General features: G+C 38.7%; 1 protein-coding gene and 1 non-coding gene across 2 annotated transcripts; both read left to right on the top strand.

Moving 5' to 3' along the window:
* Nucleotides 1-15060: 15060 nt before the first annotated feature.
* LOC124961409 (zona pellucida sperm-binding protein 3 receptor-like) lies at nucleotides 15061-68286 on the top strand. The gene is made up of 14 exons (XM_047519969.1): nucleotides 15061-15190; nucleotides 16134-16313; nucleotides 16881-16980; nucleotides 23970-24055; nucleotides 24234-24428; nucleotides 27010-27192; nucleotides 28520-28711; nucleotides 37492-37692; nucleotides 44122-44297; nucleotides 44854-45041; nucleotides 62591-62679; nucleotides 66170-66340; nucleotides 67315-67490; nucleotides 67985-68286. Exons 1-14 carry the CDS (start codon nucleotides 15061-15063, stop codon nucleotides 68156-68158), a joined length of 2241 nt encoding a protein of 746 aa, XP_047375925.1. The 3' UTR covers nucleotides 68159-68286.
* Trnat-ugu (transfer RNA threonine (anticodon UGU)) lies at nucleotides 43893-43965 on the top strand. The gene has a single exon. It is a non-coding gene; the product is annotated as a tRNA-Thr (tRNA).
* Nucleotides 68287-69978: the final 1692 nt, after the last annotated feature.

Genomic DNA, 69978 nt, shown 5'->3' with positions numbered 1-69978 from the left:
GCACTCCTTTCCCAGTACCTCCTACTGCCTCTTCCCTCCTTTACACAGAAATCTGTGGAAAACATTGACATCTTTGATTTAATTTCCCCAAATATACTACAAGGTAGTTATGGTTTTGCAGGATTTCACTGAACCTCAGATATGTTCAAGGGGCTTGAACTCCTAGAGAATCCCATCCACTGTGGAAGGTATTCATCCATGATCTTAAGAACCATTATATACTGGGTTGTAGGAATGTGGTGTTCATCTTTGGTTTTGGTGGAGAGCAATCTGTGCCCTGCTATGAGTTATTTCATGATGTATAGAACAGCAGTTTCCAGGCTGTGCCTAAACCTGTTACTCCATTTTATAAAGTGGTAGCTTGCTATAGTGATTCCATTTTGAGTTTAAGTACTTAAACTCTCCACCTTGTTTGTACAAGTAAACAACCGTTGTCTGTCATACGGCACAAACTGATAAATTACTCATACTAATAAAAATGACCACAGTAAACTTAGGGAATTAATTAAGCACATGGACATTTGGATGTATCAAAGTCATACCAGAAAAACCAGGCTCATGAGCCTGTTGAACACACCAGGCCAACAAATGAATCAAATTCCTCACTGAAGGTCTATAAAAGGATGAGCACCCTGAGACTGCACAGGATGGCATCCTGACCTTGTCACCTGGTCACTCCTTGTCAAGAACTTTGCCCAAGAAAACCACCACAGCAAAAAGGTTCCCAATTTCTGTCCTTGGGCTTCTGAAGAGTGCATTTTCTTCCACCTTTAATGACCACACATGGCCTACTCCAGACTGACATCTCAAGCTGACACTCTGAAACTTCCATCTGTCTGAAGCTTGACCTAGAATAAGTTCCTGCACGCTGACAGTTCTGCACTCTGAACAAATTCTTTGACTGGAGTGACTCTTTTCACTCATATCTGCTCTCTGCCTTTGCTCTCAGTTCAGCCTCCTCAACCCTTGTGTCTGCTTTAACCCTTAGCAATTCTGCAACAACACACACACACACAAATTTGTGTAGTGTGATGTGTGACTTGAAGTGTTACAGACATTAGAAATTAAGATGGGAATAAAAGAACAAGTGATTTCTCAGCTTGTGTCTCAGGTGACCCACAAGTGGTGAATGCCACCAATGAAAGTGGTGTAACTTGTGAATTTATTGTTGTTTGATGAATTCTGACTTTGTGGAAAGACACAAACATGTTTGGTCTATGTTAATGGTATCACTTGCTCATGAGAGGTTTCCCTGAGACGAGGATGGATGGGCCACTAGTTTCCTTGGAAGGTGGCTCTGAAAGCACCCCAAGGGACTGTGTGGCAAGACAGGGAGAAAAGGAAAGCTAACAAGGAACCATTATGGAGGGGCTGCTGCTGTTATTAACAGGGGCTCAGTCATGCTGTCAGCCCTCAGAGAGTGTGTGAATCCACCTCAAGTTGCTCTCCTGAGCTTGAGGACCTGCGGTGCCCACCAGTCCCCCTCCCTGGCTGGTGAAGAGCTGCTCCAGCAGCCTTGACTCCTAAGCGCAGGTGACTCACACTGTGGGCAGCAGAGCAGGCTCTGAGGATGGGAATCACCCTCAGGCAGAGGCACTGGTAACCAATGGTGCCCATGGGCTGTTTGCAGTGACCTCCAGGATGGGCCAAGGGCACAGGGGCAGGGCGTAGAGGGTCACCTTTTCTGTGTGGTCTCATTGACTGACTTGCTGTTCCAGCCCACCATAATCTCTCTGCACAGGTCTCATTTCCTGCATCAGATCCTGAGGTCATTGTGCCTTTTGTCGTACCTGACACAATTATTTCACTATCATAGAATGAGCCATGTAGATCTCACATTGTGCTTTGGACCTAAGTTGAAAAGTTGCAAAAACTGCCTGCAAACCAACTTAATTAAAAATCTACTTATCTGTCAGCGATTCTTTATAACAAACTTGATTCCCTCTTATTTTTTTTCTTTTTCCTGAGCATAAGGATGCATAATGAGCCCCATTGTGCCTCAGACATCCTGTGGAGGGGATCCCCTCCTCTGTTTGTGTTTAAATTCCCTGTATAGTATAACTTTCACCTTCTCTACATTATTCAACAACAATTTGGCCTTAGTATGTGGAAGTGATGGTTAGGATATGGCTTAGAAATGTCCTATCAGAAGAATTTACAAGAGAAGGAAGAATTTATGCAACAAGTTGCACATTCATGGTTTGAGAGGAAAAAAGGGAGTCAATAAATTTTATACTGAAAACTTTAAATAAAGTTTAGAACACACAGAATAATGATTGCCATTCGTTTATAATGATGTGGTCAGATCATCGCATTAAAAAAAAGAAGTACCAGCATAGGCCCGTGTAGTACTAGTAAGAAAATGCAAATAGATGTCCATGTGGCTTATGTCTGTGGTTTCCTGCAGCACTTCTCCTTACCAGTGTTCACAGGGACTAGAAGAGAAGATGCTGGCGATTCCTTAGGATTGCCTGTGGATCAATACCTGTCACTTGCAGTTTCACGCTCTTGCTTTTGCTTATTCTCGCTCCTCTTCTGCCACCAGCAAGACAGCCTGCACCCCCATCTCTCTCTTCCTGGCCCTGAACATTAGAAAAATCTTCATTCATTAAATAGTCATTTTAAAAGCAAGACTTTGCTTGTTTAATTTTAATGTGTTAGCTGAATTGATTCTCTATTTCATTATTATGTGTCTCATTTATTTATGTCCTATTTTATGATGCTTATAGCCTATGTTTTCCCCAGAATAGAAGAAAATTCTAATTTGCATTTGGAATTGTATTGTGTCATGAAATACCTCATACAATCAAATTTACAAAGGTTTCTTAGTTATTAGGAAATTAGATAGTTGACTTATTAAACGTAGTACATCCATATAAATCCTTGGTGAATAGTGTGTCTGTGATTAAGAAGTTTTTTTTTGTTGTTGTTGTTGTTGTTGTTTTTTTAGCAATATAGAGAATCTGGTTTTGGTCCTGGGATTAATTGGGAAAGTGTAATTATTTTTTCTATTTCCAAAATTAATTTCCGAAAAGAATAAATTTCATCAATGATTAATTTAATAAGTGAAGTTAAAATTGCTACTATCTGGGAAAAAAAAAAAAAAAAACTCCCCAGTAGATTAGAATGGGTAGCTAAGTGCTTTGATTTTCACCTTATTAATGTCCTCAGATAAAGAGGTACCCACCTGAAGTGGAAGTCTGTAAGAGTACAGAGGAAATAGTTGAGGTACTTAAAAGCCAGTTTTGTTTCTTTCTTTACCATCTTTATGAACATACAGGTGTAGGAAACCATTATTTTCACACTAATCTGAATTATTCCTCCATTTTTAGGTTGATTTTTATATAAATGCCTTTCAAAAATTATCTGCAGTAAGTACATCTACATGCAAACAAATATAGTATAATAAAGATAGATATAAGTTGCTAACCTTCAGTAACTTTCTCTTTGCTCTCTTTTCATTTTAAATTTAAATTGCACATTTAAATTTAAATTTTGCATGTAGTTATATAAGTTATAAACCAGGTTACAAATGCATCCATTTCTTGCCCTAATAACTTAATTATTAAAAAAAATTTAAATGTATCTATGATTAAAAAATTATTATACTATCTGGAGTCCTAGAGAACCACTGTCTTCTTTTGTAGCCTTTTTCTGGTATTTATCTCCATATTTTTAGATAATGCATTTTTTCCTATGTTTTCTTCATTTATCCATTTTAGATATTATCAATTGATTGAAAAGTTAATTGTCTTCTAATATACCAAATATGCTAAGAAGCAGATGCGTTTTCTCTTTTTTCCGATGTGGTCATTGCACAACTTTGGTTATCTCAATAATAACTTTTATATGTTATGACCATGCACTAAACCAAAGGTTGTTTATGAGCACGTTTTCTTACTTTCATTTTGTTCCACTGTCCATAATGGCCTTTCTAGTAACAATGTTTATTTGCTTACTTGCTTTGTCTTATGTATTTCTATTTCCACTTTTTCCTAAATGTTCCAAAAGATTTTTCCAACTACCAATAGCAACCATCAGAAAAACCTTATCAACTTCCAGAGCCTCCCACTCTCATGCTTGGTCTTAGTTTAGGTATCCCTAGAAGCAGACCTTGAAACAAGAATTGAAGTGTGAGAAGTTTGAGAGTGTAGGAAACACCAGGTAAGACAGGGAAGGGAAAGCAGCCCCAAAAGATATTCCAGTTAGGATGATCAAGACCTAATCCAAATGGAAACTGTTCAAGATGTCGAAATCATTCCTCTGTATACTATACCTAAGGATGGGGAGCTGGTATTTAGACACTAGCCTCCATCCATTTTTAACTGAGTTCTGCTTCTGGGAATTGCTAATCACCTTCCTTTTGTCCTGCTTGGGGCAAAGCAAGGTAGCTCTCAGTGGTTGTGGAAAAAGTCTGGATAAAATTAAGTAGATAGCAAGGAGGTACAAGTGGGGATAGTGAGGTGTTTTATTTAATCATGGTTATAGAAGAGACAGCTTATTGTTTTCCCATACTGACCTTCACGTCACCTTTTTAAATGTCATCAGGACCTACGACTGCTCAGTTAAACTTTCCCTTGGGGTAACCTCTCCTTAGATGCAGCTTGCTGGACATTGTTTAAAACAGGAAGCTGCTGGCTCTCCACTTCCTCTGTCTCCATGCTGAGGCCTGAAATATTGACGTGATGCTGGTGAGTCAATTTCTGCCATCTTGAGGAGAACAGCTTTCCAGGGATATTGAAAAAACAAGGAAAAGGGGAGTTGATCCCTGGTGGACCATGTTGGGCAGTTCCGTGGACCATCCTGGATGGTTTTTGCCTCTGAGCTGCCATGTCAAAGAAAAATATACTTCTGCCTGGTTTGACCCACTGCGTTTTTGATTGTCCTGTCTCCTGACATGTGCAGGGAGAGGAATCCACCAATACGAGTGTCTGTTGGTATCTACTGGTTTGCTGTCTATTTTCTTTAGAGCAGAATCTTCTTATCTTCTACTTGCTTACAATTTGATTTAATAGCTTGAATTTCTACCATGCAAGATGAGATCATGTTTCTATATTCTCTTTGAACTCTGTTTGTCCTGCCCACCTATTTCCACCACTGTACTCTCACACTATCAACATTGAAGGAGTTCTTTCCCGAGGTGACCCCTCCTATCTTTACAAGGCAGAGCAGTTCCATTTGTTTCCTTGTTTCAGTAAAATGTTTTTCCTTCCAGTATGACCCGTTCATCTTTGTACTTCCCTCAGAGGTTTGCCTATAGTGGTGCTAAGTAATTACGCCCTGAGTAAAAAATATATGATGTCATGAAATGTTAATTTGATTCTAAAGTTTAGTTCAACCTAAGAGAAATCAGCTATAAAACATATGCTACCAAATAGCATTCTCTGACCACAGGGAAAGAAATGAGAACTAAGTGTTATTTTCATGCAAGAGGTTATAAACAGGGAAAGAAAGACATTGGTAAACCAGAGGCTCTGGCATAAAAAGTTATAACTAAAAGGAAACTATTTGATTGTACTGCCATTTTGTATTTATGAAAGCAAAAACAATGGTGGGGGAGTTTTCTAAAATTCTTCTGAATCCAGAAATTACTGTTCCTAGTATCATGTTTCCATCCATTTAACCAAATTACTGACTTTCTAATAGAGATAAGACCCTGTTTGCAGATTTAAAGTTATGATAAATTATCCTTTATTAAATATAGAAATGATGCAAATGGATCCATGTAATTTAAAAAATGATTTCTATCAAATACTTTTCCCCTAGGAATTATGTATATCATCTAATTAAATCTTAAATAAAAACTTAATTATTCTAAGTTTTAGATTATATCAGAATGTAGGTATGTCTGTCTAGGTCAGGAGATGGAAACCACATGAGGATTTAAACAAGGGAAACTTAATATAAAGAATTATTAAACTCTGATAAAAGAATACTGTAGGATGTGAGAAAAGCATATGTGATATCCTAAGGCTGAGGGAAGATTCTTAAGGGAGACAAGTTTCAAAGGGGGCCCTTCCTGAGGTTGGTCTTCAGACTCATTCAAAAAGATGTAGTTGCAATCCACTAGATACTAGAGAAGTTCACTTGTCTGAAACAGAGCTGGCCTGTAGTCTCTAGACAAGCAGAAACCAGCCCTTGAACATTCAGGCAGGGTACAGGGACTTGCAACTGGTGACGACAAACCTGGGCCTGCAGACAGAATAGAAGCCCTGGAGCATTTACTGTGAGGTGAAATTCAGATGGTGGCCAGTGAGCATGCATGCAAGAGATCCAGAACACTACCCCTGTCAAGGGAACCACAGGAAAGTGATAGCCAGGCCTGCCCAGGGCAGACACATTAGCAATGGGTAATGCATTCTGGGCATGTGGCAGGGCCACAGCACCACTGAACATCCTGCTAACACATTGTGTTAGTCAGCTTTCCATCACTGTAACAAATACCTGTGATGATCAACTCAGAAAGAGAAAAGGTTCATTTTGGTTCAGAGTTTCTGAGGTTTAGTCCATGATCCATTGGTCCCATTGCTTTGGGCATGTGATGCCACATCATAACAGGAGCAGATGGTGGAGTAAAATCACTCACTTCATGACTGGGAGGCAAGAAAGAGAAAAAGGAAGGGGCTGGGACTGCATTATCCTATCAAGGGCACAATCTCCATGACCTGAAGACCCCCCACACACACTAGTCTCCATCTCTTAAAGTTTCCTCAACCTTCCAATAAGGCCAGGCTAGAAATGAAGCCTCTGCCACATAAACCTTTGACTGACATTCCTGATCCAAAGAATAGCACACATAACAAAGTGGCAGAAACAGCTGGAGAGTCCCTTCTTCATGCACCCTTTACTGAGAAGTTTAACACTGTGATCACTCTAAAGGAATAAGGCCTCCATTACCACAGAGCTGTCAGACATGGTAAATTTGGAGCTGAGAGGTAATACAGTGATAACTAGCACCTCATGCATGACTGATAGCTGCTAAAATAAAAATACAAAGTCAAAACAAATCAAAACCCACTTAAAGTTAGATATTGTGCTGAAATAGCAGCAAATTTACTAAAATTTAGATTTATATAGTAATGTTTAAATTTATTTTGAGTTAAGGAAAAATGGGAAATACAATGATTATGTATTTTCTTCTGGTAAATAAAAAGAAGCACAGTTCTGAAAGAGAAATTTATATGCTCTTATTAAAATAGAAAAATAAAAATGGAAAGTCAAAATTTATCTCATGGATTACTTCATAAGAAACAGGGAATTGTTAAAGGTCAATGCCAATAACAATCACAAATCTATTCTCAATCTAAATAATCAAATATATCATCCTCATGTAAGAACTGAGCTGATTCATTTTAAGTTAAGATTGATGCTTTTGCAAGGAGATAAGCAACTATTGATAACCAGACACAGTTACTAAAGCTCTATTTTGAAAAAGACAGAATGAATGGATAGCATTTATTTTAGTGGTTTCCATCTTGGCTGCATACAAGAATCACCTTGAAGTCTTACTAGATGTATTTGATTTGGGGATGGGGCCTGAGAATCTGCATTTTCAAATAAGCACAAGGCATTTGGGAGCTGCCTCATTCAAAGTGGCCATCTCTTCCGCTGATTGGTTGAGGCAATGATACAAACAGGATATCAGCAGATTAAAACAGATCCTCGAGGATTGCCCAGAGTTCGATCTATGGAAGAGGAGTTCCAGAAAAGGAGCTAGTGAAAGAAATGGGATCATGCCAGTGATGTACTATGTAGTTGGGCCTACAGCTGTTGGGTCTACACTGAACACAGACTCTTCTTCTCCTTGTCATTATTCCCTATATGATGCAATTTAACAACTACTTACATTGTGTAGGTATTGTAAGTAATCGAAAGTAGACTGTGCTGTTTTATTTAAGGAACTTGAGCATCCTCAGAGTTTTGGTATTCAAAATCTAATCCCCTGCAGATGGTGAGGAAATGCTACATTGCCCAAAATGTAGTAATAGAACCTACATATTGTGTCTGATTTGTTATGCTTAGGTTGTGAGACTTATTCATGTTGTGCAGAGGTTGGGTTCATTCATTTACACCACTATGTGTTATTTTATTATTCCATTGTGTGAATGTACAATGATTTATTTATTTCCTTAGGGATAAAATTTAGATTGTTTCCATTCTTCAGTTATTTTGCAACTATAAATACTCCTCCATTGGTCTTTTGGTGCACCTGCTAGTTGTAGGGTGCACATATTCAGCTTCCACAGATAAATTTAAAAACCTAGGTTTGTATCTTGCCTGTACCACCTCAAAGGTCTGATCATTAGCAATTGCTTAAATTCCCTGCCTAACATTTTTATTTCTGACAAAATGGAGAGAAATGATAGTACCTACTTCAGAGAGTTAACAAGTTAATCTTGTACAGACTAGTAAGCATATGGACATGTTCAATGACTATAATTATAATAATGATTGTCATTGTTATAAAAATGAATGGCAATAATCATCTTTGGTACCCAAGTATAATTTTAGTATTCCTCTCTCCTAAATGTCCTACATTCCTCTGACATTTGTTCCTGCATCTCTGCAGATACTTATAAATAATTTTTCAGTGTTTCTCTGTGTCTTAAACCAGGATGTTGATCTGGAAAAAAAAAACTGTCACCAGTCACTGCAATCAAGTGTTGGGATTCCAGAGTATTACTTGCTAAGAAAACCTGTGCCCAGAGGTACCCACATATAAGTAAGTGACATATATTTAAAAAAGGTTTTTTCATTATTCCCTAAAATTGTAACCCAGATGAACATTTAAATCACTGCTGATGAGATTGGATTTAATGTGAGGATTGTTTATGCGTTGTTTTTAAACTCGATTATAAGAGCTAGTCTGTCAATTCTGCCACGTACTGATTAGTTAGGAGGGGCAAATTTGAATGGTCTCATTCTTCAACAAAGAGTGGAGACCATAGGATATTTAGTTTTCTGAGCTTCCATTGCTACATTTGTGGGGATTGGATTTGGGGTACCAAAATATGAGGATATTCAAGTTCCTTAGATAAAATGGCACAGAATACCTCATCTCTAGATTACTTATAATACCTACATGAGGTAAGTACCATGTAAATAGTTAAGCTGTATCACATAGGGAATAATGGAGAGGGGAAAAATCTGTACCTGTTGAGTATATACACAACTGCTGTTGGCCTAACTACCTAGGATACCAATGGCAGTTGGTTGAAGCCATAAACATGGGAGACTATATACTATGTTATTTTTGGAGAGGCCAGTAGAACCATCCTTCCAGTTGCCTTTCATGGCTAAAGGGAGGCAGAGGAGAAAATAAAAATGATGACATGTTATCAAATTTGAAGACTAGCTAAAGGGAACGAGGGAATTCATTACACGCTGCCACTTTTCTCTGCCCTTAATCATTTGGAAGGACAATGACTCCTAATTTCACTCGACCCACCTGGCCAACCTACCCAAACCTCATTGCTGGAACTTGGGATTTTGGGTAAAGCATTCAGTCAAAAGAAAAGAATGTTGTGGTAAATTCTATTCTAGGGAGGGGCTAGGAATGTTAGCGATCAAAGGTACTTCATTCTGAGGGAACCACCCAAGGCAACTCTACAGAGCTCTTCTATTTCTTGCTTGGATACCTGTTGGTCAGTGACTTACTAAACAGACTATCTGCGAAAAGCATAGTCTTCTGTTACTTTGAGGAGGGCTGAATTCAAAGGGTAAGACAGAGAGATAAACTCAAGTGTATTTTTATCAGAAATCCTTCCAGGGTTTTTGTATTTTGTGGTTGAAAAGAGATCGAATCGTGTGACATGGGAAGCAAATATCAGTTTTTGAAGACTTAACTGTTTACTATGAATGGGGGAATCAATAATATTTACCAATGAGGTCGGTTGTCAAGTAGATTAGAAATTTATGCTGTTATTTCTACTGATTCTGAAATGTAAGTGTGTTGGCTGGTTTCTCGACCCACCTCCCACATCTGGTAATAGGAATACAAAGTAAAACTGGTTTCCCAGGATGGTGGAGTATAGTTAGAAAGTGATACGCAGGAGACCTGGTTTTCAAAGTCTACAGTGAGCAGAATTATGAAGTTTCTCTTTGGAGACTCCATTCCCGAGTCATCAGTCTTTGAGAACAAAGATCTTCAGATTTGATTAAAGGACAACTGCCACCTCTACCTATTCTCTCAATCAAGAAACTTAGTCATTCTCACCTCTTTCCTCTTCTGCTCTTTCCAGAATTGGCAGTGTGTCCCTGCTTCTTAAAGAACTTGAGTTATATTTAGGGCTACTATGTAGGACCTTAAACTTAAATATGAGAGCTAAAACAGTTAAATTTTTGAAGAAAACATAGGACTAAGTCTACATCTTGGATTAAGAAATGTTTTTTTAGATATCACACTAAAATGATATACAAAAATAGAAAAAAAAACAAGTTAGACTTCATTAAAATGAAAAACTTCTGTACTTCAAAAGATACTATCAATAGCAAATAGAAAGCACACCGTGAAAAAGTAATTTGTATCTAGAGTATATTAAAAAACTCTTACAAGTCAACCTAAAAAGCAACTAATCAGCTTAAAAATGAGTAAGAGTTGAATAGACATTTCTCCAAAGCACCTGAAAGATATTGAATGTCATTTGTCTTTAGAGAAATATAAATCAAACCTATAATAAGATACTATCTCATACCAAACAAGATGTCTAAATTTTAAAAAGGTAATTAAATATTAAGTGTTGAGCTAAAATGAAGAGAAATTGAAATCATTATATGCTATTGGTGGGAACGTAAAGTTTAAATCCATGAACAACCCAAATGTAAATCAGCTGAAGATGGATAAACAATGTGTGGTATACATATATATATGGGATATATATATATATATATATATATATATATATGTAAGCAATATAATGAAATATTATTCAGTCACAAAAAATGAAATACTGATATATGTTTGAATATTATGCTAAGTTAAAGAAATCACTTTAAGTGGATGAATTCTACGTGTGAATTATATCTCAATAAGGGATTTACACAATACTTACATGTGAGAGGGAATGGGAAAGAATAAGATAAGTAATGATTAAATTTTTTGTAGGCTTAGATTTCTATTTATTTATTTATATTTACTTTTTACATTTGTATTGGTTCATTATAGTTGTAACTAAAGATGGAATTTGTTGTTACAGAGTCACAATGCAAACAATGTAACAATATAATTGATCAATATCACTCCCCAACACTTTCCCCCTCCCTCCCTTCCTCCCACCTTCTGATTCCTTTTGCCTCCTGATCACCCTTTGATTCTCATTAGATCCCCACCCCCACCTTTCTTTTTTCCTCTTTAGCTTCCACATATGAGAGAAAACATATGACCCTTGACCTTCTGAATTCTACTTATTTAAATTAATAGTCTGGAGTTCCATCCATTTTCCTGCAGATGACATCATTTAATTTTTCTTTATGGCTGAATAAAACTACATTGCATATACATGATACATACCACATTTTCTTTATCCATTCATCCAGTTGATGGACACCTAGACTGGTTCCATAGTTTCACTATTATGAATACCGTTGCTATAAACATGGATACGTGTGTATCACTGCAATAAGATGACTAGTTCTTCAGGATAAATACTGAGGAATGGTATAACTGGATCACATTGTGGTTCCACGACTAGCCTTTTGAGGAACCTCCTTACTGATTTCCATGGTGGTTGTACTTAATTTATACTCCCATCAACAGTGTAAAAGTGTTCCTTTTTTTCCACATCCTCTCCAGCATTTATTATCCTTTGCATTCTTGATGACTGCCCTTCTGACTGGTGTGAGATGAAATCTCAGTCAGTTTTGATTTGCTAATGATTGAAATTTTGAAGCATGTAACTTTTTTCCATCTATAGGAGATAATTGGACCCAGAGGTCTGTGAGTGATTCATGTATGATGGTCAAGGTCATGGAAGTGCAGAGGTCAAGGAAAACAAAGGGTAGAGAAACCTCTAGGACAGCCCCGTACTGTGGCCGTGACCTCCATGGGAGGCTAAGGAAAAGGGGTTCAAACAATTCTTCACCACCGAGTAGGTGTGACTGACTTTGACCCCAATGTCAGTGCCTAAAGAAGCTGCTGCAAATATTTATTTCCCTCTCCCACCCTGCTTTTCCTGCCTTGTCCTATTGCCCTCCATAGGTTAAAGATGAGGAAGGGGAATCTTGCAGCATAGAGTAAAATTGCAGGTGCCTGTTTCCTACAGATGTGCCTATCTTTAAAACAGACACAGTTTGACCTTGACCCCCCCCCCAAAAAAAAAAAAAAAAAGACAAGGACAGAGGTGCATATGAAATATTTTTTAAAAAAACATTTTATCACTGAAGGCTTCCAGGTTTGAATTCAGCAGACATCTGTTACTACTTCTTCGGTATAAGGCACAATATACCAGCAAGGCAGAGATGAATAATACAACTCAGACTTCAGGAGCTTGAGGGCAGGTGGAGAGACAGACTACAGACTTTGGCTATAATCCAAGTCAGAATTAAAGTAGAGTAAGAAACAACAACAAAAAAATGGAATTGGAATATGGAGTTTGTGCCAAAGGATTGGAGGGGCATTGGAGAATTGTCTGGGTGAAAAATGAATAGGGTTTGATGGAGAAGGGAACTGGAGGGCAGATGGTGTGGGCAGAGGTGAGGAGGGTAGGGAATGGAGTTCTCCAGAATCTCAGACTCTCTGGGCCAGCCAGATCACAGGGATGGCTGTCAGATTACAGAAAACAGACTTGACAAAAAGCAATCAATCTACTGTATGGATGCAAAATCCCAAAGGATCAGAGCCCTAAAGTGAATTTGCTGAATTTATCCAATTTATTAATTTACTTTATATTGTTTTCAGAAATATTCTTTTTAATTATGATCAAAATGTAAATGTATTTGTCTTGAAAAGAGTTATGAATCTGTACTTTCAAAGCAACATTTTAATAATGTTCAATCTGTTTGCCAGGTGGAGTTTAGAGTACTCATGATTATATTTTTTTATGACTCTTTATAATGATTTTCTTCCTAAATTTTTTTAGCCAGGGATTGAACGGAGGGGTGATTAACCACTGAGCCACATCCCCAGCTGTGGGTTTCACTGAGTTGCTTAGTGCCTCACTAAGTTGCTGAGGCTGGCTTTGCTCCTCCTTCCTCAGCCTCCCAAGCTTCTGGGATTACAGGCTTGCACCACCGCACCCAGGTCCTAATGTGTTTACCGCATGCATTTTATTGTGAATTTGAGCACACATTTGGACATTCACAGGAACATTTTTCATTTTAATATGGCATCCTTCTAATTTTTTAAGTTGTTTGCTATTTTGCCAACATTTTAGCATTCTTGCCAACGTTAGAGTGGCCAATTCGCTATGACTCCTTTAATTGCAGGCTTGCGACCACTTAAAACTCCTATGGTTCACAACAACGTTTATTGGTGGGAAGGTTTTCATACTTTCTGACAGTTTCTGGGAGCTTTGAGTTATCTGGTTTCCATCAGTGTCCCTTGTCTTGCCTTCAGGTCTCTGTGGCTGCAGGGGTTCATTCAGCAGAGAGGTTGAGAAGGGAGCAAAGACGAGAGAGAGAGGGCAATGGGAGATGGTATAGGGTTGCCCACCATCTCATTGGCCTTGGGGCCATTCTGGGTTTAGTCCTGTAAGTCCCACATCCTGGGAAAGCCCTTCACGAAGAGGAAATTGGTGCAACTACTCACACTGTGATGGAGAAATAAGGGGCAGCATGATTGCTTAGTTTTCTTCAGTTACTGTTTCTTCACAACACTTTTATACCAGGCTGACCCTCTCCACGTGAGTTAGGTCCTACATCAGTTAATTCTGTTGGCAGAATTGGTCTTGAAGACGACTAGGGCAGGTGGGATGGGGGCACATGGGTGTGCAGGCAGCAGAGTAGCCATGACATGATCAGAAATTTTAGGAACTTAAGAATCTGACCTGAGCAGCCCCTGCATTCAGTGAGTGTGAAGGGAACCGTACACTTACCTCCCTACCTCCCACAGAGAATGAGCAGTGACAGATTTGTGAGGAAGAGAAACTGTCTTGAGCTGAAAAGACATATGATGTCAATTAGCATAAATAAGAGATGAGAATAGAAAACCATCTCGATCTGCAGAAAGTTTGAGTATAAAGGTGAAATTCTGTATTTCATTGGAAGTTACTTTTATATATATCACTTTGGGTATAAGAACTAATTTTTAAGTAAAGTTTGGATTGTGAGGGATTTTCCCATATAAGAGTAAGAATGACTTTGCACAGATTTCTGCCATTTACTTGTTCAGAGGTCTTGATGGCCCACCCAACAGATCACAGTATTCCTCTTAATCAACATCCCTGTCCCTTTTGACTGTCTCCTTCAACCTATCTTATACACTTCTGTCACGCAGCCTTCTGAAAGTGTAGTAATTATGTCACTCAAAAGCAAATACATAAATAAATAAAATGGCTTTCCGTTTCTTAAATTCAAAGTTCTAATCTTGGCACTGAGAACCAAGCAAACCCACTTGTAATTCACCTTTCTCTATCTTTACCTGTCACCTCCTTATTGACATTCCTTAACTTCTAGGCAAATGAAGTACCAGCTACTGTTTTCCAGACATGATCCTCACCCTACTGCTCTATCTTTACTTGACTTTGGTTTGGGGCATAGAATGTCCTTCACCTAACAATTCAAATTTCATAACAATACCTACCATGGATGAAGCCACTTCTGTAAAACTTTGGAAAGTTATTATCATCTCTCCATCCAGAATTAAGTAGTCTCCTGGCTAGGCTCCTGAGGCAAGTGCTCCACCACTGAGCTACAGTCCCAGCCCCATAATATTAACTGATATTTGTTAAAAATAGTTTTACTTAGTGTCTTTTATTCTACTTTTTCTTACTTTTTTTTTGTATTGCACTTTTCTCATAATCTCTTTGAAGATGGTTCTTCCTAGTACTTTATTACAAACGGAAGTTCAATGACCGCTTTTTAAGTTACCTTCTTTCAACAGCTCATATCGCAGAGGCTCAGATCATGCGCTCCCCAGGAGCTCCTCGTGGGCTCTACCAGAGCTCCGCCCTCCACAGGCTTGGGCAGTGGAAGTTCTCCGGCCTAACTCTCTTCCAAATGACCGTGTTTACTGCTCTGCTGGATACTGTTCTTGGTGAGTAGTGGGGTGACAGGCCAGATCGTCACCACACAAGGAGTTCATCACACACCCTACTTTCAGAGATGCCTAACAGATCACCTTCGTCCACACTGTGGGGCATATGTATGACCTGGAGTTCAGGGAAATTGGTAATAATCCCACAAAGGGATTGTTTCATAGATGTTTTTGATACTCCCTTTTAGAATTTTCTCTCCAGGAATGTAAACAATCTCACCTCAAATAAGCATGAGTTGGAATAAACATCTATTATTATTACCTGCCAAACCGATTGTGAAGAACTCTCACTGCTTGTATGGGTATTCAGAATGTAGGGCACATGGAGATAATTCTGCTGAGGCCTTTAGAAGGTAATATGGTACTTGATTTAATTCTTCCTGGGGAAGTAGAATTAAGATTTTATTTCCCAAGGGTTTAACACATTCTCCACATTGTGATGCTTTTGGAAAACATCTTCATTTTTGAGTAGGCAATCTAGTCAATGCCCCAAAATCCAAAGGAACGCAAATGAAAGGGGTTTCTTCTTATCTCAGACTCATGAGGTCACTAATCTTATATGATGCTTTTTATTGATAAAACAAGTGTTTTGATGAAGGCAAGAGACAGTGTCACATGGCATGACATAGACACCTATATTCTGAGTAGGCAGATGTGGACAATCTGAGAGAATAAGGAAATTCAGTTCTATTCTCCTATTGTTTGGGCAGATGATCACTTATTCAGGAAGGATAGATGTAATTTTCTTTGCCTTTTTTATTACTTTTGATATTGTCATCAGTTAAAAAGCATACATCTGTGATCACTCGCTGTGTTCGTTGGGACAGTGGGAGACGGGATGAAAAAGGAACAAGTTCCTGGTCTAAAAATCTTACTATTCAAACACTGAGATGCCATGTTCCCAGATATAACTTTTGGTGCTCCTTGTCATTTTGGCGTCCAGGTGATTGTGGCCTTCCACCCAAATTGCCGTTTGCTTCTCCACTCAACCAGTTGTATGAGACAAACTTCAAGGCTGGAACTGTTCTGAAATACTCCTGCCACGCCGGCTACCGAAAAGTCAATTCAAGTCGCCTCACTTGTGGTACTTATGGTGCCTGGATCTACAGTATCTTTTGTATCAGTAAATATCCACATTTATTATTCTCACCTGTACTTCTTTGTTTCCAGAAAGTTCTCACAGGAACTTGATAAAGTCTTTAATTCATGTGAACATCTTTGAGTAAAGCAGTGTTAAAAATTAACAACACCTATACTACATGGAAGAAGTCATTTGAGGATATGCCGTGAGATGTTTATTTCTCTTTTTTCCTTTAAAAATAATTTATGAGGTATTTCTCTAACACTAAAGATATAGAATTTTCCTTTTTCTTCTATTTCCCTTTGACCAAGGGCATACAAGTTTGAAAGAATACAATTTTGTATACATCAGGCCAATATGTCATATCCTATAATTGTGTGATCACAGTGATTTAATTAAGTACATAAAGCTAAGCACAGTTTTTCTTTAAAAATGTATCAGAACGTGTTTACTTTTACTTCCCCTCATACTAAAAAATCAATGAGTCAGAATCAGAAATAAGCATTGAAGTATATCTCTGGAGTTGAAGTTAATCCACCAGACTTTTTTCTAATATTATTTATTGTGAGGCTTTGAAATCACTAATCATCAATTTAATTTGCTTATTAGAGAAACAATGCAGAAACCCAGGAGAGTTAACCAATGGGAAAGTGGACGTTATGACTGATTTTCTTTTTGGTTCAACCATACATTTCAGCTGCTCAAAGGGGTAAGTATAAGGTAGACTAGAAGCAATTCTTCTTGTTAATTTTTAGAAGGAGTTAATTCATTTGTGTTTCAAGAATAAAAGTTGTGTATTAATGTCTACATCAAGAATTCTTGCTTCTGACAGGTTATTTTCTGATTTATCCTCTTGGTGTTTATATCTGTATGCACAACTGAGTACAAATATTTTTGTCTATGTTGGGAGAAATCCTAGTTCTTGGCTCGTAGCGGTTAATGTCTCAAGTGTGTAAACTTGCAGAGAGGAGCATTCCACTTCTCCCACCTAGGAATGTAAACAACCGCCCCCAAATTGACCTAGTGTTACCAAAGGAACCTATATAGGGGACTGGTGGTCTGATCTCCCATGGCACATTGTGATTGGGCAAAAAGTCTAGAAAATGTATAGTTTTTCCTGCAATAAATGAGTTTTCAGGCTGCTTGCCATCAGCCTGTTCCTACCCAATTCCTGGAGTCTGGGTCTTGACTTTGCAGCTCTTATCTGCACCTGAGCTAGCCTGGCACCCCTACATGACTATATTTTGCCCCCTTTTTACATAAAAGATATCTGACTGCATGCATTATTTTGAATTTTGCTTTTACTTTTTTCTCTTAACACTATTTCTATGAACTAAACATTATGTTCCCCCAAATTCACATATTAATTTCTAACGTGATGATTTTTGAGATGGGGGCCTTTGGGAAGCAATGAGGTCATGAGGGTAGAGCTCTCATGAAGGATTTTGTGTCCTTTAACAAGGTAATAATTGGACTGGGATATAACTCAGTTGGTAGAGTGCTTGCCTGGTAAGCACAAGGCCCTGGGTTCAATCCCCAGCACCACCCACACACACACACACACACACACACACACACACAAAAAAGAATGTAATAGTTACACACTATTATGTATATTAATAATTATTGTTCTTTGAATGTAAAAGAGTAGGATTTATTCAAGAGAGAAGTAAAGAATTAGAACTCCCACAGGTCAAGGAGGAACCAAATAGGGGTTGCCATTTAACTATACTAGTCTAGGGGCTTATATAGCTACTGGGCAGGGACATTGGTCAATATCTATGCTAATAAAATCTTAGGAAAGTACCATTGGTCAAAAATCTATACTAAACAGGTGTCGGAAAAGGGTTAAGGCTATTGGTCAGCCCAGGAAACTGTAGCCTTCAACCAGGTCTGTCCCACCGCCCTTTTCCCTGCCACTGAAGGACAAGGGAATTGACTGGAATGTTTGGAATATTTCTACAGGTTAACTTCATGGAATGGTCTTTATATTTTAAAAAGTCTTTAATTGGGGCTCATTACCTGTACCATCCCATTCATTCCCCCTTCTGAAGGACTGCCCCTAACGGCCATTTGGGGAAAGGGGTAATAACCACTCTGGCTACTTCAGGCTGAAATGAATATTGAACAGGGAGAGTGCAGGGTCCTCTCACAGAGGACTATCTAGGGGCCTCTGGTAGGTGGGGATTTCATTTTGGATTCCATCTGTAGGACCATTTGTAGATTGGGCATCTTGGGCATGGGGGTCCAGAGGTCCATGGTGGCAGTAGGTGGATGACCGGACAAGGTACATAGGCCATGAATCATGCCTTATAAAAGATTCTGAATAAGCCCCAAAAGATGAAACCAGATTTTCAACTTCTACTGCCGTAGTGTTGCAGTGGATCCCAGCCCACCTGTTATGCCTTCTTTCCAAGGCTCTTGTCTCACAAATTTGAAGAATGAAATCCATGGACAAGGAAGAGTGAGTATAAAAGAGTAGGGTGTGAAGGGACCTGATGTGGGTTGCTCTATTATGGGTGATTATAATGCACCAATAAAAATATGGAGAAAAGAAAATTGACATTAATATGAGTGCAGCTTCGCATGCACTCATTTGTGTGTGTTTCAGTCTATGTGATTTTAACATATTTATGTATTTGTGTGACCACCACCACGGTCAAGATACAGAACAGTTCCATCACCACTATTGCCTTTTCATAGGGAATATACTCCCTCCTCCTCCTCTGACCTTTGGAATCTTCTAATCCATTCCTTTTCTCCATAATTGTGTCATTTCAAGGGCGCTACATACACGGATTCACACAGAATGTAACCTTTTGAGATCGACTCTTATCACTCAGCACAATTCTCTTGATATCCACCCATGATGTTATCAGTAGTTTTTACATTTTATTGTTGAAGCAGTATTCCATCTCATGGAATTTTCTTAATCATTCATCCATTGAAGGAAACTGGAATTATTTTCTTTTTGTCTATCATGAATAAAGCTGCTATAAATGTTCATCTGCAGATTTTTTTTTTGTCTGAACTTAAGTCTTCATTTGTCTGGATTAAATTTTAAGGAATAAATTTATGGGACATAGTGGTTACATGTCTAGTAACCATTATATAGTTTTGTGTCTGTTCTTCCACCCCACCATTGATGGCCAGTTACTCCAGCACCTTCTGCTAAAAAGCTATCCTTATCCTTTATCCACTAAGTTCCTTTTGCATGTTTATTAGTAAACATTTGGGTATACTTACGTAGATTTATTTCCACTTTTTCCTTTTGATCAGTTGATCAATGGATCAATGTTTATCCTTCTGGCAGTACACTATTGTCCTAATTACTGTAGCAATAGTAATTACTGTTGGGTTAAGTATTTCTCCCGTACTCTCCTTGTTTGTCAAAATTATGTTAGGAATTCTAGGTCCTACACCTGTCTATATGAATTTTAGAATATGCTTACTGATGTCAATAATAAATTTTGTTCAGCTTTTGATATGATTTGCATTTGATTTAAAGATTAATTTGGGGAGAATTTATATTCGTCCAATATGTAGCCTTCTAATCCCTGAAAATAATATGCTTCTTCACTTATTTAGATCTTTGATTTCTTTCAAAAACATTTTGCAATTTTCACTATTCAGCTCCTGCACACATTTTAGTAGCCTTTATAGCTAAGTACTCTATTTTCTTTGGAGTGATTGTAAATGATATTTTATTTGAAACTTTGACATCCAAGTCAGTCTACAGAAATGTGACTGGTTTTGCTCGTCAGTCTTGTGTGTTGCAATGCTGCTGAACTCACTAGTTCATTCTAGGAGTTTCGTTTGCTTTTTTTCTATTGTGTTTTCATAGATTTTGCGTGTGTGTGATTTTTCTACTTAGACAACAATGTCATCTGTCAAGAGGATCAGGCATTGTTTTCTTCCTTCCCATTATCTTTTTCTGCCTTTAATGTGCTTCCCAGACCTTCTAATGCTATGTTGAATAGCAGTGTTGAGAGTAGACATCCTTGTTTTGTCCCCAAACTTTGAGGAAAAGCTTCAGACTTCTGCCATTATTACATACCTTAGCTGTAAGATTTTGTAGATGTTCCTTATTATGTTGAGAAAATGTTCCTCTATCTCTAGTTTGCTGAGAGGTATTTTCTTTCTCTGGTTGGTTTTCAGATCATTTCAGCATCATTTATTTAAAAATTCACATTTAATCCTTTATATGAGCTAATTTTTAAAAACATATATTTAATTCTCAAATGTATGTGATTGTGTTTTTGGACTTTCCATTCAAGGTTTTTAGTCTGTCTTACATTCACACAATGAATTACTCTCTCTTCTGAGTTTTATAATGTGTGACATCACTTAAAAGTATACCCCCTTTCTCTTGTGCTTTTACTGGGATTTCCTGAGTATATTTTCCCAGTTATTTTTCTATATGAACTTTTCAATTAGTTGATTTTTACTTTTAGTAAATTGGATTGACTTTTAAATAGATTTTGGAAAAATAGACATATTATGGTGTATTATGCCTATATGTTTGTTCTAGTCATTTGTGTGCATGTGCTTGCGGGGGGGTGATTGTGTGTGTATGTGTGTGTGTGTGTGTGTGTATGAGAGAGAGAGGAGAGAGATTTTCAGGATAGTTTTAAAGAATCCCAACTCACATTTTTTAATTTACATGTTTACTCTTTTGCATCTCATATTATTTTTATCTTATTTGTAACATTATAAATGGTGTCCTTTCTTCCATTATACCTCCTAACGAACTTTATCTGTATATGTACAAACTATAGATTTCTATGTTAATCTCATATCTGAGATAATTCTATGCATTCTCTTAATATTTGCATTAGCCTTTCATTTGGATCCTCTTAGAATTTTCAGGTGTGTAGTTGTGTAATGTGAACATGATTCTGTTACTTTCTTTTTTCCCACTTTTGTATTTTAAATTCCTTATATGATTGTTCCAGCAATTATCTCAAATAATATGCTGATACTGGACATTTTTGTCTTATTCTTGATTTTAGCAGATATGATTTTAGCATTTTTCACTTAATTTTGGTGGTGCTATATCACTGCCTAATCTTACTATATTGAATACTTTTTTTTTTCAAGAATAATTGTCAATTTCTTCCTCAATGTCATTTTAGTGTTTATCAAGATGTTGGTTGTCTTAGATATAATAATATCATGTTATATATTAGTTTTTCAGACTACCTGACAAAGGACAGGCTGAGTACTTAAATAATAGAGATTTATTTTTCATAGTTTGGTAGTCTGGAAGCCCCAGGTGAAGGTTTGTCAAAGTTTAGTTCTGGGTGAGAGCTCTCTACCTTTCTTACAAATGGTAGATTTCTTTCTATGTCCTCACATGGCTCTTTTTTATTTTTTTATTTTTATTTTTTTTTTAAATTGTACTGGGTATTGAACCCAGGGGCACTTAACCACTGAGCCACATTCACAGCCTTTTTTATTCTTTACTTTGAGACAGGTTCTTGCTAAGTTGCTCAGGGCCTCACTAAGTTGCTGAGGCTGTTCTCAAACTTGTGATCCTCCTGCCTCAGTCTCCTGAGTCACTGGGATTACAGGTTTGCACCACTATGGCCGGTTCACATGGCCTTTCCTTGGTGTGTGGTGTGAACATGGGGATTGTTAGGTAGCTAGTCAACCATGAAGGGTAAGATGGAAAGGACAGTTACAAGTGACCTAGAACATGGGGAACCTTATCTGAAAGATAAGCACCTGGAAGATGTGGAAGATTGGGGGCCTAGTATGTTAAAACTTCCCCCAGAAGTTTCAAGATCATGTCACTGCCCCCCTCAGGTAGGCTGGACTCTCCCTTATCACCTAAACTATGTCATAATCCCCAATCACCCTGGCAACCAAAACATCAAGACCCTCACAAAGAAAGTTTTCTGGGAGTTATTCAAAGGGTAATAAACTTTTTTTTTTCTAATTAGTTATACATCATGGCAGAATGCATTTTGATTCTTTGTATACAAATGGAGCACAACTTTCCATTTCTCTGGTTGTACTTGATGTAGAGTCACACCGTTCTTGCCATCATGCACATACCTAGAGTAATGATGTCAAACTCATTCCACCATCTTTCCCACTCCCATACCCCCTCTCCTCCCTCACTACCCTCTGCCCAATTCAAATTTCCTCCATTCTTTCCTTGCCCCGCCCCATTATGGATCAGCATCCACTTATCAGAGAAACATTTGGCCTTTGGCAAAGGGTAATAAAGGATTAAGGGGGCAGGAAATTGAGGGGAAAATAGGGAGACTCAATTTTCTTAAAAACTTCAACTTTGTGAGCACTACACCATTCTCTTGTCAAGATAGTCCAAGCAGTTCCTACATTGTCAGTCAAAAATCAAAATGTGGACCTGGCAGGACTCTGGAAACTTCTCTGGGACCTCCAATAAAACTGAAGGTCAGGAATAGCATGCCATTCTTCTGTTCTCTAAGAGGACCCACCCTTTCCTTTGACAGTGTCTCCTTTGCCCTTATCTCTTCCTCTTTCTCCTTCTCTTCTTTTATGCCAGTGATTGTACCCAGGGACACTTTTTATATTTTTTTTTTTTTTAGAGAGAGGGTCTCTCTAAGATGCACAGGACCTCACTAAATTGTTGAGGCTGACTTTGAATTCATGATCCTCCTGCCTCAGCCTCCCAGGCTGCTGGGATTATAGGCATCCACCACCACTCCCAGCTTTTTCCTATCCCTTCTAATAAATTTATGCCTGCTTCTTTGAGCAACATATCTGAAATAATTCTGGGGCGATTCCAAGAAACAGAATGGGAAAGGACTTCTGTAACTGCCATGTAACAGGATGGAGGAGGAGGGAGAGCACAAGCAAGAGAGCTCAGTGATGTCTCTTCTTATGACATTAATTAATCCTTTGGGATCAGGGTCCTGCCCTCCTGCACCTAAATTTCTTCCATATGCAAATACATTCATAATAAGACTTCAACATGTAAATTTAAGGGGCAAGCACATACATTTGGTTTATAACAACATACTGTGTAAAATATCATTCCTCATTTTAAAGTTTCCTTTCATTATCAAAATAAATTCATTTGACCATGGTATGTTTTTCTTTTACAGTGTTTCTGTTTTCTAATTAATAATATCTCATTCATGAAATTTGCATTAATAGTCGGGGTTAGTTGATGATGTTTTTATGAAAACAGCCTGGAAGAAAGACTGCAACTTGTCAAGAGCAAGGACTACGAGATGATAACCAGGCAGCTAATGGTTCGTGAGAGTAAGCCAAGCTTCAGCAATCAGGAGGAGCATTTGAATCAGATGTCAAAGTAGTTTTTATCTGTAATATGCTTTGAAATTATATAAGAAGCTCAACTGAACCATTTTCCTGCTGTGCACTATTTGATTTGTAACTTAATAGGAAACAAGAATAATATTTGAGTATGAAGATTTGAGGCTGTAAAACTTGGTTAGGGATTGGTGCTATCTCATGCATGAGAAAAGCTTAGTAACGGTATTTAATTGAATAAGAAACATTTTTAAATGAGTAAATGTGCTCTCTACCTGATATGATGAAAGTGAACTGCAAGTTGGTCCAAATTAGTAATCAAGAAGACATCGTTTTTTTCAGGGGGTAAAAATCCCACTGGTCTGAAACTCATTGGCAGTTACTGTTGGCAGTAAGATAAATTCCACTGGAATCTTTGCCCTGTCCTTTCAGATATATCCTCATTGGTTCAACAAGTAGTCAGTGTGAGGTTCAAGGTAGTGAAGTTGAGTGGAGCGACTCTCTCCCAGAATGTGTAAGTAAGTAAAGATTTTTAAGTAGAGATTTCTTTCCAATACAGTACAAACCTGAACCATGTTGGGTCTATCACTCCATGAGCCTCCACTGCCCCTGGGACCCTCCCTTTTAATTTTCAGGAATTTTAGATTTGTAATGATACTCTTCTGATATTTCTTTCTCTCCACTCACTCTTCTCAGTTGTCAAGTGTGAGTCCCCTCCAGAAATCAGGAATGGGAAGCACGGCGGCGGAGACGAAGACCTCTACACTTACGGTTCCTCTGTCACCTATAGCTGCGACCCCAACTTCTCGCTCATAGGCAATGCTACCCTTTACTGCATGGTGGAGAATAAAACATTAGGTGTCTGGAGACCAAACCCTCCTATATGCAAAAGTAAGACACAATAATGAATTTGAATTCTTTGTTCTCTAGTTTAAAAGAAAATGTATTTACGGGGGGGCGGGGCACGGATAGAATGTCATATAGACAAAGCCAAATGCTTCAGTGATGAAACGACTTGTGTCCAACCTTCTTACATGCCATGTTAGTCAGGTTTGCATAGGCTGTGATAATAAACCATAGCAAAATCCCCTATGCTTTTTATAGTAAAAGTTTTTCAAACTCTTTCTTCTTGCACTGCTAGTCTGGGAAATTTTTCTGTGCCTCGTGCCAAGAGGCACAAAATTCTGTTTATCCTGGAACATTTCCTGGAAATGTTGTGGGAATCACACAAGAAGTGGCAAACAGCACCCAAAGTATGGGAGAAACCAGGCTTTATTTTACACCTGCGGGCCCAGAGGAGATTAGTACTCCAAAATTCTGAGCATCCCTAACCAATTTTTTCATAACTTTTATAGGCTATCTAGCATCATAGACTTTCTAGTCCAAAACAGTTCATAATTGGACACAAGGTTTCAAAAAACAATATATGATTGTGTTCAAGGGTCTTCGAGTGGGAAGTGTATTTACAAAAGCAGACTGAGATAAGGGAAGCTGGCTTCCAAGCTCTTCTGTATCTCTAGCCTTGAGCCCTGAGCACTTCGAAGGGAGTTAGGCCCCAGGTTAGGACCTAACTTAGGTCCCTGGTTAGGTCCCAAGGAAAGTCCTTTACGTTCCAAAAGGAAGAAGTAAATGGTGCTAGTGAGTTTTCCTGAAACCCAGCTGGCAGCATGGGGGTGGGGTGAAGGAGGGGCACTCTCACTCTCCTGGGCCCCCATTCTTACAGACAGCATCCTCAGTTTACTTTATATCCAGGTCTAGGTCAGTTACTCACTACAGAAATACAGGGTGTCACTAGTAATACCAACCACACATGCTTATGAAGCTAACAGAAGCGTTTCTACTTCAGCAGGTTAATAGTAAAGGATAGTCAAAGAATATACCTGTCCCCAAACTCTCAAGGGAAGCCAAAAGTGCTATCCAGTCAGTGTCGGTCATAACTCAGCTTGCTGCTTTAACCATCTTTCTTTCTGACAAAGTGCTTTAAAAACTCTGTATCATTTACTGCTGGCTCAGTTCAGGGTTCCACCACCATTAGGACGAGAGAGCATGCTCATGAAAAGAGTACAGAATGCCTGGGGTCAGGCCAGGCCTGCAGGAAGTGGTCAGGCAGGAGCTGAAGCTGGAGAGGTTGGCAAAGGTCCTCACTGCATCAAGAGCCCATATGCCATGCTCAGGAGTTCAGAGTGAGCGAAGGGCAGGCACTGAATAGATGGTAATTTAAGTGGGACGAACACAAAGGAAAGGCACTTGCTGCCACCATTCAGCCAAGAAGTGAAGGGGCTCCAACTGTAGCTAGGGCAGGGCACCAGGAAAGAAAAAAAAAAAAAAAAATTCATGGGGCAGGATTGCCAGGACTTGATGCCTGTTTGGCTGGGGACTGGAACATGAGTGACATTTGTTCTCTGTTTGGGGGGTAGCTCTCAGGTGTCTTAGCTGTCTCTTCAGGACCACCATGTCATCATGACAGGCCACTTGCTCACAATCAAAATCAACCTAGAATTTAAAAATGTTTTTCTTTTAAAATATACATGACAGCAGAGTGTATCTTGGCATATCATGCAGACGTGGAGTATAACTTGGACGAATTAGGATCCTATTCTTGTGGTTGTACATGATGTGTAGTTGCCCTCATCTTGTATTCAAATCCAAAGATTAGGAAATTTACATCTGATTAATTCTACTGTCCTTCCTATTGCCCTTCCCTCCCTTCCCTTCATTCCACTTTGTGTAATCCAATGGACTTCTATTCTTCTCCTCCACACCCTCCCTTATTGCGGATTAGTATCCACATATTGGAGAAAACATCCAGCCTTAGGTTTTTTTGGGACTGGTTTATTTCACTTAGCATGATATTCTCCATCCAGTTCCATCCATTTGCCAGCAAATGCTATAATTTCATTCTTCTTTGAGGCTGAGTCATATTCCCTTGTGTATATATACCACATTTTCTTTATCCATTTATCTGTTGAAGGGCATCTAGGTTGGTTCCGTTGTGGTTGCTATTGTGAATTGATCTGCTACAAACATTGATGTGGCTGCGTCACTGTAGTATGGCTGATTTTAAGTCCTTTGGGTATAGACTGAGAAGCGGAAAAACTGGGTCAAATGGTGGCTTCATTCCAAGTTTTCTAAGGAATCTCCATACTGCTTTCCATAGTGATCAACCTGGAAATTAGGTCATGAAAATGGAATGATCTGGGAACTTTGAGATTTGAGTTCCAAGGTTTAAATATTGCTAGTTTTTATCAATGAGAAAGTTGGAGCCCTTTATCAATGACTGACATGATGGTTCCTCAGTTGCCTGAGGTTCCTTGAGGGACTGAAGGAACATATAAAACTTTAAAATACTTTATTTGTACCTACTTGATATAAACTTGTATAAGACCTTCCTTGGAGATACACCCAAACTTACCATCACATCTTTCTCTCTCTCTTTTTTATTACTCAGATATCTTTTTCTATGCTCCTGTGGAAATATTCTGTCATCAGCCACAGATTCCACAGGGAATCTTTATCTCTGGATTCAAACCCTTCTATACTCACAAAGACTCTATTGTGATAAGTTGCAAGAAAGGTTATATCCTCAGAGGAAGCAACTTAATCCACTGCGAAGCTCATAATGAGTGGTACCCTTCTATTCCCACCTGCGAACCAAGTGAGTATGGTTTAGGAGGGATTGTAGTATTTGTCATGTGACGTTATCAGAAGCACAAGTGTGGGGTGTCCTTATGGGTGTAAGGCCACTTCAATCCCAATAATCATATAAGTTAAATATACTTTCCCCCAGTTTTCTTGTTAGAAGGAAGATTATCTTGTTAGTAATCTCTTGGTATTATTTGTAAGATTTAATATACATCATATTGTTGCCACACCAATGACTTTTCATATTGTAGACTATATATTTATTGCAAACATTTTCCAGGAGGTGACAGAAAAATTTCTCAATCCCCTTAAATGAACTAACTATGACTATTTCTTGAAAGATGAAAGTAAAATTCTGCCTAGACATTTCTTTTCCTAATGTCACAGAGGTGCTATATGGGTTAGCATTCATTCACCTTGAGATCTGGACACTGTGAATATACACAGATCACTGGTAACATTAGTGACGCTCATTACTAACACTTATTTAGCTCATCCTACGTGTACACACGGTTCTCAGTGCTTCACTACGATAGATCCACTCAATATTCACAGCAGTCCCAAGAGGGGGGTTACTGTTTTTATCCCAATTTACAGAGGAGAAAATGGAGAGAGACACTAAGGAACTGGCCCAAGTTCACATAATCAGTGGTGGAAATCTCTGCTGTAGAGGCTTATCTATTCCCTTCTGCCATTGCTGAGAAGCTAGTTGTCATCCAAAATGACACCTAGCAATGAAATTCAATAAATATGTAAATTGACAGACACCCATCCCCTCCCTCTTCGGTCCACAATAACCACTGGCACAAGGTCAAGTAGAAAAAGTGCAAGGTTGTAGGCTCAGGTGCACATGTTATGTGGCTCGATTTGAGGTCGGTTCTGAAATTCCAGGTGACAGTCAAACTGTCAAGGGGAATGCCTCTTATTTTCATTCCCCATTAGGCAAAGATACCACTGAAAGTTAGACTTTCCTTAGAGCAAAGGTCTGCTGTACATTCTGAGTGATCCTAATGCTTCTCCTGAATGTGAGCCATTTTGAAGAACAGTGAATTGGAAGAAGAAATAAGGTCCCATAGAGTTGGACCAACACCTAGCACTGTCTCCCTTCTGCACAGTGGCAGGAAGTGTTAATCCCTCAGGAATAGCCATGCCAGGGTTACATGTATTTAATACTTGACATTAATCTATTGGGTAGTAATGCTGCAGAGTCTCTTTCTGGTATTCCCATTTAGTTTTACCATCTGGCTTTTTACTTAATAAATATGTGATACTCTTTTTTGTGTGTGACAGGAAATCCCTATAACAGTTTTCTTTCACATTTGTGCTTCCTTTATGATCAGATGGTTGTTCAGAGTTGCCAGAAATTCCCGGTGCTTTCTGGGAGAAAAATGCCTATGCCCAGAAAAATCAGGAATTATTTGAAATTGGGACAAAGTTGAAATATCAGTGCAAGCCTGGTTATCACCCAACAGATGAGCTGACTGTGACTTGTCAGCAAAATTTGGTATGGACATCTTCCAAAGGATGTGAGAGTAAGTGAACTTGATCGTTTTTTTTTTTCCTGATGTATATGTTTGTGTGTTTTCTATTAAAAATGTTGAGCATGATCCTTGAAATTTTCCAGGTTTGGCTTCATTGCACAGCACATATTCAATTACTGTAAATGTTTTGTGTACCTTTTAAAATATATGTATTTTTAGTTGTTGGTTTCATGATTTCATGTAGGTCTGTTATTTCTAAAACTTTTTTGTGTCAGTGTTCATATTTATATCTATTTATTGAATTCTTGTCTGTTTACCTGTCACTGAAGATATATTTAATTATAGATTTGTCTTTTAACTTTTTAGTTTTTTTTAAAAAAAAAAAATCTTATCTCCTTTCTATTTTGAGTTGACATTATTAGGTGCATACATATTTAGAATGATTTGTTTCCCTGATGAATTTAACTTTTTATTAATATGTAATACCCTCTTTTTGGTGGAGGGTACTGGGGATTGAACTCAGAGTCACTCAGCCACTGAGCCACACCCCAGCCCTATTTTTTTTTTTTTTTTAATTTAGAGACAGGGTCTCACTGAGTGGCCTAGCACCTCGCTTTTGCTGAGGTTGGCTTTGAACTTGAGATCCTCCTGCCTCCTGCCTCAGCCTCTGGAGCCACTTGGATTATAGGTGTGCACCCTGGTGCCTGGTTATAATACCCTCTTTATGCCATAGTTCTCTAATCTTTAAATTTTACTTTTATATTTAATCTACCTCTAGCAGTTTTATTTCAGTTTGTATTTGTATGGCTTATCTCAACTTTCTCTTTTAGTTTTAAGCTTTCTATAATTTTATATTTTATGTGTATCTTAGAAGCAGGATATAACTGGATATTTTTATATTACAGGACAATTTTCATGATTTCATCAGAGTACTTTTTTCTTTTTGTGGTCTTTACACTAAAAATTATGATATGTATTTTTCCTTTTTACTCTAACATACTTCTTTTTTTGCTTTTTAAAGTTTACTCTAATTACTACCTTTGCCCTTCCCAGGCAATGCAAAATTTTAGAAACTTTAAAATTGATTTATTTCCACCTGGTTTATATCTTTTTTTGTGTGTGTGTGTGTGTGTGTGTGTGTGTGTGTGTATTTCAATTGTACGTAGGTCTTATTCTCCATATTACTATTACATTATTATCATAAGGTTATTGATATTGTCTTAATAAATCAAATTAGTAAATGTGTCCATATAATTGCCATTTTTATTGCCTTTGATTCTTCAATATTACATCTGCTGCTCTTTCCTTTGCCTGTTGAATATTATTATGTCCTTCAGTGGGGCTCTGCTGATACTGGAGGGTCTCTTTTTGTCTGCTCATGCCTTTATTTTGCCTTAATATTTGGAGATATATTTGATGGATATGCAAGTCTAGATTATTGGCAGTTGTTTTCTTTGGCCACGTGTAAGATTTCCATTCCACTGTGTTCTGCCTTCAACCGTTTGTTGAGAATTCTGCTTACATTCTTGATCATTTGCAGTTATCTGCTTTTTTTTCTGACAACATTTGAGATGTTTTCCTTGTCTTTGCTTCTCAGCAGCTTTCTCAGATATGCATGTTAGTTTCTTCATGTTTATGTCCTTGAGATTTAGAATGTTTCTAGAAACTGAGGCTTAATCTCTTTTATTGATCTTTGATAATTTTCAACTTCAAATACTTCGTATTTCTAATAAATCCTCTCTTCAGATACTATTCTGGGTCTGTATGTCCTGCTGGATCTTCGGTTGCATTGATGCTATACTTTACTAGGTCTTCTATATTCCTCTGCTCTTTTCTGTGTCTTTGGGCTTTGTGTTTCCCAGTGACTTATTATGAATATAATAATATTCAGTAATTATTTCTTCATTTCTGTATGTGATATTGTTAATTGAATTTTTAATTCTATTATTCACTTTCAAGATATCCACTTATATTTTTTATTTTCTTGTACTTAATAAGGCAAATAGATGTAAATTGATGTTTAGGATTTCATTGTTTGAATCCTTTTGGGTCTCTTATTGTCTCTTGCTTTTCTTGGCTTTTCATAGCCTTGTTTTGTCTCTTGTTGAAGGTTTGATTGTTGCATGTGGTCAGGGCCACCAGGGGATGTGGATGTGAATCCAATCAGGCATTGTAATGACACAAAACTGGGCTTGTTGTTATCTACTTCTGGTTTATTATTTATTTCACAGGCTACCTCTGAAAATGTTCCAAGAAATTCACCCCTCACCACTAACTACATCCTCCAATTTGTGACCAACTTCTTAGCCACTCAGCTGTTTTTTGAGGGAGGAATTAATATATAGCCTTCTTATAGAAAGAAGCTGTATGCTACAGACACATTTCCATGGATTTCTTTCTTTCTCATTAAAAGGACAGCTAAGACAAATATGGTTGTCTTGGCTCCTTAATTCTCCACAAATTACCATCACCCCCATTGTTTACCTACTTCCTGTTGAAGAAAGGTGAGTATGAACTGCATTGCCCATAACTTTAAAATCAATTCCTCATTTTAAAGACTTCTAATGAAGAAACAGAGTCAGAGGCAAGTTAAGTGATAGCACCTTAACTGAACACTGACAGGATTTGGAGAAGATGCTTGGTATAACTTTTCCTTCCATTTTTTGTTGCACAAAAAATAAAATATTTATGGTTGATGTTTTAATATATAAACACATTGTGTAATATTTAAATCAGGTAAGCATAAATATCTCCTCATTTTTCATTTCTTTGTGGTAAACACATTCAAAATCCTATGTTTAAGCTTTTAAAAAAATATACAGTATATTATTGTTATCTGTAGTCACTCTTCTCTACAATAGCATACTAGAACTTATTTCCCTTATAAACCTCAATTTGGTGCTTTTTGATTCACTTTTCCCCATCTCTCCCACCTCCCCATACTCTCTGCTTCAGGTAACTACTATTCTACTCTTAGTTCCTATGAGATCAACTTTTTACATTCCATTTATGAGTAAAATCATGCAATATTTGTCTTCCAGTGCCTGGCTTCTCCAAAACACTTAATGACCTAATTTTCCTGTGACCTTATTCTTCATTAGTAGTCCTCAAAATGAGGTATTGAATTTGCAGTGTTAGGCTCTTCAGTTCACACTTAAAATAATGATCTTCACTTCCATCCACTTGCTGCAAATGACAGAACTTCACCCCATTTTATAGCTGAAAAGTATTCCATGCATATATTGACCACATTTTTTTTACCCATTCATCAGTTGATAAGACACTAAGTTGTTTCCATTTATTGTGAACAGGACATCAATAAGGTATAGATGTCTCTTTGACATACTCTTTTAATTTCCTGTAGATATACAATCAGCAGTAACATTGCTAGATCATTCGGCAATTCTATTTCCAGATTTTTTGAAGAACCACTGTACTGCTTTTCAAAATGACTGTACTTAAAATATTTATACCAATAGTGTCTGTTTTTATCAGTGTTTTTGCCACTGTGACCAAATGGCCTGGCAAGAACAATTTTAGAGAAGGAAAAGTTTATTTTGGAGCTCATAGTTTCAGCGATCTCAATTCATAGATTACTGACTTCAGAGCTCTGGGTCCAAGACAAAGCAGAACATCATGGTGGGAGTATGGCAGAGGAAAGCAGCTCTGGACATGGCAATCAGAAAACAGAGAGAAGGCTCCACTCACCTGGGACAAAATATATGCCCTTCTTTTTATGCCTCTATTTCTCTTCTTTGGAATGGGAACATTTACTGTGTGCCACTGTATATTGGATATATATAACTTGATTTTGATTTTTATAGGGGTCACAGCTAAGAGTTTGCTTTGGTTCTCAAAGAAGATTTTGGACTTGGATGAACTGTTAAGACTATGGGATTCTTGAAGATGAATGAAATACATTTTGCCCTTTGAGATGGACATGAGCTTTGGGGGCTGGGGTGGAATGTTATGGTTTGGATATATGAGGTTTCCAGCTCCTGTTAATGCAGGGATGTTCAGAGTTAAAAGATTTGATTATGAGAGCTGGAACCTAAGGAATCCATGCTAGTTTGAATGGACTGTCTGGGTGGTAACTACAGGCAGGTAGGGTGTGGCTGGAGGAGGTGTGTCATTGGGGTTGTGCCCTGGAAGGGTGCATTTCCCTGTGACTCCTTCCTTCCTTTCCCCCTTATTTTTGCTTCCTGATCCCACCATGAACTGAGCAGCTTCCCTCCACTGGGCCCTTCCCCTGTGCTGTCTCGCCTTGGGTCCAGAGTAATGGAGTCCATTGTCTATGGACAGAGACCTCTGGAACTGTGAACCCTAAATAAACTTTTTTTCTTTGAGTAGTTGTTCTTGGGTATTTTAGTTAAAGTGACACTAAACTAAAACTAAAACCAAAATAGTCTTTACAGGTGACATAAGTTTTTTGTAAGCAGGATCCACTTGGGTCTTATTTATTTGCTTGTTTTTTAATCAAGTCAGTCAGACTGTGTCTTCCTTTGAACAATTTAATCTGTTTACATTAAAGATAGTTATTGATAGGTAAGGTCTTACTATTGTAATTTTGGTATTTGTTTTGTAATTTTTGTGTGTTTTTTTTTTCTCCCTTTCTTGATTCCTTGACTATTTTATCAAATTTTTTGAACTAATAATAACTTGACATTGTAAAGATAAGAAAAGAAACAAAGGAAATAATAATAAATTCTAAAGTACACTCCTTTCCTCTCTATATTTTGAATTTTTCATGTTCTATATTATATCTTTTTATGTTGCCTATCTATAAACATACTAATGTTAATGTAGTTATATTCATTTTAAATTATTTATTATTTTAGTTTTCACAATAAGGACATAAGTGGTTCATATATCATGTTTACAATATTAGAGCATTCTAAATGTGTCTGTACAGTTACTGTAACTAGTGAGTTTTATAACTTCCAATGTTTTATTCTTGCTCATTAGTATCTCTTTCAGTTTGAAGAACTTTCTTTAGCATTTTTTGTAAGATAGATTTGCTGAGACATTTGTAAGGTAAATTCTCTCAGCTTATGTTTACATAGGAATGTTTTATCTCTCCTTCATTTCTGAAGGATAGCTTTGGTGAGTACAGAATTCTTCACTGGCAGTAATTTTAGTTCAGAATATGTCTTCCCACTCCCTCCTGGTCTGTAAGCTTTCTTCTGAAAAATCTGTTGTCAAGTGAATAGAAACCCCCTTAAGTGTTACTTGCTTATTTCATTTTGCTTTATTTAGAATTCTCTCTTTATGTCTAATATTTGACAGTTTTATCATACTATACCTTGGGGTAGACTTGGTTGACTTGAATCTGATTGCCCTTTAACATTATTTGCCTAGATATTTTCAGCCTTCTCTACATTTTGGGTGTTTTCTGTTGTTATCTCTTTGAATAAACTTTATACATTTTGGACATTCTTAAGTTCCTCTTTAAACTCCAACGACCCACATGTTTACTTTTTCAGTGCAGTCCTTCAAATAGTTCTTCAAAGTTTTCTTCATACCTCTTCTTTTTCTTTTCTTTTTCTGACTGTATTTTCAAATACCCTGCATTTGAGCTTACTGACTTTCTTCTGTTGATGATTTTGTCATTGATGCCTTCTAAAATGTTTTTCATTTCACTTAACTGTACTTTTCAGCATCAGGGTTTCTGTTTGATTTTTTAAAATTATTTTAATCTCTTTGTTAGGTTCATGTGGTAAATTACTGAGTTGTTTCTCTGTGTTTTCTTGAAGCTCATTGAATTTCCTTTAAACAACTCTTGAATTCTGAGAGATTTCACATTTTATCACTTGGTCAATTTCTGATACCTTATTTTGTCCATTGGGTGAGATCATGGTTCCATGAAAGTTCTTGGTGTGTTTGTGTATGATAATGTCTGTTCATCCTAAGATTATATATTTATTCCTGTCGTTGTGTGAGAAACATGCTCACTTGTCCAAGCTTGAAGAATTGACTAGGAGACACAAGGAATGGCAAAAAAGCAAGGTTTTACTTTAATGATTGTCTTGCAAAGATTAGGTGCCTAGTGGTCAGGGACCCCCAGATTGGTTATAACCAGTGTTTTATCCCCTGAAGTGCAAAATCTCTCCCCTGGTTCCTCACTGCCTGAGTACTATGGAGGTGCACAGTCTTCCCGAACATCACCTAGGTTTTACTGTCTCCCATTGGTTATTTAAAGAAATCTACCCTTAATTGTTCCTTCCTCTCTTTGTTTTCTTGTGGTGGGTAAGTCCCCTTGGATTGAGTGCCTTTTGGCAAGTACACAGTTTATCTGTTGGTCAGTTGGGGGGACTGTGAATTTTTATGCTCAGGTGTTACCTGTTGTCACTTTCCATTCTGTTCTCCCCTTCAGCTGCCTTTCTTATACCCCAAGTCATTTTACATTTTAAGCTAAATACTGTATTTTGAAAAAGGACCACTGGAATTTTCTGTTTCTCACAATTGTAGTCTGGATGTGCTTATGCCCATTCTTCCAGAAATTCTAAGCAGGTTCTCTGAATCTGTGTTCACTGATGCTATTGGCATCCTAAGTCCAGGTTTACTGTGAGTCTGGAGATGCTGTTTCAGCAATCGCGGGTGCCCTAAGTCCAAATTTGTCACAAATTTACTGTCAGTGTTCAGGATGGATAGGGGGAGTATTTAACATTAGTCCATCCCTAACAACATGGGTCATCCAGACTTGTCTGGGGCCAGGACAGGAACATCATCCTTACCCACAGTCACTGGCATGCAACCGTGTGCTAGAGGATTCTTTCTGAGGTGGGCAGTCTGTGGTCATCATGGTCAATGCACTACTGGATCATGCCTGGAGTCTACAGCCTGCCAAGACTAGCAGAGCACAGGGGCAGGAACAAGGATCTCCCTTTTCTATAGTCTTCCTTCTGCTGTTGTCTATTTGTGGCCTGAGAACACTGTAACCTGCCAGAGGTACATACTGTAACACAAGCTCATTCCACCGCAGCCATGGCTCTCCACCTGGAAGTAGGGCTATGGTGAGTCTGTCTGTGGGTACAGGCCTGGGGCAGGGTTCTTGGATTCTCCCCAGTGTTGGTTTCACCATAGCAGACCCAGCACTGAGTTTCAAAGCAAAGACCTGAGCTTACTTCCTTGTTCTACCCTCAGCCAAGGCAGTCTTCCTCCATATGTATTGCCCCAATTTCGGGGAGGGAAGATAGAGGCAATTCTTTGGCCACTAAGGCTGATGCTAAGCTGAGTCACACAGAAAGCTCACAGCTGCAAGGACCCTGGGGGACTGCTCTAGGTCCACACTTCAGCAGCAGTGGGGAAGGCCAGAACACAGGTTTGTTCTTTGAGATCTTTGGTTTCTGAGTGTCTTCAGAGGTTCTGTCAATAGCCACTGGCCTGGGAGCAGGGGCCATGGGCACTGCTTAGTACTGAGTTCTGCAGCAGAAGTCCTGGTATTGGATTCCAAGTCGAAGGTCTCCATTTAGTTTCCTCTTTCCCCCAAGCAAGACATATACACATTCTCTCATCTCTGTCTGTCTGTCTGTCTCTCTCTCTCTCTCTCTCTCCATTGCACTCCTTGGAGTTGGAGGAAGAGTAATGTATACAACTCCTTCTTTCCTGCCTTATTCAATGCATATTTTCTTGTTATCCTGCTAAAACCAGGTACTATGATCTCTTAACTGGTTTCCTTAGTTTTTGTGAAAATGATAACAGTCCTGGGGATCAGGAAGGGATCCTTGTTCGCCCTGTGTTGAAGATTAAACACTAGAGAAACTTGGCGGGCAAGCGCAGAAAACAAGTTATATTTAAGAAAGTGACAGGGGCAGTAGACTTCTCCAAAGAAAAGGGGGCCCAGAGCTGGGTGTCCCTAGGAGTGGGTGTGTCTTGCTCTTTTATAGACCCCAGGAAATACATCTCCCCTTCTTTTTCTTCTCTGTGTATGTGCCTAAGGGTAAGGAGGAACAGGAGCATAGGGGTTAACCATGGGAGGTGAGTGTTAGAAACCCACTGTCTTCTTTGTTTGATAACCAGTCACCATCCTTGCTCATTTGTTATCTACACTGACTGACTGACCTTCCTTGTCTACTTCAGTTTGTTGAGGAACGTGACATATCCTGTACCCTCAGGCCAGGTGGGGCAGCAGGCAGATTGCTTTTTGGCAAAGAAGGCATGTGGGAAGTCAGTAGAGAGGGCTCATTTTATGGAATTATTCTCTTAACCTAGTGTCCCACTGTCCTTTCTATCTGTCCCCTTACAAAGGTACTTCTGTGTATGAATAGTTGCTCAAGTACATGGTTATAGGGAGATGATCAAAGAATGGTCTTACTCTGCCTTCTTGTTCTATTCCTTTCTCTTCATTTTTTTTCTTTTAATTTGTGGTAAAAAAAAAAAAAAAAAACAAGTCAAATGACAGCCTGCTGGGTTGGTGCTGAGCTTGCTGTTCAGCTGGACCAACTGGACCTGGGGTCCCTCAGGCCAATCCCACATTCGCCCTTCATGAGATCCAGGATGGAGCTGAGCTTGTCTGGTGTGTGCAGCACATTTGGCATGCAGACAATGAAAGACTTTCAGTGTTAAATAGTTTATTTGTTAACTCAGGTACTATGTTGTACATTAGATTTCTAGAATTGATTCATCTTACACAATTTAAATTTTATTCCTGTTGAGAATCTTTCTACTCTCAAAGGTTTCTCCTTCCCTCAACTCCCCAAACCACAATTCAGCCTTCTGCTTTTATGAGTTTGATTATTAGAATCTTTTATAAGGTAGAGTCAGAGTTTTAGCCAAAGGTATGTTTCTCTTACGATTTCATTAAACATGAACATCGTTTTTTTATCCATCAGGAATGTGTTGCCCAACACCAAATCTGGAGAGAATCAAAATCGTACGTGAAAAGAGGGATTTCACTAGTGTGTGCGCCTATGCCTCTGGAGACTTTATTTTCTATATGTGTGAAGAAGGTTTTTACCCTGCCTCTGCTGATGGAAAGAGTTCATGCCAAGAAGATGGCACTTGGAAGCCTCAAATGCCAGAATGTAAGCCAGGTAAGAATTTTGAGGGAACCTATTATTTCCCAGATCCTTCAAATGATCCTGTATTGTCCTGCAGAAGAGTAAACTTCTTAAAACCAGGTAAATAAGAGATTGTTTTCTATAAAGTATTGTGCAAAGAGTGTCACCAATACACAGCACTAGCACTGTGCAAGGCAGCTAGAGAGTAAGGTGTAATAGTGGGGTAATTTATAGACATTTCTTCTCAGAAAAAAAAACAGTAAAGTTGATGAAGTCTTTCAAAGTCTCATTTCAAACTTCCACTGCATTTCTTGTTAACAAGCACTGTGGTTAATGTTTTAGTAAAGAGCAACACCATTGCACAAACATTTGTATTTATAAGTCAAGGGAGAAAAAATTATTTAATAAATTATTTAACCATGGACACTCTCAGGTTGAGAAAGTGACTGTGTTAGGAAGGGGAAGCCTTTGGAACCTCGTGACTGACGTTGACCTTTTCCTTCCTTGCTCTGACTCAGACCTGCTGAACCACCTCTGTTAACATGCCAGACTTAGAAGAAATAAGCATCTAGGGCAATAAATATCTGTCTCCGATCAGTGTAAGATACTGAAAATACCCTCATCTTGGAGGTATCTTCATTATGAATGATTCTTCACATCAACATGATAGCTTGTTGAATACCATAGTATGAGTTATTAGAAAAACAAAACTTGAGAACAAGTAACTTGGGGGCCAGTAGTTAATTTTGGAGGTCATACAGGGGAGTAAAAGTGGAAGATGAGGGAGAGGAAGAAGGGAAAGGAAAGGTGACTATAATAAATATTCAGGAGCTCAATTTTAGGGGGGCTACTAAGAAGTATAAGGAATGGCTTTCAAAATCAAATGTCTGTAGCAGTTCAGTTCTAACTCTGCTTCTTTAAGCTTCAGAGAAAGATGTGATAAAGTAAAACTAAGAGATTGACAGTGAATGCTTCTGTAGAACACCTTCAACATGAACCTGAACTTGTGTAGAACTGTATACACCATCTGAGACTGTAATGCAAGGTGGTCCAAAGGGCTGTGAGTTGGGAATGAAAGCATCTACTGTGTGGTATCCTTTTCCCTAATCAGAACTGTTCATGACCCCTTATGAATTGTACTACTAGAGACTCTTTAGAGTGGTGGCTGGCCCCAGTCTCTTAAAGATCACTGTGAAGGAGGATGAGTGGACTAAGTTGCCTCTGATCTTGAGGCTATTACTGATACTCATAATCTCCCGTCAATATTACCCATGCTACATTTTCACTTGGTACTTGAGTGGGTTCAGTTTTCTCTTTAGATGTGGTAATCCTTGGCTTTTATCCCTCATGAATGGGATTTCTTGGTGTATAATTGCCCACTCACTGTTAATCCCGGCTATGGAAGCATCAAGAGATGCCATCGTGAATATCCTGGATTCTATACATATTCTTCCAGGCATCCTTACATACCAGATGTCATAGCTCTTTGTGGTGAGCATGGTTTGTAGCCCTTTTGGTTTAGCAAGTTTCCCCCACATGAGCTGTTCCAACAGCATAAGGAGACCAGTGCAATCAGGTGAAAACCATAGTTTCAGAATCAGTGGAACTTCAGTGTCCACTGCTCAATCGTGTTGCCCTGAACATGGGCTATAAGGACCTCTAATACGCTCGAGTTGAAGTCACAAGGCAGAAATGCATTATGCAAGTGGGCCAGTGGGATTAATTATAATGAGCATCAGTGATATTTCTGCTCTTTAGTTTCTGGACCCATGTATTCTACCTGTTGAATACACAACTATACACAGACACTGACCAGTGATTCAATGTACATATTGTATCCTGGGAGACAGTGTCTTTGTCCTGAAGGGATGTCATTCTTGACTGATGGTTTTGCTGGATTTTAATACTCCAATGATCTGCCATATTGTCTCTTTTCAGGTAACACTTTAAATGGTAGGTACAATAGACCTTATGACCACGTTCTCATTGCACATGTTCTCTATTAACAACCTTTGGAACCTTAAGCTTTGCTAGTTCTGTTATCTCATATGAAATGTTTCCACACTTCTCATCTATCAATCTTTCTATTCAACTTTCCAAATTCCTTTTTTCCTTCTTACAAATTGTTTCTGTAGTACTCTAGCCAGTAGTTTATCTCTCTTCTTCTGTAAGATTTATTCTCTGCACTTATCTTGACACTTTATTGTACACTGGTTGATATTACAGTTCAATCATTGGCCAAAGTTTATTTTTCACCAAAACTTAGTGCAGTGCACAACATAAATATGTATGCAATTTTTAACATGAAAATTGAATTAAAATTCTCATCTAATGGGGTATTTGAAAGAAATTTTACAAAGCATCAGATGTAATATCTAGGTTTTCATATAGGTGAAAATGTCCTCTATTCTATCAATGGTCAGAGCAAGAAAATGGTTGTTAGGGATATAAAATGTTATAAGACATGGTCTCTGATATCAAAGGGGAGAGAATAATGTACTATTTAGTATATGGGAGCTGCTCAACAATTGCTACAAAGAGTAGAGTGTAATGACAGCACACAGAAATCTAATCTCACCCTTGAATCTTAATGGGTGTGTCACCTGGTGCAATGTGCTCCACTTCCTTCAGCCTCTTCCCATTATCTATAAAATAGAGATGAAAATATCTATCTCTGTGGTTGTTGCAAGATTTAAATGGGTCCCTGCAGGCATTGTGTATGTGTAATATTTGAGACATGATGAGAACTGAATAAATAATTCCAAGTAATCTATTGCTAACGAGTGTTATAAAAGAAAAGAACAGTCAATGGGTATGGGAATCCTAGGAAAAGGCTTCAGAGAGTGAGTGAGATTTGAGATAATGAATACAGAAGTAAGAGTATTCTAATAACTTAGGATCCCTGGAGGAAATAAAGAGAAATAAAAATGCATAAGACATGTTTGGGAAAAGATGAGCTAACTAGTTTGGTTAAATACAAATAGTGCTACATGAATTTGAAAAAAAATGTATGAAAAAGTTCAGTAGAGGCTTTTAAAAAATAAATATTCATGTTCATAATTTTTAAATTATTTCATTTTTAGAAAATACAACATTTCAAAATTCTGTTTAGTTTCAGTCTTTACAGAAACCATTCTTCAACATAGGACTTTCTCTGACATCCACAGTGCAATAGATTCATTGAAAATTTTCACATAGGTTTGTGGAACCTGTCCTTCCAGCAGAACTACCCCATCATTTCATGGTTTTTGGTTCAACCCGGCAACCATTGTCTAAATCTAATACACAGTATCATGTCCTTATGGTGCTGTGTTTTGGGGAAAGCTGGAGATAGACTGGTGATCCTGCATCTATTAGAAGCCTTTACACTTTCCACAGATGAACATTCCTGAACTTAGCCTGATGTCCATTAAGAATGATTCTAATTTAACAGGACTCTAGCTGAACTCAACCTTTCATAACCAAACTCTTGTGATCCATGTTTAAAAACATTTCCTATAAAATAGGAGAGTTCTTTCAACTCAAGTTGCTTTCCTTCCACAAAGCATTTCACATTGAAAGCAATGTGATTGTTTGAGTTTTGCCAAGTTCCCAAAGGGGTCAAAACTTGAATGGGAATATTAGAACTGATTAGAAATCACCACTTTTACACTGTTGGTGGGATTGTAAATTAGTATAACCACTGTAGAAATCAGTATCAAGGTTCCTCAAAAAACTAGTCATGGAATCATGATATGACCCAGCTATACCACTTCTCAGTATTTACCCTAAAGGATTAAAGTCAGCGTACTATACCAATACTTGAAAATCCATGTTTATAGCAACATGATTCACAATAGCCAAACTATAAAACCAGCCTTGGGTTTCCATCAGTGGATGAATGGATAAAGATAATATGGCATTTATACACAGTGGAGTTTTATTCAACCATAAAGAAGAAAGAAATCATGTCATTTGAAGGAAAATGAGCAGAACTTGAGAACATTATGTTAAACAAAATAAGCCAAACTCTGAAGTCAAGGGTCATGTTTTCTCTCATATGTGGAAGTTAGAGAGGAAAAAGGAAAAGAAAGTTGTGTGGGGGGAAGAATCTCATGAAAATTGAAAGGACATCACCAGAGTAGAATAAGGGGATTGAGGGGAGGGAGGAGGGGGGAAGGAAATATACTGGGGTATGTTATTGACCAAATTATACTGTTAAAACATGTACATGAGCAAATATGTACCAATGAATTCCACCATTATGTATAATTACAATGCTCCATAGCAATATGGATAAAAATCAAACCACCAGACTTGGGGGCATCTTATTGATATAAAACTATAAGCTCAAACTTTTCACCACTCTCACCAAGTTTGAAGTTCACCTTCCAGAATTGCTCACAGACAGTACAAGAAATGTCTTTCAATACCTGCTTCTTTAGTTTGAATGTATATTTCAAAAGTTCATATGTTGGAAATTTAATCTCTAGTATAACAGTAGTCCTCGGTGGGACATGGGGCCTTTAAGAGGTGATTGGGTTCTAGGGGTGAAACCCTTATGAGCAGATTTGTGCCATTATTTGGGCAGTGGTTTAGTTATCTGGCAAATGGGTTGTTATAGAAGTGAGTTCAATTAGTTCTGCTCTCTCTTACAGGCTTATTCACTCTTCCCTTTCATCTTCTGCCATGTTGAGACATGGCACAAAGGCACTTGCCAGGTGTAGGTGTCATGCTTTTGGACTTCCCAGCCTCCAGAACCATATAGTTAAATAACCATTTTTTTTTTTTTATAAATTACCCAGTATGTGCTATTCAGTTATAGCAATGGTTAATGAACTAAGATAGAAAATCAGTACTGAGAAGTGGGGTTGTGGCTATAACAAATACATAAAAATGTAAAAGTGGTTTTTGAACTGGATAAGGGGTAGAGTTTGGAATAGTTTTGAAGCAAATGCTGGTAAAAGCCTATATTATCTTGAACTGACGATTGAGGAGGATTATGGTGAGGGCCCAGAATAAGGAGACTAGGGAAAGTCAGGAACTTCTTAGAGATTACTTTAGTGGTTGTGATGAAAATGTTGTCAGAAATATGGACAACAAAAGTTATTCTTGTCTTGGAAACATAATCCCCAGTGCAATAAGGACTTCATGAGATAATTGGACTTGAGAACAGGGACCTCAGGGATGGATTAATGTCCTAGTCATGGGAGTAAACTAATCATTGTGAGAGAGGGTTTTTATAAAACTGGGTTCAGTGAGCTCTACCCTCTCTTGCCTCTTCACCTTCTATTATGTATGATGTATTATGAAGTTACTTACCAGATGCAGGGCCCATTCTCTTGGATGTCACAGACTTAAGAACCATGACATCTCATGCAAATCTTTTTGCTGGCCACCTTCACCTTCCCAATATAAAGGTAACTCCACTCATAGTCCACTGAAGGTAGGGTTACAAAATATTGAGAGCAATGTTTCCTGCTGATCAAAGACTGCCTAAATTTTGCCTTTTATTTATATATTTGGAATATTTAAATCATGAATGGTAACCTTTAAAAATCCATTGACAAAGACATTAAAAGTGAAAGTTACTTCCCACTCCAGAATCCTGTGGGGACACTTAACCCATTTCTAGGAGCAGCCACTACTATTAGGTTGTTTTGTATCTTTCCAGAATGTGTAGAGACAATGTGTTTTATCTGAGAATATCTTTGTGTTGCTAGTAAAGTTTTCATGAGAATGGAAAATTTCTTGAGTTTCTTTCCAACTATCCAAAAGAGAGGAATGTTAAGTGTGAATTCCCAAGTCATGAGGTACTGGATATCTCCACTAAAACCTCATGATGGCCACCATTTTTCCCATGATCTTCCCATTTCCATTTTTGATGACCTGATGATGCTCTTGTTTGATCACTGATGCAGAAACAAGATGAATCAAGAAAGAGTCTGTTTCTACATTGTGCATGGTACCTTCACCATTTTACTAACAAACACCACTGTCTCCACTGACCCCAGGAAGATTATGAACCTGAGACAATGAAAAGTACATATACAGATCAAAACTGTGGGGGCACCAGTTAGGAGCACAGACTCTAAAATCTATGTGACAATTTCATTGTTGGTAAAATAATAATAGTAGCTAATTCATATGGTAATGAGGATTAAATGAAATAAGGCAAATAAAAACAAAATAGATGCATATATTACGCAGTAAGTATTGACTATCAAAAATATTAAAATGAAAGGGTTTGGACTGGGGATATAGCTCAGTTGGTAGAGTGCTTGCCTTGTAAGCACAAGGCCCTGGGTTCAATCCCCAGCACCCCCCCCAAAAAAAGGAAAAAAAAAATGAAAGTGTTTAGAACAATTTGAAGAGCCTAAGTATAATTATGATCAATGTTTGTCATCATTTTTATTATCTTATGCTGTTTTTGATGCCTTTTTCTGAAAAAGATACAACAATCAAAATATGTTTCCCTTTTAGTTCTGTGTCCAAAACCAGTGATAGAAAATGGCAGGCTGGCCAGGGAGAAGGATCACTATGTTGCATTGGAAAACATCACCATTCAATGTGACTTTGGCTATAGTGTTGTTGGTCCCCAAAGTATCATGTGCTCAGTGAACAAAACCTGGCTACCAGAGGTGCCCAAGTGTAAGAAGGTAAGTGGCACAATTCAGAGAAGTACTGAACTCTCAACCCCTAAAAATGGTAGTCTCCTCAAAGGTCTGTCCTTTGATGATGATGATGATGATGATGATGACATCTGACTTTTGTCTGGATGCCTAAATAATTCACCAAATTTAGTCATTTCAATCTCAAAGCACTATGGTGAACTGAGAGAAGCAAGTTTTTTGATTCTAGGGCTCGAGTCAAAACTCTATTCTTGAAGGTCTTCTGAACCCAGTTCCCCCAACCCCTGGCTCCATTGTCTCCTACAATAAGTGTTGAGCATTTGCTCCGTTTCTGGTTGGTCAACAGAATATCCCACAGCCGCCATGATGGAAGTGCTCTGGGCTTCTTTGCAGCTCTGCCTCTCTTCTGCTCTGATTGTGCCTGTTTGCTGCTCAAGAGCAGATCTGGGCTGTGACACCTGCTCAGAGGCAAAGTCTTCCTGACTTCCTTTTCACAGACCAATCCTCAGGTCAATCTCACTTTTGCCTGTTATACCTCTCAGAATGCACCCTCTACCTATTCTTCTCTTTTAATCACCTTTAGGAAGTTCCGCAAGGCTGTGAACAAGTGATCATAGGTGGAAAACTCATGCAGTGTCTTCCAAACCCGGAGGAGGTGAAAATGGCCCTGGAGGTGTATAAACTGTCTCTGGAGATCGAACGTTTGGAACAAGAGAAAGATAAGTGCATAAAGCTACGGGAGAATATTTTTGAAAAAGAGAAAGCAGAGGAGTTAGTTTTGCCTTTAAATTAATATACAGAATCTCCATTCAACAACTCTACTCTTCCTTGAGGACCATCACTCACATTAATGTGTCTGGGTTTGGGAAATTTCATATGATTATTATAAATAAAAAATATGTAACTGTTGATTATCTCACTGTGGCTCCAGTGTCCTACTTTTCTTAACTCATAGTGCTGGTCAAACAATCATTCATCAAATATCAGTTTGTCTGTGTTGTTACCTTAGTCAGCATATCACATAAATATTGCACACCCAGTACACAGATTTGCTGCTTTGGAATTAACTTTATGGCCCTCAGAAAGGTTGGAAGCTAGAAAACTCAAATTGTTCAGACTACCACCTTTCCCTGGTGCTTTTACTGCACATCTCTCATGTTCAGAACCTTCCCCTTTATGCCTTCATGAAAAATTATTCAAATCCAGTAGACTTTCAAAATAGACACTCTTCTGTAATTGAAAACAAGAGGGAGAAAAATCTTACTGAAATTGCCCAGGCACTTTGGTGTCCCCTTCCAGGTACTGACTCTCTTCCACCCCAGCCAAGACTTGTGTTCTCCTCAATTTTACCATTACAGATTGGCACTTTATATAAATGGAATCATACATTATGCATTCTTCCAATCTTATCTTTTCCCCTAAATCTTGTATTTGTGAGATTTATCCATGTTGCATGAGGTTAAGTTTCATTTATTTTCATTTCTAGTAAGTATTCCACTATTGTATGATCACATCACAATTCACTTGCTTATTTTTTTTTATATACATTTGGGTTATTTTCAGTTTTTGAATATTATGAATAGAGTTATAGTAAAAAATTTTTGCAGGTGCTTTCTGCTACATGTATGCATTATGTGTAGTATATATCTAAGGACGAAATTGCTGGCTCATAGTGGTTATGTATTTGTTTAGCAGATTTCCAAAATAGTTGCCCCAACCTGCTTGTTTCCAAGTGGGAACTTTAGGAAAGTGAGCCTTCTAGTCCACACTTGCTGTTACTTATGTTTCTTCTTTAAGAGAAATTCTGTTGGATATTATCTCATTCACAGGTCAGTTGTGCCAGGGTTGTGGGGCAGGTTCTTGAGAGGTCAAAGAAAGTACCTGGAAACAGTGTGAGAGACATGATTTATTGAGGAACAAGAGGTTAGTGACTCCTCAAAAAAGAGGGCCAGTGATGACAGGCAGACAGCACCTCTGCCCCTCATGTTTGCTTTGTCCTCTCCCTCAAGGTGCTCTATCCAGTGGCAGCTGTGCCCTCAGTTCTGCACCCACTCCCACTCAGGATTTTATATGTTTGGCTGCAGAAGCAGTGATATTGTTAGCCTTAGCTTGCTTAATGAGCTTGTCTGACCAGTATCCCAAGAAGCAGCTCTCCCAGCATACAGGCAAGAAAGTAGCTTTCTACAGACAACACTAACTTGCCCTAATTCCCAGAGAGCATAGAAGAAAGTCCGTGTCCTTCAAGGTCATATACATCTAAACATCTGGGCCCAGGCTTGCTCTCAAGTGTTTTCTTAACTTGCTAGGTTTGGGGGAACAGAGAGGAGGCAATCAGAGACATGAAAGTTTTAATGTCCCCTTTGCTTTGGGAATGATATACTCCACATTGCTTGTGCCTGCCTGCCCTTACAATTCTGTCACACTTATCTTCCATAACATCTCTTGGGCAGCACATCAAGATGTACATTAAAAGAAAATCTCACCGAAGCAATACAGACTGCCACAGAACATGAGAAGACCTGCTATGAAAGCAAGTAGACTGAATGCAACATACCTCCAGAAAGCAGGCAGAGATTGTAAACAAGCAGAAATGAACCAATACCAAATTTACCTACAGCAGTAATACAGGTTTGCAAATTATGTAAAGCCAAAGACAATAATCATCAGGAACACACACATACAACATCCCGTCTCAAGGAAGTCACCGGTACCTCCCTATACTGCAAATAGAATATCAAGCACTGTTCTACTCTGAAGTACCACCTTCTGCATTTGATTAGTTTCTTCATTAAGCAAAGTTCTGACTCTGTATTATTTAAGGCAGCTGCAGGGTGCTTAACTAAAACCTCAACCTGAAAACTCACTGTCAATGTTTGTTGCTTAAGGAGAAAGTATACCAAGTGGGTAAAGCCACCAGGCAACTGGGTCTATCTATGCCTAGCTTTTGCTGACTTCTAATTAGTAGGGATTATAGACAAAGTGGGAAGGGTGCAGTATGGTTGGTAAGGTCTTTTCCAAGTATATTGACCAATCCAGTAATAAGGCAGGTATGGCCACCCATGGGTGCTAAATGCCTATAACCAGCCCCGGGGAAGGAATGCACTCTGACACATGCTCTTCAATTTTGCCATTCTAAATAGTAAACTGCATTGATTGACAGGGGTCCAACGCATATTCATAGATGTGTTATAGTTTAGATATTAGGTGTCTTCCAAAAGCTCATGCATGAGACAATGCAAACAGAAGTAAAATGATTGGGTTGTGAGAATTTTTAACCTAATCAGTGCATTAATCCCTGACAGGGATTAACTGGTTGTTCAGTGTAGGCAAGTAGGGTGTGGCTAGAGGAGGCAGGTCACTGGGGGTGACTTTGGGATAAGTATTTGTCCTTGTTGAGAGAAGTTGCTCTCTCTGCTTCCTGGTGCCATGCACTGAGCTGCTTTCCTTCTCCACACCTTTCTGTCACAATGTGTTGCCTCACCTTGGGCTCAGAGCAAGGAGTCAGTTGTCTATGGACTGAGACCTCTGAAACCATGAGCCTCAAATAAACTTTTCCTTCCCTAAAATTGTTCTCATCAGGTCTTTGTTCAAAGAACAAAAAAGCTGACTACAACTAGAAGGCAGAGAGGTGTTGCTGCCATTGTTTCTGTACAGAGAGGAGCTTTCCTCTTCATCTCCACCCATGTCGCCCTAAGTCATCTAAATCACTGAACACAGTACACCCCAGCAGAGGCTTAGTCATAGTTATTTACTTCCACACTTTTGGTGTCCTTAAAAGAAGGTAAATTTACATTCAAGTCCTTAGGGCAGTAGGTGCTATTACAGTTTAACATCAACTACCATTGCACCATGGTGGGTGTTGGAAGAAGTCCCCAGAGTCCAGTGGAGGAAGACAGAGGCAACTCATTGCATACCTAGCAATTCATTTTATTTTGCACCTCCACAATAGTATTTGCCCATTCTGCAAATAGATTAGCTCTAAGGATGAAATGGAATGGGTGTTAATACAGGCAGATCTTGATTATTTAATAATACATCTACAACCTGATCATTTTGAGAATAGGATCAGCCTGTGACCCATCCCCAAGTTCACAGTACCATATATCTTGTTCCAAGAAACAGTATGACAAAGGTGAGGTTTTTACAGACCATAATTGAAGTACATATTTTTCTTTTAGAGAAAAATTAGTAATTTTTTTTTCTATTTCTATGTCTTGTTCTAGTCTCTTTGCCCATGGATGTAGGAACACAAACCATTGAGGCCCTATTGCCATTTCCATGGCCAGTAGACTATAAGGGTTCCCTGTGGCAAGTCCTGTGGCAATAGTAACGGCAAGTTATCCTGCATTCCCATTAGGGGAGTGCAGGTGTCCTCCTTAGGCATCATCTTTGAATCAGATGGTGTTGTCAGGTTCTTATACCAACATCAAGCAAGCAGAGGGGCATGTGCTGCAGTCATTTCCATTTCCTGATGGCCATCCACAGTTGCTTGATCTACCCTGCCAAGGATTCATCTTCCATATTTAGTTGTTGTTTCAGTGAGCCATTCATTCATGCAATTAATCCTGCTGCAGCTGGGTCACAAGGTAAGTGGAAATGACAATGTACGTTCAAATTCTCATTCCATTATTGCACCTGTGATCAGTAAGTTGTGTTTCCTTGTCATTGTCTACATCCATAGGTGTACCATATTCTGCGCCAAACAAGTTAGGGCCTTGTATCCTTGCCCTTCTGTAGGTGTGTTCCTCTAGCAGTCCAGTGTGCATGTTCACACATTAGAGCAAAGGTGTAGCCTTCTGAGAGGGGCATGGGGCCAAGCTTGTTTGAGAAAAGGCCTCAATGTTCTCAAGTTCTCAGTCCCCTGTCATTTTATTAAATCATGCAATGGTTTTAACATCTGTGCTAAGTATGAAAAGGAGGGAACCCCAGCATCTCAACACTCCCAAGAGTGTCCATGACTGTTTGGAAGTAGGGAAAACTTGGACTTGGACTTGATCTATAACAATGGGGCCCAACTAGACAATCCCTAAGTATTTGGCAGGCAGGCCAGGTCTTTGCAATTTGGAGGAGTTGAAGGCTCCTTCTCTCTCTTAGAGATGTGGAGATGCACCCCCGCTGTTTGAGCAGCCTCCTGTGACTGGGAAAATTGAAACACTGATACTGTGTCAGGTTTTGTCTACCAGGCCAGAGCTGCTGCTACTATCCCATGACACATTGTTGGGCTATGTAAATACACTTGGGGAAGAACTTTGAAAGATCATTGTTGCCTTTCCCACATTAAAGTACATTGCTCCTGACTTTCCTTATTGAGTCCTTTGTGTTTCCTTTGTCCTCTCTTTCTCCCACCTTCTGAGTCCTACTCTGTATCCTTCACTTCCTAATCCTTTCAGTTTCCCCCATATCAACTACAGCCTGTGCTATTTGAGAGACAGGAAGGCCCACCAAAGGGCTTGAGTTGACAACAGCACTTCATAATGTTGTCTTGGAGCCATGTGGAGAACGGTGACCTTTATCTTTGGTGTGCATGTTTCATTATCAGGACCAAATGCAGCTTGCTGCATGAACAGCCTGCTCATCCCTAACTCTCTTAGAAGGTCTTGCAGTTCTCCTATGGATTGCCATCTTGGGGGTGCCATAGTAACTTCCCCAGATTGACCAAGCACTTTTTATAGGCAGTTATCAGTCCAAGACAATAAAGAGATGGCACAGTTCTTATTAACAGTTGAATGGGTAAGGTGTGTGGTGACTTAAGCAATTGTGCTCATTTTACTCCCTGATAGGAGCATGCCTTTAGCACCAGTGTCCCAAAGCCACAGCAGCCATTCGGTTACATTTTTCCTGGTTTCCTGCCTAACTGTCTTCCCCAGTTCTACCAATCCAGTATGTGCTGGTCTGGAGAGGCAGGACCTCTACATCCACCCCAACTGACTGGGGCTGATCTGTCTTTACCTTTTGTGATTTGACTGGACTAGTCCCTGGTATTGGCACCTCAATGGGCTTGTCCCAGTCCCAGTCTCATCCTTTTCTTCTGAGATGCTGGGTTCACAGGAGTCCCACTTAGGGGGATCCCAGTCCTTTTAAGTAACCACCGTCCTTACTCTAGCTTGTGGTGTTTACGTTTCAGTTTAGCAAAGCAGCCGCCTAGAGTTTGCAGATGTCCATCAGCGCTCCTCATGCGGGCAAGGGATTGCTCAGCAGTCCTCACTTGAGTTAAACATGCTTCATGCTCCAGCTTTAACTCCTCCTGCAACTGGTTAGCTTGGGCTTAGGCCTGCAGCTCTGCCTCCTTTGCTACCTGCCCCACCATGAGGAGGGGCTACCCCATAGCTGCTGCTGTCTTGCATAGCTCTTTCTTTTTCTCTAGGCCATAGGGCTTTCCCATAAGCAACCGTATTTCCCCAAATCCTTGGGGACTTTGAGGTCATTACCACACTCACGTGGTGGTCCCCAGGCATCCATAATAGCTGCCTTCCCTTCCCATGTAGAGGCGGAAGGCCGCCCCCCAACGCATTTCCTCTTCTAAGTTGCCATCATTTCTAGACTCACAGGGTTCTCTTTGACCTCCTGCTTGACTTGGGAGTTGTGGGACAGGTTCTTGAGAGGCCAGAGAAAGCACCTGGAGACAGCATGGGAGACATGATTTATTGAGGAACGCTTACAAGAGGTCAGTGACTCCCAAGAAGAGGCCAGTGGTGACAGGCTGACAGCACCTCTGTCCCTCATGGTGCTCTGTCCAGTGGCAGCTGGCTGGATGAGTGACATGTATCCTTTCCACTGTGCCCTCAGTTTTGCACCTGCCCCCACCCAGGGGTTTTATATGTTTGGCTGCAGAAGCAGTGACATTGTTAGCCTTGGCTTGTTTAATGAGCTTGTCTGACCAGTATCCCAAGAAGCAGCTCTCCCAGCATACAGGCAAGAAAGTAACTTTCTACAGACAACACTAACTTGCCCTATTTCCCAGAGTCCTCAGAAGAAAGTCCGTGTCCTTCAAGGTCATATACATCTGAACATTTGGGCCCAGGCTTGCTCTCAGTGTTTTCTTAACTTGCTAGGTTTTGGGGAACAGAAAGGAGGCAATCAGAGACATGAAAGTTTTAATGTCCCCTTTGCTTTTGGAATGGTATGGGTATACAGTATTACCAAATTGTGCTTCTAATGCTTTCCTCCCTGATAATTACTAAAGTTAACTTACATTTCACATGTTTAATGAATATGTAGATATTATTTTGTTGTGAAGTGTTAGTTCATGTCACTTACACCTGTTTTTTCATTGGATGGTCTGCCTAATTAGAATGTGGTTGTAGAGATTTTAAAATTCTGGATAAAAGTCCTTCATGAGATATGTATTAAAATATTTATTCTTACTCTCCGATGTCTATTTTCACTTTCATAAGACTTTCCTAAGGTGTCTCCTGATAAATGTGAATTCCTAATTTGAATATAGTACAACGCAGTCAACTTTTCATATTTGTGGGTTCCACATTCATGGATTTGACCAACTGTGGGTGAAAGATATTCCACTCCCCAAAATTGCATCTGTTCTGAACACATACAAACTTATTTTCTTGTTATTCTTCTCAAAGCAACATAGTATAACAACTACTTGCATAGAATTTATATTGTAATAGATATTATAAGTTATGTAGAACTGATTTAAAATATGCAGGATGATGTGCATTGGTAATACACAAACATAATGTCATTTTTATTAAAGGGACTTAAACAGATATTGGGATCTGTAAGGAATCCTAGAAACAATCCCCCACAGAGATCAAGGTACAACTGCATTTCAAGTATTTTCCTCTCAATATTTTCTTGTATCCCACTAGGGAGATCTATGCTTACCCCAAGATCATAAATATATTTGCTCATGTTTTCTCTTAACAGATATATGATTTTATTTTCACATTTATTTCTATGACCCATCTGAAACTGCTATGGTGTGAAGTAAAGGACCAAGCTTCTTTTTTCCATATGGATATGCAATAGCTATAGCATCTTTCATCAGAAAGAGCATTCTTTCTGTCATTGCTCTGTAGTGTTAACATTGTTATAAACCAAATGGCCACATATATTTGGATTTTGTTAATTGATTCTTGGTTGTTAATTCTTGGTGCATTTGATTACACAAATAGAATCAGCTTATCAATTTCCATCAAAATTCTACTGAAAATTTTCATTAGGATGCATTTTTACTTTTAGCTTTCAGTGAAGAGTACTTATACATTCTAATTTAATTTATTCCTAGGTGTGGGGATTTCTGCCACATCCCGAGTGGATGAGAAAAGGTTTAACTGCTGGAGGACAATGTTGGCTATAAATCAATCAATTACCCTAAACTTATCTAATTAATAAACACACAAAAGAGCCAGTACTCTTTTTAAATGAGGGGGGTGTGACGGGTCTGGCCACACCAACTCTGGCCTCTAACAACATGGAGTAGCCCAACTCTCCTTTAATTATAGCCACACAGGTAAAGGAACCCGGAAGGGGAGGGGCTTCTTCTGGGATGAACAGGATGGATGGAGCTAGGGGAGCCAATTTGCTCAGGGAAACTATTATATAACCAGGCAGGGAACCACTCCCACAGTGCCACATACTCCCAGGCAATGCGGGACAGGCCTCTGTGTCTGCCAGTTCTGAGAAGTCAGGCCTCTGTGTCCTGTGGTTCAACCTCCTCTGATTCTGCTAGATAAGGATGACTTCTCACACCTAGGCATCTTTAACTTAAAATTATGTATTTAATAAAAATTATCTCTTATGTAAATTTTTAAACAGTGGATTATTTACTTTATATTATTGATCTTTTATTTGGTAGCTCTTTAAATCTAATAAATTTTCTACATGTTTTTAGATCATTTAAGTTCCTAATTATGTCATTGGTGAATAACTAAAGTTTGAATTTTTCACCACTCCCTCTGCTATTAATTTGTCTGTTTTTCTATCTATATATCTCTCCCTATCATTTGGTACTCTAGTCCCATGGATAGGACCCTTCAGTTCCATGTGAAATGAAAGTGCTGATATTAGTTGCCCTTATCTCATTATTGATCTCAAGGTGAAATTCTTTACTAGTTCACTATTATTGTAGGCATTTTGTAGAAGCTTTTAATAAAAATGTAGAAGCCAGGTGCAGTGGCGCATGCCTAGAGAGGCTCAGGAGGCTGAGTCAGGAGGATTGATTTCAAAGCCAACCTCAGCAACTTAGTGAGGTCTAAGAAACTCAGCGGAACCCTGTCTCTAAATAAAATACAAAAAACAGGCTGGGGATGTGGCTCAGTGGTTGAGTGTCCCTGGGTTCAATCGCTGGTACCACAAAAAAAAAAAAAAAAAAAAAAAAGGATTGCAGAAGTTCCCTTCCATTTCTAATTTTCTAAGTGCTTTCCATTTTTATCACAAATCATATAGAAGTTTATCAAATGCTTTTCTGCATCCTAAAGTGATCAAAAACACTTTTTAAGTTAGTGTAGAGAATGCGCAAAAGCTATTTATTGTTGTATAATAACTTCAAAACTTATGACTTAAAATAGTAACACTTTGTTCAAAAATGAAACTCAGGCAGCACGTGGTGGGTGCTGACTTTGCTCTCCTCAGCATCAGCTATGGTGTTATAAAAACTGGGGGCTGGAATCTTCTAGAGATGGGCTTACTCACTGACATGTCTGATGCCTGAGTTGGAAAACTCCACAAACTGCAGCCTGATGTCACCAGGGCTCCACAGGCATCTCCATCTTTATGTGACATCTGCCCTTGGTCTCACTAGTTTGGCCACTTCAGACTCTCCTTCTACCAACTGCTGTTTTAGAAGTTGTAGTGTGTCTATACAGGTTGAAACTCTAGTCAATATGGTATCCTTTCTCAGTTGCCTGGGCATTTAATAGACCATCCCACTTTTTTATGGGATAGCTTCTGTGTTATGGGATAGCAGTAGGACCAGTGAAGCTCCTGAACACCTGCCCATTGATTTTCTTTTTGCTTTTGTCAAGTGAATTTCTTGATCAGAGACAATACTGTGTGTCCTACCAAGACAGGGAACAGGCATCAGTAAGTTCACAGATGGTATGTCTGGAAGAAGCCTTGCCATAGGGATATAGTCTAAATCCAGAAAGAACTTACTGCTAGAAAAGACAAAACGTTCTTCACCATGGAGGGAAATCAAGTGATACAATAGTATCTGTGTGTGCTATTATAATGGATGTAGGTAGATAAAATGCTAGCTAGCTCTCTTATTCTGCAAGCAGAATAACTGTCAGTACCAGTCAGTCATTAATCCTCTGATAGGGATTAACTGGGTAATAACTGTTGGCAGGTGGGGTATGGCTGGAGGTAGATCATTGGAGACTTGCCCTTGGGGTATATATTTTGTGAGTGCTTGAGCTTAGTCATTCTCTTTTTACCTTTAACTCCCCGCCCACTTTCTTTAACTTCTAGGCAAATGAAATACTAGCTACTGTTTCCCAGAAATGACCCTCACCTCACTGCTCTGTCTTTACTTGACACTTGTTTTGACATAGTAAGTCCTTCACCTAATAATCCCAATTTCATAGCAATATCTAGCATGATGAAGTTGCTTCTGGAAAGTTCTTAACATCTCTGCAGCCAGAATTAACTAGTCTCCTGACTAGGCTCCTGGGGAGGACAATATAAGCTGGTGTTTGTTGTAAATATTTGTGCTTAGTGTCTTTCCTTTTGCACTTCAATGCAGTCTCTTTGGAGATGGTTCCTTTGTGGGTTTTCCTATTATTTTATAACAATGGAAAGTTCAGTGACTTTCTTTAAGTTGAGTTCTTTCAAGGAAAAATATTGAAACAGCATCAGATCATGTGCTCCCCATTGGCTCCACGTGAGCTCCCCCAGAGCTCTGCCCTCCACAGAAAAGGGAAAGTGGCAGCCTGGTCCCTTCCTGGGCTGTGCAGTCTCCGGCCCAACTCTCTTCCACATGACCTTGGTTACTGCTCTGCTGGAGACTCTTCTTGGTGAGTAGTGGAGTGACAGGCCAGATGGTCACCACATAGGAGTTCACACACCCTTCTTTTCAGAGATGTCTAAAAGATAACCTTCACGCACATTGTGGGGCATATGCATGACCTGGAGTTTAGGGAAATTTGCTATAATCCTACAAATAGGCTATTTCATAGATGTTCTTTTTTTTTTTTCTTGCTGTGCTGGGGATTGAACCCAGGGCCTTATGCTTGCAAGGCAAGCTCTCTACCAACTGAGCTATCTCCCCAGCCCTTTGTAGGTGTTCTTGATACACCCTTTTAGAGCTTCCTCTCCAGCAATCCACAAACAAGTCAACCTCAAAGTTATCCTGGCTTGGAATAACTGGCCTGACAATGAAGGATGCTCACTGCTTGTGTGGCTACACAGAATGTAGAACCCAGGGGGATAATTTTCTGGGGTCTCTTGCCAAGGAAGTTGAGTTAAGTTTTTATTTCCCAAGGGTTTAACACATTATGGTGCTTTTAAAAAATAAATCTTTATTTTTGAGTAGGCAATCTATTCAAAACCCAAGGACCCCAAAAATATAAATGAAATGGCTTCTTTTAATCTCAAGACTCCTGAGGCAACCAATCTTACATAATGCTTTTTATTAGTAAACAAGTGTTTCTATTAAGGCAAGTTAGATGTCCTGACATGGACACCTGTATTCTGAGTAAGGAGATGTGGGCAATCTGAAAGAATAAGGAAATTCAGTTCTATTCACCTATTTTTGACAAATTACTATGTATTCAGGGAAGGATAGATGTAATTTTATTTTTAATTACTTTTGATATTGTCATTAATTAAAAAGTATACATTGGTGATCACTCACTGTGTTCATTGACCTTTGGGACAATGGGAAACACGATGAAAGGTGAAGACATAGTCCCTGGTCTAAAAATCTTACCATTCAAACACTGAGATGCCGTGTTCCCAGATATAATGTTTGGCCTGGCCTGTGACACCTGCTCAGGGCAAAGTCTCTTCCCACTTCCTTTTCATAGACCAGTCCTCAGGTCAATCTCACTTTTGCCAGTTGTTCCTCTCGGAATGTGCCTTCTCCCCTACTCCTTTCTTTAAATTACCTTTAGGAGGTTTCCGGAAGGCTATGAACATGTGGTCCTAGGCAGAAAGCTCACGCAAACTTCCAAACCCGGAGGAGGTAAAAATGACCCTGAAGGTGTATAAACTATCTCTGGAGATTGTGAACAGTTAGAACAAATAAGTGGATGAATACTGATGAAAATTTTTCTAAGAAAGAGGAAGCAGAAGAGTCATTTTTGCCTCTAAAATCAATACACAGGATCTCCATTCAGCAATTCTGCTCTTCCTTGAGCACCATCACTCACATTAATGTTTCTGGGCTTAGGGGACTAATATGATTATAATCACTGAAAAGGTATAATTATTAGCTATCTTACAGCTGAGACTCCAGTGTCTACTTTACTTAACTCATTTTGCTGGTTAAATAAATAATCATCCATCAAATATTGGTTTGTGTTGCCATTTTGTGTCACATAAATATCACACACCCAGTCCATAAATTTGTTGCTTACAATGTCTGTACTTAAATTTGGGTCCCTCAGAAAGGACGGAAGCTAGAAAACTCAAAATGATCAGACCACCACCTTTCCCTCTTTCCCTGTTCCTGCAGAAAAAAAAAGGATGGGAAATTCAATGAATTTTCAAAGTAACGAATTTTCAAAGTCACTCTTCTGTAATGAAAAACCAGACAAAAAAAACCCAAAAACAAAAACCTCACTGAAATTGCACAAGCACTTTGGTGCCCCCTTCTGGTCACTAACTGTACTCCACCCCTGTCAAAACCTGAATTCTCACACCAGTACACATTGGTTTTGCATGTTATTGCACTTTATATAAAAGGAATTATACATTATGCATCCTTTCATTCATGTCTTTTTTATAAAGCTTCTATCTGTGAGACTTATCCTTATTGCATGTACTCAGAGGCATTCATTTCTTTTCTATTTATATACTATTCCATTTTGGAATGTGCCACTATTTACTTATTTGATTGTGATAGACATTTGGGTTATTTTGGGGATTGTTTTGGATATTATTAATAGTACTGCTATGGACATTTATGTGTCTTTTGCTGAACATATATAATTACATGCATAAAGGATGAACTTGCTGGCTCATAGGGGTGTTGTGTACATTCGTGTTCATCAGTTTACAAAGTGGATCCAGGAAACTGCACCCACCCATGCAGATGTAAGCGTTCTACACAACACTTGCTGCAGTTCATGTTTTTCTTCCTGAGAAGTTCTGTTGGGTGTGAAGTGTTTTCAAACAGTATTTTAAATTTGTTCTTCCACATGACTACAGAGGTTGAATGATATTTCATAGATTAATTGATCATTTACAGATTCTTTGGCTGTGAGTTTCTATAGTTCAGACCTTTTACACATTTTTCTTGTGCAGCATCAGTGTAGCTCAAATTCTGTTATCATAATTTTAGTACAGTCTAGATTAAAGTCCTTTGTGAGATATGTGTTGCAAATTCCTCTTACCATTGTATGGCATGACTTTTTACGTCAATAAGACTTTTATAATGTGTGTTTGATAAACACAAATTCCTAGTTTCAATGTTGTACAAAATATAAAGTGTTTCTCCATTGCTTAGTATTTTCTGGGAGTATTCTATTTAAAAAATTTATACTTAAAAGGAACACATACATTTGTCCATGTTTTCTTTTAGGAGAGTTCATAATTTTACTTTTGTATTTTGATCTCTGGTCCATATGGAATTACTATGGTATGAAAGCAAAGGATCAAGATTCATTTCTTCATACAAATATGCAATTGCTCTGACCTCCATGGAAAAGAGCATCCTTTATGGCATTGCTCTGTACTGTTACTTTGTCATAAATCAACTGAGGATGTACATTGGGGTTTGTTACTTGACTTGCATGGTCAATCCTGGATAGATTTGGTTAGCCACACCAATGCCACAATGTGCCTTTATGATGAATCTTGATATCTCTCAGTGTGGGTCCTCCATTGTATGCCTTTTCTCCTATTCCTGCCCCACCTCCCCTTCATCTTCTTAAGGGTTGCTTTGACAACCCTAATCCTTTGTATTCATATGCATTTTAGAATCAACTTGCTAATGTCCACCAAAATTCTCCTGATTTTTAATCAGGATGCATCTTTTCTTCAGGTGAGCTCGACAGGAAATGACTTTTACACAGCATCGTGCCTTTCGATCCATAAACTTGGTATTCCTCTACAGCTTTATCGGTTATATCTCTACAGTTCGTATCTTTTATTGGCCTCTTTAGGTTTCAGTAAAGAGTTTTCAAACATCTCTCAGTAAATTTATTTCAAGACATTAGGACTTCTACTTTATATAGTTAGAAAAATGTCTTCTTGGATAACTTTGGTAGCAGTAGAAAAGTTGTTTTTGACTATTGGTCTTTTGATAATTTCTTAATTTTAATTAATTTCATACATGTCTTTTGACTTTTTAAGTTCTTCATTGTCATATGTGAATATAATAGCTTGCTCTCCTTTCCATTTCTTCCCTTTCTCTCTCTTTCTATGTCTCTATCTATCTATCTATCTATCTATTTCTCCCTGTCAATTGGTACCCTAGTCCCACGGATAGAACCTACAGTTCCATGTGAAATGGAATTGGTGATCACAGTTGTCTTTGTCTTGTTATTGATCTCATGAGGATATCTTTCACTTGTTCACCATTATGTAGGATGTCTATTATAGGTATTTTATAGAAATTCTTGATAAGATTGCAGAAGTACCCTTCCATTTATAATTTTCTAAGGGTTTTATATTTTCTCACGAATGTGTATTGAGATTTATCAAATGCTTTTTCTGCATCCTAAAGTGATCAAAAACACTTTTTAAATTAGTGTAGAGAATGTGCTACTGCTATTCATTGTTGTATGATAACTTCAAAACTTATGACTTAAAATAGCAACACTTACTTTGTTCAGAAATGAAACTCAGGCAGCACGTGGTGGGTGCTGACTTTGCTCTCCTCAGCATCAGCTATGGTGTTATAAAAACTGGGGGCTGGAATCTTCTACAGATGGACTTACTCACTGACAAGTCTGATGCCTGAGTTGGAAAACTCCACAAACTGTAGCCTGATGTCACCAGGGCTCCACAGGCATCTCCATCTTTATGTGACATCTGCCCTTGGTCTCGCTAGTTTGGCCACTTCAGACTCTCTCCCTCTATCAGCTGCTGTTTTAGAAGATGTAGCGTGTCTAAATAGGTTGAAATTCCAGTCCACATGGTATTCTGTTTTAGTTAGCTTTTTCGCTGCTGTGACTAAAAGCATCTGACCAGTGCAATTGTAGAGGTGAAAAGGTTTATTTGAGGGCTCACAGTTTCAGAGGTCTTAGTTCATAGAAGGCTAGCTACATTCCTCAGGGTTCCATCATGGCAGAGCGAAGCAGCTTGCATCATCAGGAAGCACAGAGAGAGTTTCTACTCTCCAGATGCAAAATATATACTCCAAAGCCACACCCTACCACTTCAATTAATCCCCTGTGGGATTAATTCACTGATTGGGTTAAGACTTTTACAACCCAATCATTTCTCCTCTGAACCTTCCTGCATTATCTCATATGTGAGTTTTTGAGGGACATCTCACATTCAAACCATAACAGTATCCTTTCTCAGTTGCCTGGGCATTTAATAGACCATCCAGCTCTTTTATAAAGTCAGTTGCTTCTGTGTTATGGGATAGCAGTAGGACCAGTGAAGCTCCTGAACACCTGCCCATTGACTTTCTTTTTGCTTTCGTCAAGTGAATTTCTTGATCAGAGACAATATACTGTGTGTCCTACCATGACAGGGAACAGGCATTCAGTAAGTTCACAGATGACATATCTGGAAGAAACCTTGCCACAGGATGCAGGTCCAAATTCAGACTAAAACCTACTTCTAAAAGCAAATCACTGACTGCCACAATGTCAGCTGATTAACTGACCTCCCTGGATGCGGTGCCATAATGAATTGGGGTAGATTAAAATGCCTTCTTTCTTCTCCTGCAGGTAGGATATCTTTGTGGCATGTTCCACACTCTCTACCTGAGGTTTCCTAAGCAATAAGTTACTGCAAAGACAACTTACCAAACCATATTCATTTTTCTTGTCTTCCATTTTTTTTTTTACCCCTTTTCTTTTAATGGTGCATTCTGGAATTATCTCTTAGATAAATTTCTTGAATTCAAGCCATTTCAAGAACTGCTTCATGGCAGACTAAAGCAAACAGCAACATCTTTCCCATTTATATCTTTTGTTCATTAGATGGGTCCTGATATGATCCTTCATGGTGAGTTGGGCTATAGGAAGAGCATTTCATCCCTCAAGATCTTAATCCCATTCCTGTCATTCTGTACTTTATTTGAGAAAAAAATACCCATTATTATTATTATTATTATTATTTTCCCATTGGCACAAAAACCTGGAATTTCTGAAGTAAATGTATCATGGTGATCGTTGTAGTCTCAAACTCTTCTTTAATATGTGAGGAGACTAGGGCCTGAGTTATTGGGACTGTTGGCTAAGCCACATGGTTCCTGGTAGATGTTATGGGGTTTGTGTTTTCTGATAGAGCAGGCAGTCTGCAGTCTTTCCCATTATAACAGAAGCAGAACATTCCTAGGCACACTCTCATAAGTGACAGACTCAGGGTCACACAAAAGAAAACCTTGCAGTCTGATTCTATTCAGTGAAAATTAGTTTTTCATAGTGGAAAGAACTTAGGACTTGATTCAGACTTAAGTTCAGAATCTGACCTAGCCATTGATGAGAAAGATATTAGGAAGTATACTTAGTCTTTCTGAATTAGTTTCCTTATCTGTAAAATGTGACTAATAATTCCCGTGCTATAATTTTGTTAAGTGCAATAACTTATGTAAGTTTGGAACATGATTAATAAGCAGAATCTGTATTTTTAAAATTATTTTCTGTATAATTATTCCAATGTCCTTTTTTTTACATACTCTTATTTATTCTAGTTCCTCCTTATAAAATGAAGGAAACACATGGTGTGTTTGTTTGTTTTTCTTTCTCTCTACAAAGTTTGAAATTTATTTGCACTGTCACCAATATTCCTGAGGAGTCTACTCATTTACTTCTGGGGAATGTTCCTCTTCATTTCTGAGAGCTAAGCACTTGGTTATTACATCCCTTTTGCACTCATGACAGTTCAACTTGACTGTCAAGGTTATTGCCAGACATTTTCCAGTGTTCACCATCATCTCAGGATAAATATCTGTGCATTTCCAAGTAACAAGTATCTATAGCAGGTTCAAAGAGCAAAACATGAAATGTAGGTTGATAACCCCCCACCTCCTGCTTCATGGAGACTAAAATAATCTGGGCATAAGACCCAGGTAGCTTTTAGTGGACCAGCTTTAATGCAAATAGTTATTAATGAACTAAGTCTTGAGGTTAACAAATATGCCTTCTACAAGGTTCTTCATGCTTTTTTCAGAGGAATAATTCTGGGATGAAAGGTTTTTCCCTCTGACCCATCACTACTGAAAATTTCTTAAAATTGCCATGAAACTTTTTCCATTAATGATGCCCCATACTCTCCACTTACTTTTCTATGCATGCTTTATCCGACTCTCAGAAATTTCCCTTTATCTTCCAACTAGTGTAGCCCCAAGGTTGATTAATTTGATGCCATAATCACTTCAGGAAACACAAACATATTGAGAGAATAATTGTTTTTACTGTACTTTTGCCTTTTCACAATTGTAGATTTGCACACGTTCTCTAATCCAATTAGGCTGTGAAATGTTTAGGAGTGACACTCAGGTATTAATCTTTTCCTATCCCATTTTCCTACTGGGAATTTACACATGATTGAAGACCCGACACCTCCAGGAAATGCTGCAGAACATGCCCAGCATCTCGACCTCCTCCCTGAAGAACCTGTCACACAAACCCTGTCTCGACTACCTGGAGAGAAATGAGGTGTACCTGGAAATAACAAGTCAGTGAGTGTCTGTGTTTTCTAGGGGAGAAAGCAGTGAGATAGTCTTGGGTTATAATTATAAATTGTCACAGAATCCCAGGGAGCCCTCGTGTCGAGTTCATATCATTCTCCCCACCACACTCCTGATTTGGAGCTTTATTGGATGGCTTGGGTTAGGTTCCGTCTTGTACCTGATCTTCTCAGTTCTGCCCCTCCTCTTCAGTGACTCACTGGCCTTGCCAGGATTTAGTTCCTTGACTCAGGCGCCAATGTGCTAGTGGTTTAGAGCTTTAACTTTAGCCTGATTCCGGGCGTCCGAGAATGTTGAGCCCCTGCGTTCTGCTTCTGAGTTTCTGAATCATGTCCCCTAAATTCCAGAGAATTTTTTCAGCATTATGGCTCCTTGGGGTCCTGTCTCTATTGTGGTGCCCATCTGCCCTGTGTGGTGAGTACAGAGCTATGGGAAAGAGCAGAAAGTTTAAATCAATATCTAGAGAATGCTGTTTAAGAATTAATCAAATGGCTATAAATCAGTACGATTTTGGAGAAATCCAATGAAGTACATTGCTAAGAAATACATTTAAATAGTTTTAATTCTTTCCATGTAGGCTATAATTACTTAAGAAGCTAAATATTACAAATCCTTGAGGAAATTATCTAGCAGAAAAAAACATTTAATCTTTATATAAATGGATGATATTTAAATGAATACTCCTAAATATAAAAGTTAATTTTTTTGTAAGCTTTACTTCTTTTCTATTGCATTAAGGATTGTGCAGAACATATTCACCACTGAGAAAGTAAAATTTTAAGTTATTATAAATAATAAGTTCATTTATATTTATGAGAGTAAAATTATAAGGCATTGCATAAACTGATGATATTGTTTAAGTGTGGGGTATTGAATTATAATTTAGACAAAACTTGTCCCTAATCAGTAAACACTGAAAGGGTTTGTGAGAATCTACAGGTCCCACTAGGATAGAGTTGGTTATAAATACAGATGTAATTATTTTCGTTTATAAACAGAAGTATACTAATAAAAGTAGTTTTTATTATTTTTATGATATTTCTTTTTAAGAGAAAAACTTCTAAGCATATTAAAAATATTTACATACATACCCCTTATGCTATCTATTACAGCAGTTAAAGTAGATCATTTTGAACTGAATTTCAAAGTCACCCAACAGAGAAGAAAATATTTCATCAATAGCTGTGTTGGTTCCTATAGAGACTTTGGTCCATATTCAAGTGATGTAGGGTATTTTCCAATTTTGATGATGCAAGGATTAAATGCCAAGCAGAAGGAGTTCTATCATGCCTCTTTGTCATAGAGAAAATTTGTCAGAATTTCTAAGACTCCAGAATGATCCCATGTTATCTAGACTTTGAACTTTTCTAATATCACAGGTTAACTTCAGAACTGTTTTCCTAGGGATGGCTTAGGAAATAGAATATTTTACTTTGAAAGATTTTTACATCTAAATGAAGTTCATTTTAAGGGATATGTAAGGTTAGGTAAAATAATTCCTTCATCCTGGATGATTCTGCTCTCTTGGGAATTAAGATGGCTGAACCCGCTATTCTTCCAAAGCCCTATTCTTCCTAACCCGCATGGTCTTCCCCACGCAACAAGCCCTTGACCTTCCAGTTCTCCTCTTCCTTTCTGAGCCAGGAAAGGCAAAGCACACCCAACAGGTTACAGAGTGGCAGTGATTGCATCAGGTTTCTCTGCATTTATCCCTCATCCTTCCACTCACTCAAAGTGGCACCTTATCTTGGTTCATAGTCCTTAACCCAAACCAGTGTCAGTTGTCCCCAAATCAGTGTCCATCAGGTTTCTGAGCTTGTTTCCTCTTCTTCCACCAATACCAACTTTCTGTGGCCTTTAAGTCTTTGCTCAGACCACTACCTCGGTGTGAAACACCTGGCCATGTCTCACCCACTTAAGCAGTTTTACCTAAACTTCAGAATATATACTTCCAGACTCCTCTAGGAAATGTTACCTTATCCTTTTCTCCCTTCATGCATTCTTTCTCCTTCCTTCCTTCTTTTCTTCCTTCCTTCCACTCTTCTTGCTAGTCACCCTTGTCTTTGGACAGGGTTGTAAGCTGACCCATGTTGCAGTTTTACTAGTCACGTGGTCATCACTTATTTTCTTACAGTATTACAATGGTGTGTGGCTCGTTGTCTGCCAAACAGACACATGTGAATGAATTACAGCAATATTTGTTGGATTAATTCAGAAAAAAAGGCTGTTCCTATTGAATGTATTTCATTTGATGTTCAGAAAATTCTATTTGTAAACCTGAGACTGGTACATAAGTGAGCATTTATTTTGGACCTTCAGTGTCAAGAACAAAGATACACAGAGACTGGATACATAGTCCCTGTTCTTAACATGAATTAAAAAAAAAAAACCTACAGATAATATAAGTTAGTTGTTTAATAGTGTAAACACACTATAGAGAATATGGGCTTTTGAGCAAACTAGAACTCAGTTCTAACTCTGTCTCTGCCACTCAATAGCTGCTTCACATGGGGCAAAATACTAAATTTCTGCAAAGATATGTTTTCTTCATAAAGGGTAGGTAAGATGATGATTTTTATTTCTTGATGGTATTGTGGTGTTGTGACTGAATTTAAAAAAAAGATACATATGTATATATACATATGTATATATACACAATGTGTATTTTATATGTATATAAGGTACACACATGTATTTATTGCCATAGAATACATATTATACATTTAAATATAATATATATACATACTATTATTGAAAAATAATATACATTCTATACATTTACAAATATACACTTTATACAATGTATGAAATATATAGTGTCTGAATATATATTGTAATAAGACTCCAATAAGTGGTTGGATATATAGTTGGATATCAGATGTAAGAAGCAGTTGGATATGATATGTAATCTCTTCCCAATAACTGCTATAGACGCTCAGAGAAATAAATGATCACTGTTTACTGGAGAAGTAAGAGAATCGATCCTTCATAGAACAAATGGGCCTTGAGGAGCAGATAGAGAAGGAAGAATGGCATCTAGGTAGGAGAGATCATATGAGCACAGGTACAGTGTGGGAATTTGATGGCATACTTGAGACCAATGACTAGATGAATTAATTAACCTATGAAGAAGACTCCTATAAAAATAATGATCATTAAGGTTGAAGTATCTATGAGAAAGTTCAGAAAAGGGTTTTCTAAATATTAATGTGCTGGCAAATATTTTAAAATTTTTATTTATTTTAAAAATTTTATTTCTACTATATTTATACTCCTGAAACGATCATTACTTGGTTTCAACCCTAAGAGGAAAGCTTGCATTAACAAAGTACTTCACCTGACATTCCTACTACTTTGTTTTTTTAGCTTTCTCATGCAGCGTTTTCGGCCTCTGACAGTGATCCGTTTCAGGGAGAAGCTTGGCACCTTGTCTTCTTTATTATTCCAATGTGCAAGTCACCATTTTTATTCCTCTTATGAGTTCTTCTTTAAAATTCAGTATTTTCTCGGTAGAGGTGCATGGTCAGCTTTGCTGGACAACAATGGTTCAGATATTGTGGAATGATTTAACATCTTTACACTTTCTCATGGATGAGCACTGTTACCTTTATCCTGAAATGGATTAAGTGTACCCCTAGTATGATGTGACTTAGGGTTGAATCCAGTTTTCATGCAAAAATGGTTCCTAAACAAGGTGAGGTTGAGTGAATATGTCAACCAACTGAACAAAAGGGAATCTAAGGGCTCATAGCTCTAACCTTGCTCGTTCCTCAGCTCTAGGCTTACAGCAGGGCAGCACAAGTGCACCGGTTTGGCGGAGTGATCTTGTGGGTAGAGAAGGTGGAAGGAAGCTGTTGCACATTCTACAAGCTCATGCTCTCTCAATTTCATGTCTCATCATCAGGTTGTAATTTTCCACCTAGCATTGCTCATGGACATCATAAACGAGTTATTTCATACAATTTCTTCAAATATGAGATTGCGTATGAATGCGATAAAGGATACCAACTGGTTGGAGAAGCAAAACTCTCCTGCAGTTCTTCTCAGTGGTCACCTGAAGCTCCTCAGTGTAAAGGTAACTCAGCTCCCTTCTCAGCCCATGGCAAATACTGGTGGAACTGTCATGAGAAGGTCAAGAGCAAGTTCTTCTTCCTGTGAGAGGCAGTTAAGAAAACTTTTGATTTGATTTCATTTGTTTAAATAATTAATATATGCATATGGTACACCATGCAAAAAGCACAAAGAATGTACCCAAATATTCCTCCCTCCACTTCTTTCTCCAAGTCACAAATTGACTCTTATCTTTGTTTTTCTTATATATTTCCTGATTTCAGAAGCATCACTTTTTATATGAGTGTACCTATGGTCCTGTGCAAAATTTTCAAGGAAACTTATGCAGGCACGAATGTAGGCTCTCCCAAATTTCATGAAGTGATAGATATTTCCACCAGAGTCATGCGCAGGATACCACCTGCTATGATGTAGGTATGTGTGTAAGAGAGAGAGAGATTTTTAGTTTGCTGCTTATTGTGGGGACAGGAGGAATCATGACTTAGTCTGACTTTTACATGCATGCAGATTTGCATTAACAGGCATTACTTATTGACCAGCACTGTCTCCATTGCACATGGAATAAGAAACCAGCAGGGAAATTTGAAATATAGGTTGTGAGGGATAGTTACTGTGATGGTTAAGAACCTGGGGTCACATACATTTATTTACATTCCATTCCTTTATTAAAAACCTTTATGACCTTGGGCAAGTTTCTTATCCTCTTTGTATCTCAACCTTCTAGATAAAATGGAAATATAACAGTACTCATTTCATAGGATTATCGTGAGACTTAAAAGGGACAGTCACGTAAGGTACTTGACCTGAATATGATAGGTAGTCATGCTTAATAACAATAATATCATTGTTACCAAAATAGAAAAAAGATGGAACAGTTAGCACCTAAACAAGTTCATTCTCATTAATTCTCTGCCATTGTTATTATTTTATCTTTTTTCTTAGATTTACAGATTGCCTAAACATATGTTTCCATTATAGCTCTGTGTCTGAAACCAGAGATTGAAAATGGGAAGCTGTCTGTGGATAAGGATCTGTATCTTGAAATGGAAAGTGTCACCATCCAGTGTGACTCTGGCTTTGGAGTGGTGGGTAGCCAAAGAATCACTTGCTTACAAAACAGAACCTGGTACCCAGAAGTGCCTGAGTGTGAGTGGGTAAGTGGCATAATTCAAGGAAATTCTGTGCTGTCAAATGTAAAAATGATGGTCCCCACCAAGCTCTCTTCCAGCCAGTAATGGTGGCACCCAACATTTCAGGATTCATTCTGAGTCGTTAAAAAAAAAAAAAAAAACTCTCTTTTTTCCTTGAAGCACATTTAGATGTGTTTTCCTGTCCTTGAGAATGGGGAAAACTAAACCCCATAGAGAGCAGGGTTTCATGGACCCAAGAGTACTGACTTCACTCCTATTGGACTTTCTATGGACTACATAATATACTCTTGTTCTATTTCTGGATAGTCAGCAGAAATAGCCTTTGCCCTCTTTATCTGGGCAGCAATATCAGAATGGACCTGTGACTTTGAAGGGGCCCAACACAATTTCTGGTTTTCATGCTCTACCACCAGTCTTGGTCTTGACCATCAGGATGTACCTCCTCATGATTTGGCAAGATGATTCTGTACCACTCCCACCACATCTGTCTCTTTCAGGAGGTTCCTGAAGGCTGTGAGCAAGTACTTGCTGGCAGAAAACTCATGCAGGGTCTCCCAAGTCCAGAGGATGTGAAAATGGCCCTGGAAATGTATAAGCTGTCTCTAGAGTCTGAACTGCTGGAACTACAGAGATACAAAGCAAGGCAATCTATTCTGGAGCCAGCGCTGTAATTCTTCCAGAAGAAATAGAAAAAGGCTCCTGGCTGGCTTGCTGCCTTTCAATTCAATATGGATCACTTCAGTTTAGCAATCCTACTGTATCTTTGGCACCAATATTCATGAAAGCAAATATTCATATACCAAAACTACTTTGCCTTTGTGGTCATTTAAGATCCCAACAAACAAGGGTCCCAAACAATTCCATTACATAACTTAATGTTTGTGTTTACTGTGTAGACCTAAGAAGTATGTACTTGGGTTCACCCACATGACCTTGGACTCTACAGTTCCATGGCTGCTCACCACTCAGGCCTTCAGAGCACAGATTAAATGTCAACACACCCCAAAACCTGTCCACTCCCCACCACTTTAGGGAGTCACACCCTCCTTGAACTCATATGGCCTCTTTCACTCCCACAACGCCTCAACTGTTGCCTTCCATGATGGGGATTTACATCTGTGTCTGACCTTCTTCCCACCCCAGGGAAGGAACTCCAAAGGACTGATGGATGTGAAGCCCACAGGTCGGCCACCTCCTGTTCCCAAGTCTTCCATCCTACTTGGCCACTATTTTCCTTTATAATAAAATGGCTTGAGCAACCCTTGCACACATGAGGAGAAACCCCAACCCTGTGCCAATCCCCTTTATGTCTCTGGGTATCCTGGAGAGTTTATTCCTTCCAGGCACCACGTCCTCCGTCTCCTGCTTCCTCTGAGGTCTCTTCTGCACTCCTCACCCAGAACCTCCTACTGCCTCTTCTCTCCTTTACACAGAAATCTGGAGAACATCAGCCTCTTTGATTTAATTTCCCAAGCACACTAAAAGGGGGCCATGGTTTCGCAGGCTTTCACTGAAGCCCAGATGTGACCTTGTGACTTGAACTGCTAGATAATCCCATCCACCATGGAAGTTATCAACCCATGATCCTAAGAGCCACTACCTACTAGGCCATAGGAATGCCTTTGATGTTTGTCTTTGGGTTTCCCTGAGACAAGGATGGATGGGCCACTAGTTTCCTTGGAAGGTGGCTCTGGAGAGCACCCTGAGTGACTGGATAACAAGACAGGAAAAGAAGGAAATCTAACAAGGAACCATTATGGAGGGGGCTGCTGCTTTGTTAATAGGGGCTCAGTCATGCTGTCAGCCCTTAGAGAGTATGTGAATCCACCTCAAGTTGCCCTCCTGAGCTTGAGGACCTGGGATGCCCACCAATCCCCCACCCTGGCTGGTGAAGACTGCTCCAGTGAACTTACTCCCACATATAGGGGACCCACACTGTGGGCCAGCATCTGAGGACAGGGATCACCTTCAAGCAGAGGCACTGGAAGTCAGTGGTGCCCAGGGGCTGTTTGCATTGACCTCCAGTGTAGGCCAAGAGCACAGAGGCAGGGCACAGAGGGTCTTCTCTAGAGTTACCTTTTCTGTGTGGTTTCATTGATTGACATGCTGTTCCAACCCACCATGATCTCCCTGCACAGATCTCATTTCCCTTGTCAGATCCTGGGGTTGTTGTGCCTTTCCTTGCCCCTGACACAATTGCTTCACTATTGTAGAGTGAGCTGTGCAGTTTCTCATCTCACATTGTGCTCTGGGCCTAAATAAAAAATTCATCAAAACTGTCTGCAAAACAACTTAATTAAAATTTACTAGCAAGTCAACAGTCTACTATAACAAACTTGACTCCCCCCTTTTTTTTCCTGAGCAGGAGGATGTATCATGAGCCTTCTTGGCGGCTTAGACCTTCTCTTAATAGAATCTCTGTTTCTGCTCATGGCTTAAATGCCTTGTGTAGTGTAACTTTCACCTTTTGTACATTATTTGCCAAAAATAT

The sequence above is a fragment of the Sciurus carolinensis genome, chromosome 12, assembly GCF_902686445.1.
Source record: "Sciurus carolinensis chromosome 12, mSciCar1.2, whole genome shotgun sequence".
Classification (NCBI taxonomy): domain Eukaryota; kingdom Metazoa; phylum Chordata; class Mammalia; order Rodentia; family Sciuridae; genus Sciurus; species Sciurus carolinensis.
The sequence above is the reverse complement of the archived record's forward strand: the minus strand, read 5'-3'. Positions and strand labels throughout refer to the sequence as shown.

Coding starts and splice junctions, on each gene's coding strand:
- LOC124961409 (XM_047519969.1), top strand. CDS start 15,061: ATGCGCTCCCCAGGAGCTCCTCGTGGGCTCTACCAGAGCTCCGCCCTC. Junction 24,056..24,233: donor CTCTCTCCCAGAATGTGTAA/GTAAGTAAAGAT, acceptor CACTCTTCTCAG/TTGTCAAGTGTGAGTCCCCT. Junction 67,491..67,984: donor AAGTGCCTGAGTGTGAGTGG/GTAAGTGGCATA, acceptor TGTCTCTTTCAG/GAGGTTCCTGAAGGCTGTGA.